A 70,961-nucleotide genomic window follows, 5' to 3' on the forward strand; every position below is an offset into this window, starting at 1 on the left:
AGAGGAGCACCTCCGGCCGGGTGTACCACCAGCGTCCTCAAATTGTGTGGCGGATGAATCAGCCCCAGAGTTCCACACCCTCCACCCCCGCGTTAGAGCAGCGGAGCTGAGCTGACGGCGCAGTGACCTCCTGGGGGTGCCTGGGAACCAGTACCGCCCCCCACCAAGGCCCCCCCACCCCCGAGAGCTCCGCCTCCTTGTCCCTGCTTCCGTCCAGTTCTCAGACCTACGGCTGGGCTCAGCTGCCTGTGAGGACCCGGCCCATCGCCTCAGTGCAGGGCACCTCTAGTTCCTCGCAGGGACCTCCTTCCTTGTCATCTGCTGCGGGGGAGACTGACAGCGTCACCCGCTCCCATGAGGAAGCACACAGCCCCTTCCTCGCCCAACATCCAGGACCTGAAAACTCTCCTCCGCTGGTGTTTCCTTCATCAACTAAGCAGGGCTGCGGACTGGCAGGGGGCAGTTTAGGAAACTGGTGTTTCCTCTTCCAGACCCAGGGAATGAGGCTCAGGCTTACTCGGTGGGAGTCCTGGCTGGGCAGCCCCTGTGACCCAGTCTATGTCCCACCAGCTGTGCTGGTAGCCAGTCCGTGCGATGCTCAGAAAGGCCTTTCCAGGTTAGAGTCTGGGGTCAAGAACTAGCGCTTCCCTCTAGAGGTTCCCACTTGAGGGGAAAAGCAGATCCTGGGGCTGTCTTACTGTTGAATTCCGGATTCGAGCTGCTCACCCCCGTCTCTCATCTGCAGAGACTGGCAAAACCCACCTCTCAAGGTTGCAACGGGACTGAACGAGCAGCCCGGGGCATGTGGCACAGGGGTTGGGCAGGTGACTGACCCAGGTGGATGTTGGCTCTACTGTCTACAAGCAGTGCTACCTCGTTGAGTTACAGAACCTTTCTAAACGCAACTTCCCTACTGCAAAGAGCAGATGTGATGAAAAGGATGTGTTCTGCGATAGAGCCTTGACAGGGATCAAGGGAGAGCGTGTGACAGAGCACTAAGCATTGTGCCAGGCCCAGAGGGCGCCCGCAGGAGGGTTAGTGGCTGTCGCTCTATTACTGTGGCTCCTGACACATAGTAGGCGATCTCTACTTGCTATTTTTTCTTTTCCTTCCTCATCTACCTGACTTGGAGGCGGTGTGGTATAGTGTGTGTGTGTGTGTGTGTGCGCGCACACACACACTTGCAGGGGGCAGTGGTGCTGCTGGGTACTAGTTTAGACTTGGCCTCTAACTTACACATCTATTTTGTCTTTGAACCTTTCTTATCACCTGTGAACTCGGGAGTTTGACCTATTGTTTTCTCAGATCCATTTCAGCTTTAACATAGAATTTAACATTTAAAATGGCATTCATAAAAGGCTATGCATCTACTCCGTTCATCTGGTCAAGACGCAGCCGAGTTCATCTTTGGAAGCGAAACTGGGGAGGAGTTGTGAGGCCTGCAGCAGTCTTGGGCCATTACGCCAAGGCCCCTGTGCTTCTCTGTGGTTCTCTGCTGAGGCTTCGCCCTTTGCCCTCTTCCCTGAGGTTCTTGCATCTTCCTTCGCAAACCCCTCCTCCATCTCCCCCAGTCCCACCCTAGGCAGCGGCTGCCCTTGCCTCCCTGTAGCTGTTTCCAGTCCATAGATTGCGTGGAGTTCACGTTGGTCATTTGTTCCATTTGCTCAGAAACAACAGCTGGCATTATTGGCAAGAAAGGGAGAGTGTGCCAACTCCAGAATCACATAAAAAGCTCTAGTCATGGGCACTGGGCAGGGCACGGGGGTGGGGGACAAAGGGGCGTGGGCTGGACTGTCTTGCAGTGACCTAGAGTTCTGTTGTCCCAGCTGAAGTCATGGTCATTAAAGCGAGGTCTAGCCTTCCACTGGGAATGGCCAGAGCAGGCCAGTTGGCTCATCTTGGAGGGACAAGGACAGAATGAGATGCTATTTTGGAAGCCGGCAGTGATTGGAGTTGGCTCCACAGCCCGGCTCTGAGCCTAAACTCTCGACCTAAAACAAACTTATTTCTTTGTTGCCTTGAAATCAGGAAAGATTCCACGGTTAATGAAAGATTGGATGATGTTTGGTGTTGAGGGTTGACAGCAAATACAAATAGATGTAATTCAAGTTAAATTGTGGGCCTCATGTGCCCCCAGGTTTGCCATGCAGTTGTTTCGGCAGGAGTTGGCTGTAATATTCAGCAACCCTTACACCCTGCGCAGGAGGGGGCCCTTCCCAGTGGTGAATAGTGTCGAGTGACGTGCCAGGCCCTCCAGAATGAATGACACGTGAGAAATGGAAACTACGATTATTGCTTGGGATAATCTTGCTCTTGAGACTGGTGCTGGGAGAGTGTCACCTGGGGCACGTCGGGGGCCAGGGTGGCTCTTAGGGGCCAGTGACCTGGCAGACAGCATGTCTGGAACTGAGCATCTTCAGATCAGAGCTGCCTTTCCCCAGGCTCACAGAGGAGTCATGGATGGGACGGTTGGGAGCCCACTGAGGCCACCTGCGTCTGCTTCCCCGGGTAGGTGGGCACCATCTCCAATGCTAACAAACCTCTCGGAACGGGGTAAGCAAGTTACCCTGGCAACTGTGGAGAAGGGAGAGGAAGATGATACTGCCTCCTCCAAATCTCCTTTGGACACTTCCTGTTTCAGAAGCCAGGAGCGCTGCTGGGGGATTTGGACAGGAGTAGAGCCGCTCCACTGAGAAACTGGGAGAGTCAGTGCCGAAGAGACCAGCATCTGGGGAGTCCTTCCTCTTGGATTCCCAAAAGCCTGTATCTCACGGTTTGGGGAGGCTGGTAGGTGTGAAATGATTTTCCTTTAATTCAATATTTATCAAGCACCTCTTAGGTGGAGCAGTGGCCGGGCGCTGGAGTGGCCCTGACCGTGCAACCAGGACCCTCCCCTGTAGCGCTCACACACTGGTAGAGGGGGAGGTCAGCAAGACCGTGGACCAGCTGCCGGGCCCACGTTGCTTCCCTCAGCCCTCGGTCAGGTATCTTTGTCACTTATCAAGGGGAAAATGAAGACACAGAATGAACAACTTGTCCACCATCATCCATTTAGAAACAGAGTTTAAAAAAGACAGATGAGCATGTTTTGCAGCACAGGCCTGGACCGGACAGTGATCTCTCCCCTGGAGCATGTCGGGTGAGGGCGGAGTGGGAAGGGCCTGGCACTTGGATGAAGAGGCACGGATGTGCGTGCCGTCAAGCATCTCACTGTAGCTGAACGTCCATTAGGCCCATCTGGGGTGCTCCAGGTGTAACTCATTAGCACCCACCACTGCACCCATCAGCATGGGTTGACAGGCAGACTGGTCAAGGCTCAAGTGCAGCCATGAAAGAAGAAAAAATCAACCACAGACTTGGTTGGAGGGTCCTAGGCGGTTTGCGGATTTAGAGAGAGGGGGGACAAGAATGACAAAGGAGCCAGTGAAGCAGAACATGGATAGAGCCCCTCCAGCAAGAGACTGAGAGAATCAACCCTAAGAAAATGCAGGAACTGGAGAGCGCATCGTTAGGGATTCCCAACCACGTGGGTTCCCAGTCTTTCTGCTGGCGAAGAACCCTGGCTGCTTGCTCCAGGTTTGACCTTGAACTAGCCACTCTGGGCATCAGATTCCTCTGTTGCTCCCTCCCACCCCAAATCCTCATATTCTGGAAACCCCATACCAAACTCAGTGATCTGTCACACTACATCATGTGTCACACTAAATGGGCTAGCCAGGACCAGAGGTGGTTCTGGGTCCTGCAGATAGAGCAGTGACAAGCCAAGTGAGGAAAGGAATAAACTCTGATGAAGTGCTCTGGTTGTGAAAGGGGTAACATAGGAAATAAACAGAGTGAGATGACAGAGAGTGCGCGCGCGCATGTGTGTGTGTAGAGGGCACCATTTTAGATAAATCACAGAGATGAGAGAATGAAATAGGCTATTGTATATAAAAATGCTGAAACCACAAACTGTAATGTAAATAGCAGACATTCTCCCTGAGGGTGCCTTTGACCAGACCCAAACTTTGACCAGAAAATTGTTGTTCTCTATCTGTACTGGTTTGCAATTGAAGTTAGATGCAAAAAGCTATTTTTGGTGAGCAAGAGGTCTTCCTAGATCCCTCCTGACTCCGCAGTGGACGTAGAGACATATGGTCAGCATTCCTGCAAGGTGAGGAGTGGAGAGACCTGAGAATAATGCAACACACATCCAATGAGAATTGATTGTAGGTCTCCTATGTGCCAGGTACTATTTCAGGCTCTTGGTACTTTTGGGAGAAGGGGAGAGGGAGGGAGATATAAAGATGAATAAGGTATGATTTCTTATGGAGTTTACTTAAGGAGTTTACTAGTTACTGGGGTTTGCTAGCTAGTGAGAGGAGCAGTCATGTAATTAAATAACTACAAAGTGGTGTAATAAGTGCTCAAACAGAGGAATGTGTGAGATGACGTGGGCGTACAGAGGGGGAAGCTATTGACTCAGCCTGGTAGAGTAACTTCAGTCCTTTGTGGAAGTGGGTGGGGTTACATAAATAAAAATAAATTCCACCTGGAGAATCGTTATATTATGCTCTAAGGGAGCATTTACCAGATCCTGCTGGATACTGATGCTTTAAGTATTGTATTGAAAGCTTTCCTCAAAGGGCTCACTGAACCCCAGAGGGCATTTCCAGTGTCGACGTATTTTTTCTTTTGCCCAAACTGATCATCTAAAATACGATTGTGGATCACCTGTCCGGGGAAAAAAATCCTCCCCTCCAAGTCGTGGGGGGACTGACAGGAATCTTTGTTTAAGAACCTGGGTGAATCAACCGGCAGACCTGCCTTCAAAATAAACACTAATGGGCCTTCTAATGTCAGTTCTGTGTGTTCGTGATTTACAGCTTGCCCACTTCCAAAAGGGATGGGAGCCGTTCATAATAAAAGAACAAGGCACGATGGAATCCCCGACACAACAGGTGCCAAGGGCTGACGCGGGGCCTATAGGTGCCGTGGGATACCTAAGCAGAGTGTGGTTACTGAGACAGAACACGAGTGCGGAGCCTCTTGGCTGCCCACACAAAACCAAATTATACAAAGCTCTACCACTAAGCAGTTCAACAAAGTAGGCTAGTTTATTAAGAGAAGCAACTTTTTTTTTTTTTTCTAACACTAAACTCCTCAGAGAAATGTATACTGAGGAACTTTCTATAGGGAACATAGCAGCAGATAGTATCTTTGGTCATGATGAAATGCAGTACATACTTCCTCTGACAGCCTTCCATATTTACCTTTAATAAAACGCAGAGGCTGAGGTTATCGGGGAACGCGTCTCAGCAGGGAACTAAAGTAATATGGTTCCAGGACGCCATTGCCTCATATGGCCCACTGTAGGAGTTGCACGCAGAGAGTGTGGAGGGGGAGGGGACTGGCTGCTCTGGAGGCCCAGGATACCCCCCTGCTGAGCTGAGCTTTGACAGGTGCTGGAACGCAGACAATTGGCCCAATAACACATTGCCCCTAGTAGCTGGCCTGACCTCTGAAGCCAGTCTTATCAATTAGGACGCTGAAGGATTTCTGCCCAAATGACAATTGGGGTTTTGGCATAATTGATGTGTAACTGTCCTCATGGGGCTCATTGAGAAGAGCCAGGGCTTTGAAGGCAAGACAGACTGGGGTTTGGGCCCAGTTCTGCCATTTACTGGCTGTGTTGCCCAGAGCAAGTCATTCACTGGCTACCATGCCTTAGTTTCCTCATCTGTGAAATGGATCTAATAATACTCACTTGCAGGGTTGCTGTAGACTTGTGTGTACAACCCCTGGCAGAGTGCCTGGCACAGGTTGCTTGGCATCCAATCATGCAGCTCTCATGATCGTAAATATGAGAGGCCTTGTGGTGTAGGAGGGGAAGACACATATGTCATCAAAACAGGGGCGTTCCCACCCAATTCCTGCAGGAGTGTCATCACATTTGTGAGGTAGAAGGTAAAAAGCAGGGCCCGGGGCATGGTCCTGCTGGAAACGTTTAGGATCAGCAGTTGCTCTATCCGGAGTTCATTCTTACACCTTCTGGTGTTTAGACAAAGGGTGTGGGGATCAAGAGCAGGGTGTACAGTTGGCCACCCGGGGACTGTGGAGACACCCGGCATGGGTGGTCAGAAGCCTGGGGCTGTGATGAAGAGGAGGCTGGATTGCGAAGAGACCCAAGGTGGTTTGAGAAATCATGTGCACCAAAAGACAGGAAACATTCCAGCAAAGGCCGGGAAAATGGACCAGTGGGCCCTGTCCCCATAGAAGGGAGAGGACAGGTCAGAGACTGGCAGGCACCGAGGGAGGGCCTGGTGACATAGGCATAGGGAGCGAAACATCCCGGTGGGACCTCCCCGGGTGGTTTCTGTCCCCCCCGCACCCCCCCCCCACACGTCAAGGAGGCCAGAGATGGCTCCATCCTCACACTGCCTCTGACCAGATGGGCAACCTTGAGTAGATCCCCCTGTCTCTCTGCCTCAGTTTCTCCTGCTGGGAGATGAGACGAATGATACCTACCTTGCGGGGTCGCTGTGTTCATTTACTGACGTGGACCGTGTGAGGAGTTTTGCACGCTATGAAGGGCACCAAATATTGTTTTTACTGGAACACTCACGGGTTTAAAAGGAGAAGCTGCTTCTCAGCCCCTTGAGTCACGAGGATGGAATTTGGCACTGCCCAGGAATATTCTTTGGGATTGGATTGAATTTAGGCAGATGGCAATCTCTCTGTGTCGCGATCTGAGGGGGCTGGCTAGGTGGTGCTCGGAGGCTGTGCTGCTAAATTCTCAGGGATTTTATTGCTCAGCCTGCACCCTGAGTGGCAGTGGAAATGTGCTGCCACCTGGTGGTCACTGCTGCACATAGCACCCCAACAGGGACACAGGAATAAAAGCCTCTTACCTGCTAAGACTCCGGTAGTCGGAACACCTCCTCACTTCCTAAGTGCCTAGAACCTGGAATAAATATAGTCAGCTGAACCCTTCTCTGGATTCTCCACTAGAGCCCAGAGGCCTTCTGACACACTCAGTGTGGGTGGAGGGTCTGGTGGGTGGGGCGTAGGTGCCAGGAACAGTTCCCCTTGGCTGGGCAGGATTTCCTGTTGCTCAGAGTGAAGGAACCTTGACCTCTCTCCTCCCCCATCACACTGGCTCTCAGTTAGTCTGCTGAACTCAGGCTATAGGGAGTCCCTGGCTCCTTGGTCACAGCTGAAGTCCTAGTAGGAAGCCTCCTGGGGACAGTGGCTGCAGATCGGCACAGCCTCCTCCCTCTGGCTTGATTGAGAGGCAGAGAAGGAAGGGGGGCTGGCAGAGGGGGAGAAAGAGCAGACCACCGTCCTGGAGGGACTCTGAGCACTTGCTCTTTCTAAGCCTCTGCTTCTGGCTGGCAAGCATCAAGTTCTATAAAAATATAAATCTTTGGGGAAGTGGTGATGGGGCCAAGAGGAAGTGAGCAAAATCATTTTGTGCACCTCTGCAGGCAGCAGTCGAGTCAGTGAGAGCCAGCCCCTGGCAGAAGCCAGCACCTTCCGCCTGCCTGACATCCTGTCTCAGCAACCACCTGCACCAGTTCTGGGGCTGCAGAGCCCTTTCCTTGGGCCCCTGCTAACACTGCGTCTTGTTGTTGCTGCAGGCTGGGTGCTGGGATTTCCCAGGCTTTTCTGAGAAGCTGCAAAGGATCAGATGAACCATCTCTGGCCGGGCTCTTAGGCTTTTAAGCAGAAGCCCAAGGGCCAGGTTGTGGCCTTGCAGTTGATCTGAGTCCAGTTGCCTCAGCCCACGGTGGCTCCAGGCCAGGGTTTGGGACACGAGAGGCCTTTCCCTAGGACTTCGGTTGCTTTTTCTCTGATTCAGGCTCATGGTTCCTCCCAGACCCTTCCCTCCTCCATATTTTCAGGTTTTTTCAGTAGAACCTAAACAGACATGGGCTTTCTTTTAGATGGGAAAATCTGCTGAGCCACGTTTCACTTATAATTTATTTTATTATTAAATTTTTTTTGTGTGGGACACCTTGGTCCAACAAAAGGTTTTCTTTCTGGTACAGAGATCCCTTGGGGCCCAAGCCCTTCTCGCTTATGCATTTACCGAAGCCAGGAACCTGGGTTTGAATGCCAGCTCTGCCACTTCCTAGCTCTGCACCCCGGGGGGCAAGTTACTTAACCCTTCTGAGCCTCAACAGTAATGACAGTATCTACTTCATCAGAGAGAATCGAAGGAGATCAGACATATAAAATGCTCAGCACAGCAGCTGGTATAATGGAAAGTGCTTCACAGGTCCTAGCTGATTGGTATTCTATACCCAGTGCTGGTATTCTATACCCAGTGCTGAGTTTATGCCCCCTGGTTCACTGAGGTTCCTACTCATTCATTTGTCAATATTCTGAGCACCTAGTAGCTGCCAGGCATTGTGGTAGGGGATAGAAATGCAGAAATGAAAAGGGGAGATCCCTGCCTTCCAGGAGCTCAAAGAATAACAGGGGAGGGATTATATAAACCCAGCATGGGACAGGGGCGGGTGGGGTCTGAAAATTTTTCTTCAAGGTTCAGTTTGAGAAGTGTCTAGAAGGAAAAGTGCTTGTTTTCTGTGTGGTTGCACAGGAGAAGGGCCTTCCTAGCCAGAAAGAAGCATGTGCGTAGGGGAGAGGAAGTGAAAGAGCTCGCTCTGAGCCCCGGGACACGTGGCCCAGTGGCGCTTATGGTTTCCTGATGAACCGGGCAACAGGAGACTGCAGGGGCTGGGAGAGCCCCTCACAGAGAGCCTCCAACGCCATTCCGAGGAGTCTGGACTTGATGGCGGGGGCAACATGGAGGCTGCACCTGGGGCTGGGTTAGGGGGCTCAGAGGTGATGAGGGTAGTTCCCTGACTAAGAGTGGCTGTGGACTGGGTTGGGGGGATGGGGAAAGGGGACCATTCCTCCTGGTTTCTCTGTCCTCTTTCCCTGGCTGCCCTTTGGTGTTTGGTCTAGAATGAAAAGGACACTCAGGGCCCCGTCTTACACCAAAATGCTAAGTGGCTGTGAAAGCCTTCCTCCTCACCCCTCACATCAGCCCCCTGAGTATCGGTGGGCTCTGTCTACTCAGAAAATATAAAGGAAGGGCTTCCTTCATTCATGGAGAGGAAATGCCCCAGGTTTGTGCAGAGGATTCTGGGAACAATTCCTGGGGAAGCAGGGGGAGGCGGTGGCTGGGTCAGTGGCCCCAAGTGTGTCCCCTGTCTCTCCTTGTTCCTGTGGGTTACAGCTTCAGGCTATCCTGTCCCCACCACGCTGCCCTTGTGACTGGTCCTTGAGCAAAACCCTTCTACTTGGTTTCTCTAACCCAGATGAGATGGGCTGATTCTGGAAGGACTCACCTGGGTCTTAAAGGAGGGGAATTAGGCTGGAATCTGAAAACACCCACCAGTCAGGTTTCCAGCTCCTGCTGTCACTTCCATCCCTAACAGCTCGGCTCACTTCCGGTAGGATGGATCTGTGGTTCTTTCCCTGGCCTCCACCTCCTTCTCCCTCCCCCAAGCTTCTGGCCCACAGCTGCACAAGGGCCACAGGCTTTTTTCTTTAAATGCAGGAACTGTCCACTGTCTGTCCAGCTCCCAAACACAGAGCAGCTGTCTGTGCTCCACTCTGCCATGAGCCCATTCACTCTGTCCTCGTCCACCCCAGGCAGACCCGGGGTTACCAAACCCTCCAGGAAAAATGTTCCTTAGCTATACCATCACCACAGCCAGGCAACACGACTCATTGCTACCCCAGAGGGTCTTTCTCTCCCACAAGGTTTTGATGCTACTGGGTGGCTGAGGGTCAGGAGCCGGGGTACATTGTTGGCAGTGAATTACCAAGATTCAACAACGGCTTTACAGCGAGGAGGACTTGTTTCGGTCGCACGCAGCCTCCTAGAAATCGCTCTCTATATCTCCCTTCTCCCGAGCAGAGATAAAGAGAGCAGCTGCAGTAGAGACATTTATGAGAGGTCACGTTGGAGGCTCGTGACACCTTTCATGTTCCCAAAGTGCAGGGATGTGGGCACGGCTAACATTGGGAAATGCTGGAGCGACAGAAATGCAGTTGGAGAGGACTGCCACTTAATGTCCAGGGAGTTGGCTCATTTCCCTGAGCAAGTCTAGCAGGGATTAGCAAGGCACACCAGACAGACTTGGGATGCGGTGGGGGTGGGCAGTGGGGGGCTAGGGGTGTCAACGGATGATGCCGAAGCAGAACAACTAAAGAAGACCCTGGCAGGCCCCATGCTGAGGCATCTCGCCAGTGCCCCAGTGAGAGGTGTTTGTTAGTAAACACCAGAACAGCACTCCTGTGATCGTCAAGTTATTTTTTGGCTGTACATAGATTGGTGCTTAGAGGTAAGTATTATCAACCCTTCAATCCACAGTGTGGGCTTAGGTCCAACTGTTCCTTTTGCTGTCTCTCTAAATAACCCTTTTGGGCGGCACTGAGAAACCCCTGAACCAGGGGAACTCCAAATAAAAATTGCATTCAAGTGTCTGATTCCCAGGAGTTCCCAGGTGAGCAACTTCAGGGAGAGGGTCTGATTTTCAGGTAGATGGCTGTTCCTGCAGGGCGGGGGTGGGGCTTGGGGCCGGAGGGCAGGAGGTATGCTGTGTGATCATGTGTACATGTTGCCCTTTCCCTCCTTTCTACATGGCTGGTCATCCTGTTGTCCCTCAAATAGATCTGACACAGGCTGGTTGCTAGTGTGAGGGCATGGTGGGTGTGTGGGCTGAGAAGGGAAGATGAGGGTCAGCAGATGTGATGCTTACGGGAGGTGCTGAAGTTTTGCTCTTCTGAACAGGGAATCTTAGTTTGTCTCTTTGGCAAAAGATCTTTGATACAAAGGCTGTGTTCCAGCTATGCCCCAGCAGAGTCAACTCATGTGGCCGAATTCTCAGTCCTTACTGTTATGCGCTGTCTTAGTACCTTTGGGCTGATATAACTGAATACCAAAGACTAAGTGACTTAGAAACAAGAGAGATTTACTTCCCACATTTCTGGAGGCTGGGAAGTCCAAGATCAAGGCATCAGTAGAACCTGTGTCTGGTGAGAGCCAACTTCCTGGTACATAGATGGTGGAAGGGGCAAGGGAGCTCTGTGGGGTCCCTCTTATAAGGACACTAATCCCATTCATGAGGGCTCCACCCTCATGACCTAATAAGCTCCCAAAGCCACCACCTCCAGCTACTTTGACTTGAGGGTCAGAATTCAGCCTATGAGTTTTGGGGGGACACAGTCAGTCTATGGAGTGTACTCTTTAGAAAGAGTACATTCTGGCTAAGTTTAGGAGCCTGCCACCAAAGGCTATTTCTTTCTCTTCTGTGGGTTCTGCTTGCCTCCTTACTGTGCGATCTTTCTGATAAGCTATCAGAAAGCCAGAATGTCACGTAGTCAGTGCTCGCAGCTCCTCTCCCACCCAGAGTGACATTCTTATCTAGTCCTTGAGTAAATGAATGCTGAGTCTTCTCCATGCTACGAACACGCCCCCACCCAGCTCTCATTCTTTCCATCTTCTTGCTGAGTGTTCCTGGCTCTGTGCTTCCTCTTGGCCCATCTCACTTCCTGAAACACCACTGAAGAGCTTGTCTTGATGGAACTTAAGTAGACCTCCAGGGGCAGGGGAACTAACAGAAGCAGCATTTTCACTTTCAGCCCACATAGAACTGTCCTCCAGGCTTCTGGGAGCCCGGGGGTGTACGGCCTGCACTGGGGCTGAAAGTGATGGCCCTGTGATGGACTGTCTCTAAGGAGAGGGGGAGAGGGGTTTCCAACAGAGAAGAGAAGGAATGGGCGTGTTGTGAGCTCTGGACTGTGGCTGTTGCACCTGGACCTCTGGTGAGATGCCTGGCAAGAGCTAGGCTGACTGATCCACACGGATCTTGTTGGCACAAATGTCACCTGGGAGGCTCCACCTGGAAAGCGAGATGCCTGTCAACAGCACTGCCGTGTCCTTGGCCAACGCTACCTACATCACTGTGGAGATTCTCATTGGGCTCTGTGCCATAGTGGGCAATGTGCTGGTCATCTGGGTGGTCAAACTGAACCCCAGCCTGCAGAACACCACCTCCTATTTCATTGTCTCCCTAGCCCTGGCTGACATTGCTGTCGGGGTGCTGGTCATGCCTTTGGCCATTGTCATCAGCCTGGGTGTCACAATCCACTTTCATAGCTGCCTTCTCATGACCTGCCTGCTGCTGATCTTCACCCACGCCTCCATCATGTCCTTGCTAGCCATTGCCGTGGACCGATACCTGCGGGTCAAGCTCACGGTCAGGTAACTTGCTTGGAGAGGGGTGGTGTGGGGCAGTGATAGAGGTGCCTGGGAAATGGGGCTACAACCTCCAGATCTCAGACTTTTTGAGTGGAAACAAATCCAAATTGGCCTCTGAGCTTGAAACAGGTTCTTTTCACCACTTGGTGTGTGAAGGGTTTAACAACGATGAGTAGAGACTTGGGAACTAGAAACAGAGGAACGCTCCAATCCCTCCCCACTGACTACAGGAGTATATGCTCAATACCCTGGGGGGCTAAAGATGATAAAAACTCGATGCATCTTTAATTAGTGAAAAATGCTCTTGACTTTTAGAAATGATAGAAACATACTAGATGATAAGATAAGCAGAGAGAAAAGAAGGAGATAAACTGACGCTTCTCTTCTTTGCAAATGTAGGCTATTTTAAAGTTATTTTAATTTTGTTTCTTCTTCCATGTTGAGAAGGGGACCACAAAAGTTCTCCATTACAGAAAGTAGTAACAACTTTTCAGGTGACCATGTGAACAGAACAGATTGCCAAATGAAGAAATCGAATTCCCCAGGTGTCCTGAATTACATTGGTATCTTGTTGCTCCTCTCTTCTCTTGGGGAAAGAGCATGGTGAGGGAGCTACAGACAACTTTTGATACAAACGAGCCTGGGTTCAAATCCCAGATCTTGAGGCCTGATCTTGGGCAAGTTATTTAGCTTTCTGTGTCTCAGTTCCTCGTCATAGTGTTAAGATGCTCTGAACTCAGATTCACCTCCATTCCATTTTAGCTCCAACACTTTTGGCTTCTACAAGTTGCTTAACTAGTCTATTTTTTTCATCTATAAAATGGGGATGATAATTGTACTTTTCCCATAAGATCAAATGAGTTAATACACGTAAAGCTCTTAGAAAAATGCCCAGCACACAGTCTGTGCTCAGTAAATGGTAGCTGTAACTACTATGATTTTCACCATTACCATCAATGAAATGGAGATTGTCATAAAAATATCTCCAGTTTATCATGAGATTTTATTGAGAGAAAGTCTACTGAGTACATAGCCAGTACTTAAAATCTGCTTCCTTCTTATAGCCTATGTAGAATGTTGTCAGGAAGAATGGTTTAAGGAGAAATGGTGACTTTTGATTGGATGAGTCTTTTAAGGTCCTGGAAGCACCTCAACATGATGTTTGCAACTCCATGAGAGTGGAGTCTAACTCAAACCCCAAGTGTAGTGCAAATAGAGAAGCAGGGGCAGACACAGGTAGGGAGTAAGTGTGGGACAGGCAGAGTCTAATTTATGGACAGCAGCACAACAGCCAAAAAACAAAACAAACAAACAAAAAACCAGTGCAGAGCACAGCAGGCAAACATGCTTTGAGCAGATTATTTCTCCCCAGGTAAGGCGATCCCAGGAGACTTTGATCGATAACTCTTACCTCCCAGGGACTGAAGAATTCTTGGGCTGGAAATGGAACTGTGAATGGGGTACGCAAGCCCCTGACTCTAGGCAACGTACTCCTGTTGCTTTGGAGGTTGTACTTCTTTAGAAAAGTTCCCAGAGAACTTTGCTGTATTTTTCTCTAATCATTGTCTGCTCATCTTGTCTTCATATCCAGTAGAGTTTAGCTGAAATCACCATAGAATACCAACACCGTCCAGCTCCATCTCCCCCCACTCATTAGCAATTCCTCTGTGAACTCACTGACTCTCTTCCATTCCAACAGATACAAGAGGTTCACCACTCAACGACGAATATGGTTGGCTCTAGGCCTTTGCTGGCTGGTGTCATTCCTGGTGGGATTGACTCCCATGTTTGGCTGGAACATGAAACTGAACTCAGAGTACCACAAAAATCTCACCTTCCTTTCCTGCCAATTCCGTTCCGTGATGAGGATGGACTACATGGTCTACTTCAGCTTCTTCACTTGGATTTTCATTCCCCTGGTTGTCATGTGTGCCATCTACCTTGACATCTTCTATGTCATCCGGAACAAACTCAATCAGAACTTTTCTAACTCCAAAGACACAGGTGCATTTTATGGACGGGAGTTCAAGACAGCCAAGTCTCTGTTTCTGGTTCTTTTCTTGTTTGCTTTGTCCTGGCTGCCTTTATCCATCATCAATTGTATCATCTACTTTAATGGTGAAGTACCACAAGTTGTGCTCTACTTGGGCATCCTGCTGTCCCATGCTAACTCCATGATGAACCCTATTGTCTATGCTTATAAAATAAAGAAGTTCAAGGAAACCTATCTCTTGATCCTCAAATCCTGTGTGATCTGCCAGCCCTCTAATTGCTTGGACTCAAGCACTGAGCAGACTTCTGAGTAGCTATCCATGAAAGATGACTCTCCATTCCATTACCCTTCAGATTCAGCATGGACAAACACTTGAGGGCCTACCCACCCGGGCCATGGGCTCTCACGTGTTTGATTCCTTCCAGTGATGTGGGATGCATTTGGCTGGCTGTCTCCAATTTTATCTTCCCTACTACCCTCTTTCTCTAATTCAATTTTTTTCTTGTCCTTCTTTTCTAATTCAATTTTCTGGGTGTCTGACTTGAGGACAATAGTCTATTGTTACTACTGCCTGTGTTCCTCCTTCCCAAACAGAAGTCATGGAATCTGAAGGATGCCTCATTGACTTACTGACAAAAGGGTCCCAACTGGGCTGGACATGGACGTAATGGTGACTCAGTTCTACTCCATTATGGAACTAAGCAGAGAACCTTGCTCTCAGCAGATACCTGGAGGATGGATGGAATGCAAGGAGTGAACTGAGTTTAAGAGGGACTTAACTTGCTGGATTCACCTGTAAATGTATTTGAGTAAATAAAAGATGATAACTAATTGCTGTGTAGCTCTTTGCTGAGGGTCAGTGTCACTTGGGTCTTGAAGACCCAGCTGGCTCCTCCTGGCACTCAGCCTGCTTCTACCTGATGCCATGTGGCATGTTCGTCTGTGTAAATTCTAGGACCCTCACCCCTGGCCCCAGAACACCCTGCTCCTTTTTCCAGGGCTGATCAGAACATTTGTCAACTTTATGAACCATTCATTGAGTGTTAGAGAAGAAATGATTCTTAGAGCTGAGTCTTAATCATCTCCTCTGGTATTTTATAATTTAATAGGAATAGCGGGAGTGGGGCAAAAAGAGACACCAGACAGCTATTATATGTTGAGCACTTTCTATGTACTATTTTGCACGCGTTCTCTCTTTTGGTCCCGACAGTCTTTTAGGTACCACCGTTATTACCATCTCTATTTTGCAGAAGAGAAAACTGAGGCACAGAGGTGTTAAGTAACTTGTCCACGATCACACAGTTAACGAGTATGAGAGCCAGGATTTCAAGGCAGTCCTGCCTTATGGGAGAACCCAAGATTCTTGCTAACTATCCCTAGACATGCAGAGTGACTTGGCATTTCTACAAATTCCAAACTCTTAAGTCCACCTTATGTACAATTAACAGAATCATGGGTACAAACTATGATTTGTATACTCAAGGACTGCTGGGGGCTTCCCTGGTGGCGCAGTGGTTGAGAGTCCGCCTGCCGATGCAGGGGACACGGGTTCGTGGCCCGGTCTGGGAAGATTCCACATGCCGTGGAGCGGCTGGGCCCGTGAGCCATGGCCGCTGAGCCTGCGCATCCGGAGCCTGTGTTCCGCAACGGGAGAGGCCACAACAGAGAGAGGCCCGCGTACCGCCAAAAAAAAAAAAAAAAAGACTGCTGGGTTTTTTGCATTAACTGCTGTTGCCAATTGGGACACCAGACAGGGATGGCGTTCTAGTCAAGTCATTCGGGCTTTAAGTGTGGCTCTGGAAGTTTGAGGTGGCATCTCTGATTGGGCTATCCAAACTTGCAGCTGTGGACTCTCACTCCCAAGACAATAAATATATTAACTTGATGAGAGCAGCAAGATGGGGATTTCAGTTAAACCACATCAAAGAAGATAACTGTACTGAAACGTTTTTCTAATTAATTCTTAGCCAATCTTGAAAGGTTATCCTGATCCTAATCTTAGGCCAGAGCCCGATAAGCCTATTTATCTTGTTAACATTGCACTTCAGGGAAATGTCCTCGTGTCTTCTCTTGTCAGCCCAGGAGTAATCAACACTATGTGCGATGTTGCAAAGCTCCCACGCGCGTAGCATTTTCTACCGATGCCAAACCCGTTGGTCACCCCGCCCACCCACTTCCTGGTGCCATTCACAATCTTATGTTAGAGGCAGAGGACTGCAACGCACCCCCGCCCTCCATTCCTGGGGGTCCCTGGACGTGGGAGGGGACTTTTGTCCTGACAAATTCCCCATCAACGTTTTGGGGGATCTTTTTTCTTTCAAAAGACAAGCCTCCCCCACCTCTAATTTTTTTCTTAATGGTATCCCCTCTTTTGATTTCAGCATTTTCCCCCAAATTAATTTTTGTGTTTAGTTAAAATGCCCCTCCAGGACGAGGCCCTGGGTCTACTCTGGGGCATTGGGTGCTCCTGGCACACTGTTCTGCCCACGACTCACCTTTGCCCAGTTGGAGACTTGAGGGAAGTGCTGGTTGGTTCTTGGCCTCTAACCCAGTTGCTATAGCAACATTGGGCATGTGCCCTTTTAGGAAACTTGATTTAAAGGGACCGCTTGCCTCACAAGAAAACAGCAGTCTGTCCTGAGTCATTTGGTGTCATCAGACAAGCTGTAGCTCCAGAGTTTCAGAAAAACTTCTTTTTTTCTCCCTTTCTCCTCCTCCCCTCCTTCTCTCTCTTTTCCTTTCTGACAGTCACTGCTTAGCAAACCCACTGAAGGCTTGTAGGAAGTTGTATGTTGGGGGCTTGAGAGTCAATGAGAATCTCTTGAGCTAGGGGGCTCCACCAGCCCAGAAGAGGCCCTTACAGTGAAACATCTTTTGGCGTGAACTCAAAAAAGATGAACCAAGACTCACTGGTGAGGAGTTGGGCTGGAAGTGGCGAGATCTACCCTGGTTTCAGGTTTAGAGATTAATGTCACTGGAGTTTCCCTGAGTCTGTCTCCTGGCTAGCTCCCTTCGGCTAAACATTGTCAAAGGTGGCTGTTGGGCTTTCATTTTAAAGGAATAAGACAAAAAAGACCACCGAGACAAAACTGAGGTTTGCTTGCTCCTTCCTCCTCCAGACAGATTCACTGGAACAAAGGTAGATGCTGAGTAGCTGGGCTTATTTACTCAATTTTTAAAATCAAATCAACAGTAGAAATAAGTGAAGACCAACCAAATGAGAACAAACAAACCCTATTTATTCTGAGCTTTCTATAGCAAAGGAGTCAGTCACTGCCCCTTGCTTTTTGTCAGAGACTTAAAGGCAGGCAGAAGAGTGGGATACTTTTATAGTAGAAAAAAGAAGGCTTCAGGTACACCCCGACTGGAGACTGTTGGCTTGGGGAGGCTGTAGGCAGGCCGACTAGAAGTGGGGCACCCTGTGTGATGGGTTAGGGGGCATACTTGACTTTCTCTGGTTGGTTCGTAGATGGAAGCAGGACAAAAATTAGGGAAGCTGTCAGTTATTCATCAGGTCCTGGCCATTCAGGGCCAATTGTTACAGGGATTATTGTTTGGCTTTCTGAATTGTTACTAGGAATAATGGCCTGAGTTCCTATAAGTCTGGTTTACATCAGGCTGGCTTCCTGGGCCAGTTACTATAGATAAGGGGCTGGTTTCCTGGGCTGGTAGTGGGCCAGAGTTCTATTTTTATATATGGTCTGGCCATGGTCCGTTTGTATCTTCAGTTTCTTACAATTAAATTCACATTTTCTAGAGAAACTCTGCCCTTAGATACTATACTGTGTACAATGGGAATGAGAAAAATGAGGCTGCATCTTGCCCCAACCACTCGGATGACTGGCATAATGTAAAAACTCAGCTCTAAAGTGCTCTACAGTGTTGCGATACTGTTACTACTGGGGAAGCAGAATTGAGCGATGGAAAGAACAATTTTTTCTTTCAGATTTAGCATCAGCTCATGGCGGCTGTACTAGCTGTGTGAACTTAAATTTAGCAGTTACTTTAACTGAGCCTCAATTTTTCTCATCTGTAAAATGGGAGACTAGTAATACCTGTGTCAACGTTTTGTTTTTTACTTTTTGTTAGGAAACATTTCAAACACACAAAAGTGGAGAGATTAGAATAACGAAGGCTCATATACCTATTGTCCTGCTTTAATAATGATCAACTTACAGCCAGCCTTGTTTCATTAATGACCCCACCAACTTGCCTTACCCTGATTATCTTGAAATTTTGCACATCAAATTATTTCATCTGTAAACATTGCGGTTTGTATTTCTAAAAGATATTTTTAAAATTTGGTTTATCCTTATGACCCATTTACCTTTTTATTTACACATCAAATAGAGTGAAAATTAATTCTACCCTTAAGAGGGAGCAACAGAACTAATAACACCAGATAATACTCAGAACGCTAATAGACACACCTGTTTATTCTCTGGAACTCTGAGCCTGTCATTTGCTTTAGAATGTTACTTTTTCATGTCTTGGGCGTTTTCCTGATATCTGTGCATAATCTCCTTCTGTTGGTACTGTCTTCGGTTTCACGGTGTGCCACCTCTGAGCAATACTGAGTGTTTGTTTTACATGCAGCTTTCTCAGCAATAGGGACTACTTAAAAAAAAATAACCACAATGTCAGTATTAATTACTGATTGCTATGTAATGAACTATTCCCAAACTTAGAGGCTTAACATGATAATTATTATCTCTTGTACTTTCCGTGGGTCAGGAATTCAGGAGCATCTTGGTTGGGTGGGTCATGCTTGACGTCTCTCACGAGGTTGCTGGGTCTGTAGTCATCTGGAGGTTTGATGGTGCTGGAGGATTTACTCCCAAGGTGGGTTGTACATTTACTCCCAAGGTGGGTCGCAAGTTGGTTCCTTTGCACATGTCTGCTTGAGAATCCTCACAACATGGCATCTGACTTCCGCAAGAAAGAAAGAGCAGTGTGACTTCTGAGGTGGAAGTTGCACACCTTTTATGACCTAGCCTTGGAAGTCATATGCCATCCCTTCTACCATATTTTACTGATCACATGGGCTAGCCCTGATTCAGATTAGGAGGGCATTACACAATGGCATGAATGTCAGGAGCCATCTTAGAGGCTGGCTATGACAATATCATTATCACATCTGAAAAAAAATGTAACAATAATTTCTTTAAAAAAATTTTTTTGATAGATCTTTATTGGAGTATAATTGCTTCACAATACTGTGTTAGTTTCTGTTGTACAACAAAGTGAATCAGCTATATGCATACACATGTCCCCACATCCCCACCTTCTTGAGCCTCTCTCCCATCCTCCCTACCCCACCTCTCTAGGTGGTCACAAAGCACTGAGCTGATCTCCCTGTGCTATGCTGCTGCTTCCCACCAGCTAACTATTTTACATTCGGTAGTGTATATATGTCGATGCTACTCTCACTTCGCCCCAACTTCCCCCTCCCACCCCGTGTCCTCAAGTCCATTCTTTATGTCTACATCTTTATTCCTGCCCTGCAACTAGGTTCATCAGTACCTTTTTTTTTTTTTTTTTAGATTCCATAGATATGCGTTAGCATACCGTATTTGTTTTTCTTTCTGACTTAATTCACTCTGTATGACAGACTCTAGGTCCATCCACCTCACTACAAATAACTCAATTTCATATCTTTTTATCGCTGAGTAATATTCGATTGTATATATGCACCACATCTTCTTTCATTCATCTGTCGATGGACATTCAGTTTGGTTCCATGTCCTGGCTATTGTAAATAGTGCTGCAATGAACATTGTGGTACATGTCTCTTTTTGAATTATGGTTTTCTTGGGGTATATGCCCAGTAGTGGGATTGCTGGGTCATATGGTAGTTCTATTTTTAGTTTTTTAAGGAAACTCCATACTGTTTTCCGTAGTGGTTGTATCAATTTACATGCCCACCAGCAGTGCATGAGGGTTCCCTTTTCACCACACCCTTTCCAGCACTTATTGTTTCCAGATTTTTTCATAATGGCCATTCTGGCCTGTGTGAGGTGATACCTCATTGTAGTTTTGATTTGCATTTCTCTAATAATTAGCGATGTTGAGCATCTTTTCATGTGTCTCTTGGCCAACTGTATGTCTTCCTTGGTGAAATGTCTATTTAGGTCTTCCTTCCGCTCATTTTTTAATTGGATTGTTTGTTTTTTTGATATTGAGCTCTATGAGCTGTTTGTATATTTCGGAGATTGATCCTTTGTCCGTGGTTTCATTTGTAAATATTTTCTCCCATTCTGAGGGTTGTCTTTTCGTCTTGCTTATGGTTTTCTTTGCTGTGTAAATGTTTTTAAGTTTAATTAAGTCCCATTTTTTAATTTTTGTTTTTATTTCTGTTACTCTAGGAGGTGGGTCAAAAAAGATCTTGCTATGGTTTATGTCAAAGAGTGTTTTTCCTATGTTTTCCTCTAAGAGTTTTATAGTGTCTGGTCTTACATTTAGATCTTTAATCCATTTGGAGTTTATTTTTGTGTATGGTGTTAGGTAGTGTTCTAATTTCATTCTTTTACATGTACTGTCCAGTTTTCCCACCACCACTTATCGAAGAGGCTCTCTTTTCTCCATTGTATGTTCTTGCCTCTTTGTTGTAAATTAGGTGCCCATATGTGCATGGGCTTATCTCTGGGCATTCTAACCTGTTCTATTGATCTATATTTCTGTTTTTGTGCCAGTACCATGCTGTCTTGATTACTCTAGCTTTGTGGTATAGTTTGAAGCCAGGGAACCTTATTCCTCCAGCTCCGTTTTTCTTTCTCAAGATTGCTTTGGCTATTCAGAGTCTTTTGTGTTTCCACACAAATTGTAAAATTTTCTGTTCTAATTCTGTGAAGAATGCCATTGGTAGTTTGATAGGGATTGCGTTGAATCTGTAGATTGCTTTGGGTAGTATAGTCATTTTCACAATATTGATTCTTCCAATCCAAGGACATGGTATATTTCTCCATCTGTTTTGAGAAGAATGTGTGTTAGCTCTTCTCTAAATGTTTGATAGAATTCACCTGGTCCAGCCATCTGGTCCTGGACTTTTGTTTGTTGGAAGATTTTTAATTATGGTTTCAATTTCATTACTTGTGATAGGTTTGTTTATGTTTTCTAATTTTTCCTGGTTCAGTCTCGGAAAATTGTACCTTTCCAAGAATTTGTCCATTTATTCGTGGCTGTCCATTTTATTGGCATACAGTTGTTTGTAGTAGTCTCTTATAATCCTTTGTATTTCTGCAGTGTCAGTTGTGATTCCTCCTTTTTCATTTCTAATTTTTTTTTTTTTTTCGGTACGCGGGCCTCTCACTGTTGTGGCCTCTCCCGTTGCAGAGCACAGGCTCCGGATGCGCAGCCTCAGCGCCCATGGCTCACAGGCCCAGCCGCTCCGCGGCATGTGGGATCTTCCTGGACCGGGGCACGAACCCATGTCCCCTGCCTCGGCAGGTGGACTCTCAACCACTGCGCCACCAGGGAAGCCCCTCTAATTTTATTGATTTACTTCTCTCTTTTTTTCTTGATGAGTCTGGCTAATGGTTTATTAATTTTGTTTATCTTCTCAAAGAAGCAGCTTTTAGTTTTATTGATCTTTGCTGTTGTTTTCTCTGTTTCTATTTCAGTTATTTCTGCTCTGATCTTTATGATTTATTTCCTTCTACTGACTTTGGGTTTTCTTTGTTCTTCTTCCTCTAGTTGTTTTAAGTGTAGGGTTAGATAGTTTACTTGAGATTTTTCTTATTTCTTGAGGTGAGATTGAATTGCTATAAACTTCCCTCTTAGAACTGCTTTTGCTGCATCCCATATGTTTTGGGTCATTGTGTTCTCACTGTCATTTGTTTCTATGTGCTTTGTAATTTCTGTTTTGATTTGTTCAGTGATCTCTTGGTTATTTAGTAGCACACTGTTTAGCCTCCATGTATTTGGGTTTTTTACAGTTCTTTTCCTGTAATTGATTTCCAATTTCATAGTGTTGTGGTCAGAAAAGATGCTTGATATGATTTCAATTTTCTTAAATTTTCTGAGGCTTGATTTGTGATGCAAGATGTGGTCTATCCTGGAGAATGTTCCATGTGCACTTGAGAAGAATGTGTATTCTGCCGATTTTGAGTGGAATGTTGTATAAATATCAATTAAATATATCTGGTCTATTGTGTCATTTAAAGCTTGTATTTCCTTACTTATTTTCTGATTGGATGATCTGTCCATTGGTGTAAGTGGGGTGCTAAAGTCCCCTACTCTATTATTGTGTTACTGTCAATTTCTCCTTTCATGGTTGTTAGCATTTGCCTTATGTATCGAGGTGCTCCTATGTTGGGTGCATAGACATTTATAATTGTTATATCTTCTTTTGGATTGATCCTTTGATCCTTATGTAGTGTCCCTCCTTATCTCTTGTAACAGTCTTTATTTTAAATTCTATTTTATCTGATACAGGTATTGCTACTTCAGCTTTCTTTTGATTTCCATTTGCATGGAATATCTTTTTCCATCCCCTCACTTTTGGTCTGTATGTGTCCCTAGGTCTGAAGTGGGTCTCTTGTAGACAGCCTATATATGGGTCTTTTCATTGTATCCATTCAGCCAGTCTGTGTGTTTTGGTTGGGGAATTTAATCCATTTACATTCAAGGTTATTATCAATATGTATGTTCCTATTACCATTTTCTTAATTGCTTTGGAGTTTTTTTGTGGGTCTTTTTCTTCTCTTGTGTTTCCCGCTTAGAGAAGTTTCTTTAGCATTTGTTGTAAAGCTGGTTTGGTGGTGCTGAGTTCTCTTAGCTTTTGCTTGTCTGAAAAGCTTTTGACTTCTCCATCAAATCTGAATGAGATCCTTGCTGGGTAGAGTAATCTTGGTTGTAGGTTTTTCTTTTTCATCACTTTAAGTATATCTTGCCACTCCCTTCTGGCCTGCAGAGTGTCTGCTGAAAAAGCAGCTGATAATCTTATAGGGATTCCTTTGTATGTTATTTTTTTGTTTTTCCCTTGCTGTTTTTAATATTTTTTCTTTGAATTTAATTTTTGTTAGTTTGATTAATATGTGTCTTGGTGTGTTTTTCCTAGGATTTATCCTGTATGGGACTGTCTGTGCTTCCTGGACTTGGGTGACTATTTCCTTTCCCATATTAAGGAAGAGATTATAGAGTTTTCTATAATCCCTTCAAATATTTTCTCAGACACTTTCTTTTTCTCTTCTTTTTCTGGGACCCCTATAACTAGAATGTTGGTGTGTTTAGTGTTGTCCCAGAGGTCTCTGAGATTGTCCTCAATTCTTTTCATTCTTTTTTCTTTATTCTGCTCCTCAGAAGTTATTTCTACCATTTTGTCTTCCAGCTCACTTGTTCATTCTTCTGCCTCAGTTATTCTGTTATTGATTCCTTCTTGTGTATTTTTCATTTCAGTTATTGTGTTGTTCATCTCTGTTTTTCTGTTCTTTAGTTCTTCTAGATCTTCATTAAACATTTCTTGTATTTTCTGAATCCATGCCTCCATTGTATTTCTGAGATTCTGGGTCATCTTGTCTCTCATTACTCTGAATTATTTTTCAGGTAGATTGCCTATTTCCTATTCATTTATTTGGTCTTGTAGATTTTTACCTTACTCCTTCATCTGTGAAATTTTTTTTTTTTTTTTTTTTTTTTTTTTAGTGACTGGGATTGTGTTCCTGTTTTACTTGTTGTTTGGCCTGAGGCTTCCAACAGTGGAATTTGAGGCTACTGGGTAGAGCTTGGGTCTTGGTGCTGAGATGAAGAACTCTGTGAGACCTCACTCACTCCAATGAATATTCCCTGGGGTCTGAGGTTCTCTGTTAGTCCAGTGCTTTGGACTCAGAGCTCCCACCACAGGAGATTCAGCCTGACCCCTGGCTCATGAACCAAGATCCCATAAGCTGCATGGGGTGGCAAAAAAACAAAAAAGAGAACAATAACAAAGTAAAAAATAAAATTAGACTAGGAAACTAACAGATATGTTAGAAAGAATATAAAAATATAGATGAATCAACAACTAGAAGGTACGTCAGTATCACAATAGTAAAGAAGAGGAGGAGAGAAAAGAAAAAAAAAAGGGGAGGGGAAGGCCTTGGCTGTGGAGGGCGGGGCCTAAGCAAGGGAGAGGTTTGGGTGCTGGGCGGGGCCTATGCTCAGGACCCACAGGGCTGGAAAAGGCCCTGGGGGCTGTGGCTTAGGCTCAAGGAACAGAAGGGGTCCAGGCGTGTCCCCCACCCCTGGTCTCAGAGGGCAGGGGACCTCACCTGGGAGCCCAGCAAGCTTCCTGGACTTGAGTGGGTGGGGCAAATGCCTTCCTCCCCTCTCCTGCTCCCCTGGTCCCGGAGGCCCCCTCCTGCCCGCCTCTCCTATTCTCCCCTCGGGCTCCTTCCTATGCCCCCAGGACCAATGCGGCCGGGGTGGGGTGGGGGGGCCTTGGAGGACAGAGGACTGGCCTGGGAGCTCAGCAGCCTCCCTAGGCCTGAGTGGGCCAGACGATCATCCTCTGCTCCTTTCCTGCTCCTCCCGGAGAGTCCCTCCTGCCTGCCTGTCCTGATCTCCCCAGCCTCAGGGGCACCAATCTTGTCTGGCTTCCAATTCTTCCCCCTCAGTGCCCCCGTGTCCTACTGGTTCACTTGGGGGTTCCTTCTGTCTACTTGGGCATCAGGGTCCCCCACCAGTGGCCGGCAGGTGCCCTAGTTGTGGGGAGAGCCTAACTCAGCATCTTCCCACACTGCCATCTTGACTCTGTCCCCCAACAATAATCTCTGAATATCATCAACTATCTAGTCACTGTCCAAATTTTCTCAATTGTTTTCTTCAGTTAGAATCCAAATAAATTCCATATATTGCAATTTTATCAATATGTCTCTTAAGCCCCTTTTAATCTATAGATTCCTGCTTCATTTTTTCCCTATGCAGTTTAATTGTTGAACTCATAAATGTTTCGTAAGGAATAAATGAGGCAATATAAGCAAAACACCTACCATGATGCAGGTAAAACACGTACCATGATGCAGGCCTGCTGCTGGCCCATATACTGACTTGGTGTGAATTAGAGAAAGGCTCTCCTTCCTCAAGAGAGGACATTATTGAAAACCTGGACAATCACCCACGTCCAGCCCTTGATGAGAAGTGCTAGCTCGGGGATGTGATAAGTAAGCATTCAGCTTAAATTCAACTGAGGGTGGTTCCATAATTCAAACTTTAAAAATCAGTGGCCAGGCCATATGAGTCCCATTAGGAATAAGGGGAAGCTTCTGCTGCATGGACAGATAGCCTTGCTTTGTCCCAAGAAAGCTTTCAAGATGTCTTTAGGCTGCAGCCTGTCTACTGATGCACAAAAACCCGCACTTTCACCTGCTCACATGCTCCGGATGCCAGGCTCCACCTGCTTCAGGCTCCACCCTCTATCCACTCAGAAGGCAGGATAGTTATGAATCTCATTACTAGTCTTCCTCTCAGCTAAATAGGAATTGGACTTCCAAGAGTGGTGAACAGACAAGAGGCCTGGCCTCGTATGATACCTGGACCATTGGCAGAACAGGGCACTGTCGCACAGACGAATGTGTGCCAGTGATGGTGTGTGCACATGTGCCCTTCTGAGCGTGCCTTGTGTACCAGAGTGGATTTACCCAGGAGGGGGATCTTCACTGCTGTTCTGGGCTCTACCAGGAAGCCCAGAATTTTCTCATATTACTATATAAGTAAGTTTATGTCCACAAATGGCATCCCTCTGATGAGGTACCCTTGTGCAGTGCACAACCTGGGGACCTATACATAGTAGCACTTCTTGGATTAACTGGTTGGTCCTTCTTTTCCCTGGTCACTCCAAACAGGATAAAACCATCTTAAACTCAAAGATTCCTATTTCCTGAAAACAGATCTAGGATTCCTAAGACCACTGGGTCCATCTGGTCATCCCAGTTGAAGGTTCACTTCCTTCCAGTCATGAGGCTCTTCATTCTGCTCTCCTTGACTGTCTTTTCAGGTAAGAGATAGGGAAGGAACATCTCCAGCCCTCCAAGCTTCCCAGAGACTGTGCATTTTCTTTTCCTTTCCTACCTGGAGTTCTTGCTTATTAGCTCAAACCACCTAAGGAGTGGGATGGGAAAATAAAAGGAGGTGGAAATAAATCTTGTCTAAATTAATCCTTGTTCTTTGATCTGATGAAGGAGTTGTGGGGGAATTTGAAGCCCTCAGCTAAAATGAGGGGTCTGGATTCTCTCTCTCAGTTTAAGTTTCCCCTTCCTTTCCCCTTAAAAACATTTGTGCTAATATATGAGGACGGGACTTTCCACTTTCTGCCCATGCCTGACCCCAAAGATGAGACTCAGAGGACCGGGCTGGCCCCAGCTCTGCCACTGTCCAGCCTTGTGACCTTTGAAAGTCACTGCACCTCTCTGAGTCAGTGTTCAGGCCAGTAAACTGAGTATCACACAACCTTTCTTATGGGGTCCATCTGAGAACAAAATATCATACCATGTCAAATGATATCAAGGATGTGAGCCTGCTTTGTAGGCTGGTCACACCCACTGTGAGCTACACTTGAGGCAGCATTTGAGGAGGCCCCAGTGCACATCTGGAAGGCTGAGGGGTGGTCTCTGTTGCCCATCTCGTCTCCTTGGTCAGACACTTCCCCAGCCACTATCATGCTGGATGTGAAGTACACGACTTCCTTATTATGCAACATCCTGAGATGACAGATGTGCCCACACTGGTCTGGTATGGAGGAAACATGAAGTTCTTAGCCCCTGAGGACAGATAGAACCAGACATCTCTGTTTTCAGCCCTATACATCCATCAGAAACCTCTAAACCTCCTTACTTTCTTTTTCTATAATTATTTTCTTTTTTTGTGGTACGCGGGCCTCTCACTGTTGTGGCCTCTCCCGTTGCAGAGCACAGGCTCCGGACGCGCAGGCTCAGCGGCCATGGTTCAAGGGCCCAGCCGCTCCGCGGCATGTGGGATCTTCCCAGACCGGGGCACGAACCCGTGTCCCCTGCATCGGCAGGCGGACTCTCAACCACTGCGCCACCAGGGAAGCCCTATTTTCTATTTTTTAAAATTTTATTGAAGTATATTGATTTACAATGTTGTGTAGTTTCAGGTGTACAGCAAAGTGATTCAGTTATACATATATATATATTTTCAGATTTTTTTCCATTATAGATTATTACAAGATACTGAATATAGTTCCCTGTGCTATACAGTAGGTCTTTGTTGTTTAGCTATTTTACATATAGTAGTGTGTATCTGTTAACCCCAAACTCCTAATTTATTCCTCCCCCTGCCCTTTCCCCTTTGGTGACCACAAGTTTGCTTTCTATGTCTGTGAGTTTGTTTCTGTTTCAAACCTCCTTACTTTCTTCTCGAGGATACCAAGGTGGAGTGGGGGGCTAGGGTCAGAGGATATACTAACAGGAAGCCTCAGGCCCTTCTACCCTCCCCTGCAAGCAACATGAGAAGCCCCCTAAATTCTTGCAGAGGGGGAGATGTATTTTACCCGGTCTTAGGCCAGGGAAGAAGTCTTCTCCAGGGTTGCTGTATTAGTTTGCTAGGCCTCCTGTAACAACCACAGACTGTGTGGCTTATACAACAGAAATTTGTTTCCTTACAGCGATGGAGGCCAGAAGTCCAAGATCAAGGTGTTGGCAGGTTTGGTTTCTCCTGAGGTCTCTCTCCTTGGCTTGCAGAGGGCCGCCTTCTCACTGTGTCCTCACATGGTCATCACTCTGTTGTCTGTGTCCTAATCTTTTTCATTAGGGCACCGGTCAGATTGGATTAGGGCACATTCTAACGACCCCATTTTAACTTAATTACCTCTTTAAAGGTTCTAAATCCAAATGTAGTCACATTCTATAGTACTGGGTAGTTAACACTTCAACGTATAAATTTTAGGGGGACACTATTCAGCCCATAACAGTTGCCAACCCCAAAGCAGGCAAAAATCGGCCTCCAATGCTTTAATTAATTTTCCTCCAGGGTGCAGGAACTACAATGTGTTTAAAAGAACAATAGTGTTTGTCTATGTGTGTTTTCACAGATGCTATGGTCATGGACGAAAAGGTCAAGGAAAGTTTTGTGCTGGACACAGCTTCTGCCATCTGCAACTACGATGCCCACTAAAAGGACCACCCCAAATACTGGTGCTGAGGCTATTTCCGGGACTATTGCAACATCATCGCCTTCACCCCCAACAGCACTGACCGTGTGGCCCTGGGGGACACAGGAAACCAGCTTATTGTCACTGTGTCTTGCCTGACCAAGGAGGATACGGGCTGGTACTGGTGCAGCATCCAGTGGGACTTGGCCAGGGATGACATGGATTTTACAGAGCTGGTTGTCACTGACAACAGAAGAGCCCTCGCCAACAATTTTTGGTCTGGGAGAGGTAAGAGCCTGTTGGGGGTCCAGCTGCGGGTAACCCACAGCAGTGCATGTTAGCTGGTGTGGTAAATACTCAGAGAGCAACAACTCGGGCTCCCCCTAGGTTCTCTGGGGTAACCTGGCCTCTCCTTCCCTCCATAGTAGGATAGCTGCTGCTGCTGCTGACAACTGACTTGGAATTTGGGGAAGAGGAGGGTCCATTGCCCTGGGGTGCTCTTGGCACCTCTCTCCCCTCACAGCCATCTGGCAGATGGAACTTGGGAGGCTGACAGGTGAGAGAGCATTGCCTTGCAGGTCTAGAATCTTGAAGATTCACTTCTTGAGGCGTGACTGAGGCTGTAAAAAGTGGTCTAAGGGCTCCCCTGGTGGCGCAGTGGTTGAGAGTCCGCCTGCCGATGCAGGGGACACGGGTTTGTGCTCCAGTCCGGGAAGATCCCACATGCCGCGGAGCAGCTGGGCCCGTGAGCCATGGCCGCTGAGCCTGTGCGTCTGGAGCCTGTGCTCCGCAATGGGAGAGGCCACAGCAGGGAGAGGCCCGTGTACCGCAAAAAAAAAAAAAAAAGAAAAAAAGAAAAAAAAAAGTGGTCTAAGCACCCAGTCAAGCACCCTCAAAAACTGTCCACTTAAATAATTTCATAATTTACAGGGATACATATGGTCCAAGAGGTCAGTGCTTTCTTTTAAGGAGTACAGTTTGCACCAGGAGGCTGCCGGAAGGGTGTGGGTGGAGCAGCCTGGAGGGGTAAGTCTGTATAAGCCAGTGTGTTGCTCCTTTGGGCCCGGGCGAAGGCATAGGGTCTCCAGATGCTCCCCCAAATCCTTCTGTCCAATGCTGAAAACCTGTCTCAGGCACACTGCTTATGGAAAGTACTATCTTTCTTTTCTTCTTCTTTTCCTCCAGTGACTTCTCATTATTTCCATTTCTAGAAGGGATGTCTTTTTCTACTGCAATACAGAGCACAGTGTCAGTAGGAAAACAGAGGACTTAAGGGAAGCTCCGGGAAGCCTCCTCCTGGTGCTAGAGGGCCTTGCTCACACTTGACCAACTGGTTATTTGTTCAGCAAGCCTCTTGCTGAATGTGTGATACCCTTCACGCCTGCAGCGTTTCTACTTTGTGCGGTTCTGCTTTTACTTAACTGTGTAGTCTGTCCTGAGTTTTAGGCTCAGGATGAGAGAAGTCCCACCTAAGTGTGCTCCTTAGTTTAAATGAAACACAGACACACACCCCACACCCCAGTCTTATCACAGGTGGCAATGTGGGTGACCATAGTGGCCCTTCTCCCGTTGGGTTTTGGTGGCTGTCAGAAGCACGATGTGGCAATTATGTTACCTACTGATCAGTTCCTTAAGGATAGGACTGGCACTCAGCCTGGCGCTCTCTAACCACAGGCCATATCTAGTCAACACAGCGCCTTTGTGCAAATCCGGAAAAGATGCCCCTTCCTCCAGGTGCATGGAGCCCAGTGGCAAGGTGCATGGCTTGGCAAACGAGTATATGGGCTGGATTACAGCCCTGCTTGTTCCCTCCACCTCTGCCCTGTGCAGGGCACCCATAAACAGCTGGACTTGACCCAGCAGTCACCCAGGGCACTAATTCTCTGGAGACTGAGGGAATGACAGGCAGAGGTGCAGAGATGCAGAAGGCAAAGGAAGGGCCTGGGGATGGGCCTTATTTGACTCTCAACAAATCCTTTCTGACACAGACCTATCAGGCAACAAGAATAGAAGCTGCAGTTCTTCCAAAATTGTCCACAAGGCAGATCACTCCAGGTGAGTCATGACTTTAGGAGACAAGTGGACTTTGGGTGGGCAGTAACAACACAACATGACGGTGGGTTTGCACCTGCTCCTTTTCAGCAGTGTATTGTTTCTCTTCCTGAACTGTCTTCAGTGTGAATATTTGCTTCCTTTCAAAAGAATATAGTTTAGGACTCTTGATCACAAGCAGCAAGAATGCTCTCTGGCTATTTTAGCTAAAGGGGGAAATTCTTCATAAGGAGAGAGCAATGGCTGATGAAATGAGAGGGCAGGGATGTGATAGCCCTGAGAAAGAGTCTGAATGTCATCAGGATTTATCTCCATCTCTAATCTGCTCCGCTTATGTGTGTGTGCTTCCTCTCTCTCTCCCCACTACCCTTTTATATTTCGTTTTTGCCATAGGAGAAGATAATCCATTTCTAACTGCCGAGTTTATTTTTCCCCTGTTCAAGAGACTCGCCAGCCTGAGACTGCATCCTCCCACTTCCAGTCCCATGTTAGTTCCCGAGGAGGGGGCTGGACCCAGCTTGGTCAGACACCCACCCCAGGTCCAATCAAGTGTGGTCTGGAGGAGACGGGTGCTCTGAAGGAGCATTGCTGGAACTGGGCAAGAGCAGGGGCCGGGAGAGGGGACGGGTCCCAGTAAAGGGGATCCTGAGCAGAGAACCAAAAGATGGTGTCTTCCAAGGGACACGGATTCTGTCTGATTCCTTCCAGGATGACCATTCTCATCACCTGCATGCTGAGCATGGGCCTGGGGACCATCTCTATCATCAGTCATTTGTCCAGAAGAAGGAGAGGCCAAATGAGTAGAAGGGGTAGGTAGCAGTTGGGGTGGTGTGGGAATTGGGGAAAATGAAAGGGGTCAAGGAACAGCTTTCAAATGGGTGAATGTGACCCTCTTCTTTTTGCCTGGACCTCTGGAATCCCGTGCTGCCTGCCCATGGGCTAGGGGCAATTCTGTTTCACGGTGACAAAGGCTCTCTGAGAGGTGGCAGAGAGAGCACTGTAACCCTCATAAGTGGAGATGTGTGTAGACCAGCGGGGAGGGAGGCTGAGACGTCAGAGGGGCTTCTGGGGCCCCTGGGTAAGCAGGCATAGAAAGGTCTCCTTGAGAAGAAGGGTCAGGATCAGAAGAGGACAGGCCCAAGGGCCTCAGGCCCAGCCTTGAGCCGTGGGAGGAGAGGCCTTTCAGCTTTGTGCCTCCTTCTGCCCTTGGGCGATTGCAGGTAAAGGCCTAGCCAGAAGCCAGAAAAGCAGCCAAGCTTCCTCTGTGGTCCCCACACTTCCGGTAAGTTCCCTCCTTGACTCTTCTATCCTGGGCCCTGTGCCCACCACTCCCTGGTCTGTAGGGCGCCCTATTCCTAAATAGAAGAAGGCCACCATGTGGTGAATTGGCTAACCTCTCAAGTGGACACAGGGTAGAGAGAGCATCACAGACAAGTGCCACTGCTTGTCTAATAGGTTTTTTGTTGTTTTCTTTTTATGCTCAGAAGCCACAGAAATACCTTGGGCAATGGAGAGACTGTAGGCATAATTACAAAACAGACTCCAACCTCCTCTGGGTATGGAAATGTAGGAAACAACATTTTAGAGAATGAGAGGACACAAACCCGAAACACCTGTTAACGAAACACAGGGTCTACCGCCAGACAAACCTGAAATCCAAAGCTAAGGCTGTGAGGCCTCATTCTCTGTCTGTGATAATTTGGCCCCGGGGGCAGAGCAGGAGTCCTAAGAAATCAAAGCAGTGGCTCCCATGGCATTTCTGGCCGTTTGCCGTTTAAGAGCTGTGGGAACTGTGGAGGTGGGGGATGCAGACAAGGCAACATCTCGCTTGGTTTTACCCAAGACCTCTCCCTTTGGGACACAATTTGAGTCTAGGTTTTTGCAAAACCCATTGTCACTTCCTTAGGGCATGACCTTGGGAAACTTGTTACTTCTCTGGGCCTGTTTTCTTCTCTATCAATTGAGGACCCCATACTCCCCAGGATTTTTTACTAATTCACTCATTCATTCATTCATTCAATAAACAAGGACCACGCCAGATTCTGGGATACACAGCTGAGCCAAAGAAATAGCATCTGTCTTCATGGAGCATATAATGTAGAGTGGGAAGTAGGCAAGCCATCTCAAACACACACACACACACACACACACACACACACACACACACACACACGTGAGATCATCAACTAGAGTAAGTACTCTGAAGGAGAGACGCGTGGTGCTATGCAAGTTGAAGCAATGGCACCCAACCCTGTTCTTTTTTAGCAAGGAGTCGTACAACTTGGTTTAGCCACGGCCTGCTTCCTCACACTCAGGCCATGGGAACGTGACAGCCGCAATCAGGGGCCTTTATGGGCTCTGAAGGAGTCCAGCTGCATTCACGTCACCAGAGCTTGGTGAGAGGTGAACACAGGCCCCACGCACCAAGCTTTCCTGCTGACTGACGGATGACCTTTAAAGTCATGACGTCTGATTTCCACCCTGAAAACAAACTTTGGTGTTTGGTCTCCATGGAGCACCCATGACAGAGTTTGCCACTTTTGCTGCAGAAACACCCAACAAGCAACAAATCTCAACTCAATTTTCCTTTTCTGTTTCCAACAAAGTAGATGACTCTTTGAAGCCCCTCTCTCATGTCCTGACTCCAAAGGCAATGGTGCATACTGAACAGATGGATCTGAAGATTTCTTTTATTTAGTTGACAAATAAAATGATTCTACAATAGAGTCACCATGACAACCGGCCCACATCTTGGGGACTGATTCTGATCTCAGGCATTCTGAAGGCCCCTCTAACCTTGCCAGCGATCATTTGCAGTTACGTAAGAATGGTGGCAGCCAGAGGGGCTGTGCTAGGCCACGCCTAAGCAAGGCCACGGTCGGATAACATCTCAAGATCTTAGTTCTCACGCACTCGGCTTGTCAGAGGTGAAGAAAAGGGCCAGATCTTGGTCAGAGGGCCAGGAGATCACTTGTGTTGTATTCCTTAGCCAATAAATTTCTGACCCAGTGTTGAATGAACTCCAAGGTATGACTAACTTCTCTCAGGATATCACTGGGAGAGTATTTCTGGAAAAGTTTCTTTTAAAGTATAGTATTCCATGCTCAACATCATTAATCATTAGAGAAATGCAAATCAAAACTACAATGAGATATCATCTCACACCAGTCAGAATGGCCATCATCAAAAAATCTACAAACAATAAATGCTGGAGAAGGTGTGGAGAAAAGGGAACCCTCTTGCATTGTTGGTGGGAATGTAAATTGATACAGCCACTATGGAGAACAGTATGGAGGTTCCTTAACAAACTACAAATAGAACTACCATACAACCCAGCAATCCCACTACTGGCCATATACCCTGAGAAAACCATCATTCAAAAAGAGTCATGTAAAACAATGTTCATTGCAGCTCTATTTACAATAGTCAGGACATGGAAGCAACCTAAGTGTCCATAGACAGATGAATGAATAAAGAAGATGTGGCACATATATACAATGGAATATTACTCAGCCATAAGAAGAAACGAAATTGAGTTATTTGTAGTGAGGTGGACGGACCCAGAGTCTGTCCTACAGAGTGAAGCAACTCAGAAAGAGAAAAACAAATACCGTATGCTAACACATATATATGGAATCTAAAAAAAATTTAAAAAAATTGGTTCTGAAGAACCTAGGGGCAGGACAGGAATAAAGACACAGATGTAGAGCATGGACTTGAGGACACGGGGAGGGAGAAGGGTAAGCTGGGACGAAGTGAGAGAGTGGCATGGACTTATATACACTACCAAATGTAAAATAGATAGCTAGTGGGAAGCAGCCTCATTGCACAGGGAGATCAGCTCGGTGCTTTGTGTCCACCTAGAGGGGTGGGATAGGGAGGGAGGGAGGGAGACGCAAGAGGGAGGGGATATGGGGATATATGTATATGTATAGCTGATTCACTTTGTTATACAGCAGAAACTAACACACCATTGTAAAGCAATTACACTCCAATAAAGATGTTTTAAAAAAAAAAAAGTGCTATCTCTCGCCTCAGCCACAAAACAACCCCAATCCTTCCCCTGTGGCCATGTATTGAATTTGCATAAAGAAGCCACTAGCCCACCAGTTCTGCAAATAGCAATCCAGTCTGGGCTGGCCTTGTACACTGGATGTAAAAGTTGGCTTGTACATCCCACTACACAAGGCAAGATAGTAGACAGCAATATTCCACAACAGATGAAGACATCCATAGACGTCTTGGAAGATTTACACTTACTTATCTGGAAAACTATTTCCCCTGAGAATCCTACAGGCTTGCTCTGGTTCCATGATCCAGCATCCACAACCATGTTTCTTCCCACACCAAGCAAAGACTTGTTGAATCTGTGGTCAATTATTTAATTACTCATTTCATCTTCCAGCAAGGCTAGTCACACACCAGTTTTCATGATAAAGAGACAAAAAAACAAGACTTTGTAAATACAAACCTGTGCTATTAAAACTGGGAAGCTTCAAAAAAACAGAGGGAAGAGCAATTAATCTGATATTTCACGTATTGTGTGGCCATAGGACGATGTTTACATCTCCTCTTGCAGCTGTTCATAAGGTACTGGCCCTGAACTGGAAAGCTGATGTGGCTTCTAGCTTCAATGTTGGTAGAATTGTTTTGATGTCGGCTCAGAGTTTCAGCTGAAACTGAGAGAGTCCTACCCAAGGATGCACACCACAGCCAGCCGGGGGAGAAGGGCATTCCTGGCAATCTGCTGACCTTGTGTGGCTGGCTGCACTGCGGGTGGTGATGGGGGCTCATTTATCAACTCTCTCTTCCTCTGTCTTCCCCTCCATATCCAGCTGTCAGGAGTAGCTCCATCTCAGAGTGAACATGCTCTCTCGAACACATCCCCTGGCTTTACCTCTCTAGTTTCTCTGCCACTATACGTACTCTGGGACAGCTTGGGGTGGAGGCAAGATGCAAGGAATTTGAAGTGAGAGGACTCGATTTAAATTTTGTTCTGCCACTTACTAGCTGGGAGACATTGGGTAAATTATGTCATCTCTCTTTGCACTTTAATTTCCTTACCTTGGTATTCAAAAATATTACTTATGTTTTTTAATAGAGATTCGTGGAGGGAGCTTCCTTCCCTGTGGACTGAGCTCCACTGTGGGGACACTCCTCAGTGACACCCCAGCGGAGGTGGAGTGGTCTGATGAGTGAGTCTGGAGGTAGGAACCAGGTGTGCCTACTCTGCCCTTCCTCTTCATTTTTTTTTTTGAATTTTATTTCATTTTTTTATACATCAGGCTCTAACTAGTTATCTATTTTATACATATTAGTGTATATACGTCAATCCCAATCTCCCAGTTCATCCCCCCCCCGCCCCCGCGCTTTTCCCCCTTGGTGTCCGTACATTTGTTCTCTATATCTGGGTCTCTACTTCTGCCTTGCAAACCGCTTCCTCTGTACCATTTTTCTAGATTCCACATATATGCGTTAATGTACCATATTTGTTCTTCTCTGACTTACTTCACTCTGTATGACAGTCTCTAGGTCCATCCATGTCTCTGCAAATGACCCAATTTCACTCCTTTTTATGGCTGAGTAATATTGCATTGGGTATACATGTACCACATCTTCTTTAATCCATTCGTTTGTTGACAGGCATTTAGGTTGCTCCCATGACCTGGCTATTGTAAATAGTGCTGCAATGAACATTGGTGTGCATGTGGCTTTTTGAATTATGCTTTTCTCTGGATATATGCCCTGTTGTGGGATTGCTGGGTCATATGGTAGTTCTATTTTTAGTTTTTTAAGGAACCTCCATACGGTTCTCCATAGTGGCTGTATCAATTCACATTCCCACCAGCAGTGCAAGAGTGTTCCCTTTTCTCCTCACCCTCTCCAGCATTTACTGTTTCTAGATTTTTTGATGATGGCCATTCTGACTGGTGTGAGATGATATCTCATTGTAGTTTTGATTTGCATTTCTCTAATGATTAATGATGTTGAGCATTCTTTCGTGTGTTTGTGGGCAATCTGTATGTCTCCTTTGGAGAAATGTCTATTTAGGTCTTCTGCCCATTTTTGGATTGGATTCCTTGTTTTTTTGTTATTGAGCTGCATGAGCTCCTTGTAAATTTTGGAGATTAGTCCTTTGTCTGTTGCTTCATTTGCAAATATTTTCTCCCATTCTGAGGGTTGTCTTTTGGTCTTGTTTATGGTTTCCTTTGCTGTGCAAAAGCTTTTAAGTTTCACTAGGTCCCATTTGTTTATTTTTGTTTTTATTTCCATTTCTCTAGGAGGTGGGTCAAAAAGGATCTTGCTGTGATTTATGTCATAGAGTGTTCTGCCCATGTTTTCCTCTAAGAGTTTGATAGTGTCTGGCCTTACATTTAGGTCTTTAGTCCATTTTGAGTTTATTTTTGTGTATGGTGTTAGGGGTGTTCTAATTTCATACTTTTACATGTAGTGTCCAGTTTTCCTTGCACCACTTATTGAAGAGGCTGTCTTTTCTCCATTGTATTGCTTTTGCTGTCTGCCCTCTGGTGGATGAGGCTATCTAAGAGGCTTGTGCAGGCTTCCTGACGGGAGGGACTGTTGGTGGGTAGAGCTGGGTGTTGCTCTGGTGGGCAGAGCTCAGTAAAACTTTAGTCTGCTGATGGGTCGGTCTGAGTTCTCTCCCTGTTGGTTGTTTGGCCTGAGGCGACCCGGCACTGGAGGCCACAGGCTCTTTGGTGGCGATAATGACGGACTCTGGGAGGGCTCACACCTAGGAGCACTCCCCAGAACATTTGCTGCCAGTGTCCTTGTCCCCACCCTGAGCCACAGCCACCCCTTGCCTCTGCAGGAGACCCTCCAACACCAGCAAGTCTCCTATGGAGTCACTCCTATGGAGTCACTGCTCCTTCCCCCTGGGTCCCGATGTGCACACTACTTTGTGTGTGCCCTCCAAGAGTGGAGTCTCTGTTTCCCCCAGTCCTGTCAAAGTCCTGCAATCAAATCCTGCCAGCCTTCAAAGCCCGATTCTCTGGGAATTCCTCCTCCCATTGCTGGACCCCCAGGTTGGGAAGCCTGACGTGGGGCTCAGAACCCTCAGTCCAGTGGGTGGACTTCTGTGTCATAAGTGTTCTCCAGTTTGTGAGTCACCCACTGAGCGGTTATGGGATTTGATTTTATTGTGATTGCGCCCCTCCCACCATCTCACTGTGGCTTCTCCTTTGTCTTTGGATGTGGGGTATCTTTTCCGGTGAGTTCCAGTGTCTTCCTGCCTATGATTGTCCAGCAGTTAGTTGTGATTCAGGTGCTCTTGCAAGAGGGAGTGAGCGCACGTCCTTCTACTCTGCCATCTTGAACCCATCTCCTTCCTCTTCATTTTTAAATCTCTTGTGTGCAGTTTTCAAAGAGCACGTGGTCTCTTCTTCAACTTCTGTGGGCAGGTGAGCCTCTGGGTTGCCTGGAGGGGCGGGGGCTCGCCATGGTGCATGGAGTTCAGGGTTCTGAAGCCCACTTCTCGGCAGCCATGGTTTATGCTTATATTTTCCTATGTTTGTAATAAAGATACTACTTTGTTCTCCATCTCCTGAGTCCTCTTATTTCTCAGTTGGTCTAGAATTCAGGTGGGAAATGTGAACACTAGGTATCAGGCTCCCTGAAAATCCTCAACAAGGTCAATGAAGAACTTCAAAAGTTACAAAAATGTTTTTAAGGGAAAGCATACCTCCTCCCATCCCTGCCCCTCAGTCCCTCAGTTATCACGTCCCTCTCCCCTGGGGCAATTACTAAGATCAGTTAGTGGTGTTTTCTTTCAGAGACAGACTAAATAAATACAAATACAGGTGCAAACTCAGTAATAGTGTGTAACAGTGTGAACTCAGGCGAGTTGTTTGACCTCTCTGTGCCTCCATTTTTGTATCTAAAATGAGAATAATAATAACTGTAACCTCCTAGTGTTTTGTGGGGATTCCATGACCATACGCCAAGCGCTCAGAATAGTGATTGGAGTATAACAAGACTCACTAAGTTTTAGTCAGTTTGATGAATGCTGCAATTCAAATTACATAGGTGACTCCCCACATGTTTAAGTAGGATACATTCTTAGAAATAGAATTGGAAATGTTGTTAGCTGTTGCCAAAATGCCTTTCACAGTAGTTGTGTCAACTCAGTCTCCCACCAGTAGTATATGTGTGTCTTAGTTCCCCACAATCTTGCCCAAATGTTTTGTTAGCAAACTTTTTGAATTTTGCTAATCTTATTGATGAAAAATATCATCTAATTGTAGTTCTAATTATGATTTCTCTTAATATGAGTAAAGTTGAGTTTCTCTTCATATGTTTAATGGCATTTATATTTCCTTTTCTGTGACTAGCCCAACATTATCCATTGTCCTTTTTCTTTTCTATTGAGTTGTTGATTTTTTTCCCTGTTGATTTATAGGAACTCTTAATAGATTAAGAAGATCAGCCCTTTGTCTACAAGATGCTCTGCAAGTATTTTCCCAACATGTCATTTGTCTTTTGAATGTTACTTTGTAAGTAAAGCTAATTAGTCTTTTCTGGTTTATTGAACAGGTGTCCTGCATTCAAAGTCATGCTCCACTCTGTTGTTTTAAAAGTCCTCCCATATTTTCTTCCAGTACTTTTACGATTTTTAAAAAAAATTTTTGACACATCTGGAATTTTGATACAAGGAGTCAGATATAGATCTGATCTTATTCTCATCTACATGGTTACTTAATTGTCTCAACACCATTTATGAATAAACTAATTTCCCCCAAATGATTTTATATGCCATCTTCATCATACTCTAAACTTCCTCATGTGTTTTTGGTCTATTTCTGGTCTTGCTATTTTATCCTTTTATTTATTTATTCATGAACCATTAACATGCTTTAATTAGACATTCTTAAGAAAACAGTACTTTTAGTCAGCTGTTAAGGCCAGCCTTCCCATATTTTATTTGCTTATTTTTATGAATTTTCCTGGATTTGCTTTCTTTTTTATTGTTCACATAGGAGAGTTAGAATAATCTTACCTAGCAAAAAATAATCTTATTCATATTTTTACTAGGATCTTCTATGGGGTTATTCATTGGGATTTGGCAGAGGTGGTTAACATTTAGATTAATCTTTAGTTCCCGTAGAGTGTTAGACATATATCATATGCTATAGAAAGGAGATGGATATCCACATTTGAATAGTGCTTTAGCCAATAGGGACCTTGTATTTGCGTAGAGCTCTGGGATGTACAGAGTACTTACATATATGATATCTCATTTATTCTTACATTAAGAGGTAAGTGTTATTAGTTCTGTTTTCAAGATGAGGAAATAGAAGCTTCAAAAGTTTAACATACTTGCCGCAATGAATGAAGGCAGCTAGTTAGTGATAGAGTTTGAGACCTGTGTCCCAGTTGATCCTGAATTAGTTCCAGAGTACCATCACCTCCTTAGGCTTTTCTGGCTGTGGATGAGCTCTGCACCTCTGGAGGTGATGGGGAAAGACACACCAATGATAGAGAAGGAGCCAGCATTGCAGAGAGTTTGCTTTTATTTGTAATCCTCTCTAGATTGTTCATTTGGTTGACTTGTCCCAAGTTGATCAGTGACGCTGAGGGAATACTCTTTGTGCCCTGAGCTCTGTACCACACACTTGGAAGGGGACAAGGAAGGCCGTCTCAGCCCTCAAGGGGCTAACTCGCTGTCAATCCAAGTGGGAGGGACAGCAATCTTTTCTCAGGCCAGGAAAAAGACTGACCCTTGGTTTCCAAAACCGTTGGCCAGCATTGCCTAATCACACCCAGACAACTCCGACTGTGGTTTCACCCAGGTCGTAGTCCAAAATTTGTTAAAAGGGAAAGTGATGTATGAAGACAATGGAGCTGAGATGAGAGGAATGGGACTCACGCCTCACTGGAAAGGCAAGGTGAGTTTGTCACTTTAATTTGAGCGTAGACAACGAGTCCGAGTCTGCAGAATGGTTCACGGTCAGGTGATTGTTCTTTTCTTTCGAGATTTTGAAAGTCATGTTGGCATAGGTAAGTGCTTCCTCTGGGGGTGAAAACTACACAGGAAGAAGGAGGAGTTCAATTTGGAGAAAGGTGTCTCTTAGAAGCAAGTGACATTTAGAAACAACTTAAAGAGATCAGAAGAGCCTTTCAAAGAATCACTTGCCCAGTGTCCAGAGAAATAACACTACTCTAGTCGATAGAAGGAAATTCCCCTGGCAGCAGGCCTCCATATCCAGGAAACAGCGTGGTCGTCTTACCTCGGCTGGAGGAACTGAGAGGGGATCCAGGTCCCCGGGACTGGAGTGACCTGCCACAAGTGCCAGGAAGAAGAGGGACAAGTCTCACCAATGGGGTCTGGAGGAATTGGAAGCTGCTTTCTTCAATCTTGGGTGAAGGGATGGGGTTGCGGGGAGGTGTTGGAGGTGGGCGGGGTGGAGGGTTGGAGTGGCCAGGAGAGAAGTAAAGGGATTTGAGTCCTCGGTCTGTAGAGAGGGTGGGCTATGCAAATTTTACTCCCCCTTAAAGCTAACTCTATTCTTGGAGACAGAAAAAGAAGGGCTGTCACAGCTCTTGGAGACTTACATTTTCTGTAGCTCTTTATGATGAGGAAGACAAGGGCCATCAGCAGCAGTGTCAGTAGAACCCCGCCAAGAAAGGTTAAGACCAAATATTCTTTGCTGTTGTGGCAAAGAAAATGAGCAGATGACCCGCTGGGCTTTTTGAAGTCCTTTCCTAAAGACCAGAGGGTAACCTTTCCCACCTATGGGTAAATCCCTGAAATAGCTTTCACAGTGGTTAATTAACTTTCAATCTCACCCCCGGGTTTTCAACTTTTGGCTTTGGGGTTCCAGATCCATTTGAGGGCTCAATAAAAGCTGTGGCTCTCTTCCCCCTTAAAAATGTTCACAGGACTGCACATAGCGAATTTTATCTATAAGCTTAGGGAATTCATGAGTCTCTCGAGGCTTGGGGGACCCCAGGTTAAGAAACACACTCTGAAGGTAAAAAAACTAATTTAGTTCCTCCTCTGTTTCTGGTCCCTTCTCCTCAGACCTCCCTCCCCAAGTCCATAAGGCAAAGCATTCAACGCAAAGTCAAATATCATGCGGTATGAGAGGAAACGGGTGGGAGGATGCTTGCTTACTCGGGGTGGCCAGAGAAGCAGGGTGCAGAGGTCACTGCCGGGGCTGCTGTGGAGTGGGTGCTTTGTCTGTCTTTGAGAGAACACAAAAGGCATTAGTGCATCTGCCACGTCTCTCTCCAGCTTAAGGGCACCCACATATCCCACCTTATCCAAGCAACCAGTGGAGACTAACGACAGGGCTACAGCTCCTCAAAAGGAGAGAACATTGTGTACTTTAACGTGAAAACTAGATCAGGAACTTAAACAACAATCAGCTACACAAATGAAAGAAGAGCCTAGTATTTCTGCAGCCCCATATGTCCCTTTGAAAAAAACATTGCAGGGTGCTCCCTTAAAGATTTTAATAAGACCCTAGGGACAAATGCTTCCTGGGACTTAAGCAGAGAATTTCAAGGCCAGGGGGTAAAGAACCAAAAGTGAAACCCAGAACTAGCATTTGCCAAAGTCCTGGGGAATCTGACCTTGGGAATAGCTGCCTTTTTTTGTTCATTTGTTTTTCAGGGAAGCTATTAACAGTGGCTAGCCAAAGGCAGCCTTAGTGAGCTTTTCTAATACTTATGCCACAAATAGAATAGCAGTTAAGGAAGGGAGCCAGAGTCTCGTAAACTACCCAGATGGTCTAATATTGAGCACAGAGATACCCTTTCCTCAAATTTGGAGGATCAGATAATTCTTCCTTGCTGCCCTTTTCACTCTTCTTGGCATTAGACCCTGCATCATGGTAAAATCTGATTTTTCCAACTTCGGAAATGTCTCATTACAGCCCTTCAGCAGTTTCTAGTGATTCCTGTCCCTTTTAACTCAGCAGTGAGGCAGGTAACGGGTTCTGTCCTGGACTTACTATTGTTTGGTTCAAGTTTGGAAATATTACTTCCCATGTTGCTTTCTCCTGAGAATTAAAAAAGGTACCTCTTAGAAAGCTTGGAAAGGAGACGCAGCAGAGTGGCCAATTCTGAGACTGTGATCTTAAAATTAGAGCCGTAATGTGGGAGAGAGGCAAGTGGTGGGTGGGTGTTCTAGTGAGATCAGTGGTCACATACTTTACAGTGTGAGTAATGTAGCTCAGCAGGCAGTCCTCAGCTTTGCAGGTTCATAAATTTGATCATATCAGGGCACCAAGAATTGACTGATTGCTCCAGAACTGACTCACACCAACCAACTCACAGGAGACTGATGTATGAACTAGAATAACATAAGAAACAAGTTGGTATAACCAGTGCATTCTATCAAAATGTATGAGAAAGCCAATTAAAACCATAATTTTGCTTGATGAACATCGAACTGAAGTATGATAGAAGCAGAATGGCTGATTTTAACACTGAGTGCCATCTAGGTCTGATGCATTTGCTTCACTCTTCCCTGGCAGCGCTGGATAAACCGACTAACTTGTGCTTGAAGGTCCTTCCTCTAGGCTGCATCAGACACTTCTATTTTGTTCACACATTATATTTTCCAGTGTGAAAATGCCCTTATCTAAGCTATAGTTCTATTATGTTAAGCTTTCTGTATTTCCCTCATTTATTTATACTAAAAAGTATTAAGTACCTAAAAGCAGAAAAGTAAAATCACTCAAACTTCCACTACCTATCATTAATATTTTAGTGTATTTCCTTTGTGTTGTACTTCATGCATTTTTAAAAAGCTAGTTGAGATACTTTTTCATACCTCCTTGTTTTGTTTTTTTACTATGATTTTTACCATAAACATTTTCCTATCTTACTGAAAATTTCTTTAAGCCTTTTAGTGGTGATAGGTCTTTCTGTTATAGCTATGTACTATAGCTTGCGTTTCCAGTTTCGTTTGTTGATAAAGATTATTCCCACATTTATTTAAACAAAATCAAATAACAAAAAATTTTAGGAGCCCACAATTTTACTTTATACTTAGGCAAACCCATGATAAGAATTTTTGGCTCTGCTATATCTACCGTATCTTAAGGTAATTTAGTTAGACAATAAATGCCATTGATCATTTGTGTTTAATTGCTCAGCTCTCCAAAGTGAATCAGTTTCCAAGTCCTTGGACATAGAGAGGATTGGGAGGAGGACACCTCATTGCCATGTACCAGTTAGAACAGCAACAGCAACATTATCAAGTGCCTTACAATCAAACAAACTTTTTAAGAGCATGTAATCTAAGATAACAAGAAAGGTGCCAACAGGGAAATTTGATGAGAATTCTGAGCCATGAGAATAGAAAGTCCGTCATCCATGGCAGAATCAACAGTGGCGACAATTTTTCTAGCACTTTTTGCTCCTTTTCTAATATAAAAGTCAACGGTGTTCTTTGTAGAGCACTGTAAAACATTTATATAGTATTTTTAAAATATTGAAATACATGTTTACACTAAACATAGTATAAACATATCCTATGAACTTTTACTGGACCATATCACTGGGGAGGTGGAAGAGGGGAAGATCATAGGTTTCCATAAAATCTTAACCTTCCCATGAGTGGCTCTGAATTTACAACCATCCCAAAGAAATGTTAGCACAGCCATCTGAAACAAAAGCTCGGTCCCCCACCCTGAAAGACAAAACCATCACGTGATGTCACAGGGAAATAGTTACTTACAGATCGAGGCCAAAAAAAGCAGGAAACACATTCCTTTTGAAAACGACACTCCAAACATTTGATAGAAGTATAAATTAAAATAGAAACAGTGCTATATATGTATACTTTTTCATATTTTGTCCAGCATTGGTGAACCTTACTGACTGTCATAAAATCTACCAACTAAATTCAGCCATTCAAATGCAACCCTTCCCCCATCAAATAAAGTTAAAAAGAAAAAAGTTACAGAAACCACTATAAATTAGGTAGCATTTTCTTTTGGTGATTATTTCGTCTAGATTAAAAGCATGGAGTAAACACGTTTACCTTTTAAGAAAAAGTCTGGTCCTAAGATGTCATTGTTTAAGACTGAACTTTTCACCTGCTGCTTCTGTTACCACCCCTATTTTTCAGAATGATGAAATAGTGATTACTGCCACTGCCACTCACTGGCACTGCTACGTCAAGCTGTGTGTCGCAAAGATCTTGTCTAAACTCCAGGGCAGACATCCTCTTTGTGGCCAACACTGTATTTTTTTAATTCCATAAGCAGAGAGCTGCTTTTATATCTTTTGACACATGAATGCCAGAACACAGGGAGATAAGTTTATTTCTAATTAAGTATTTATTGAATATGTGACCACCATGCCAGCTATAGTAGGGGTCACAGTGGTGTGACATTATCATTGTCATCAAGCATGTCATAGTCCCATTTATTCTAGCCAGGGAAATGCTCTTGATACAGAAAAACAAAGAGCAAACGGTGTTAAGAGTTTAGTGAGGGCTGGACAGACTTTTAAGTGTTTTAAGATCATGGAGATCTCTTCAAAGGGAAGGCGAATCATTTACCTTGTAAACATTTATCGATAAAGTAATATTAATAAATATGCTTATTAAATAAACACAGTGGGCCATGCAGTGGGCTAAGTGCTGTGGGTATTTCAGAGCGAAGGCAGAAAATCTCCTCATGGGGCCTACCGTTTAATTGAGAAGAGCAACGACAAACAAGAAAACAACAGATTAATCACGGATGTGTTACGGGCCATGAAGGAAAGAAGCAAAGGGCCATGCCGGAGAGTAAATGATGGGAGAACATCTTTAGATAAAATGGATGACCAGGGAAGGCCTGTCCAAGGAGTGATATTTACCCTGAGAACCAGAGGATGAGAACGAGCTGGCCGGGCAAAGAACCTCCTGGGGAAGACAGCTTCAGGCCGAGGGCAGAGCAACTCGCAGGCCTGGAAGAAGGGAAGGGCTGGCAGAGCTGGCAGAATCAGGCAGGACTGTGTGCAGGGAGACCTGGAGGGTGGATGGGGGAGAAGAAAGGGACTGTGTGAGGAAATGCCCAAGCCCAGGATTGGTTGCTGGGCGTTGAGTGATGGATTTCTGGGATATCAGCATGGTTCAAGAGTGGGGCCTTGGTAAAGGGTGAGACATAGAAAATAGTTGCATAGATAGATTTGAGACATATTGTGGAGGTCTTTGAATCCAAGCAAAAAATATATTTTAAGTATTAATGACAAACAACTAAAGGTTTTTGAATTGGGGTATGATATGATAAACATGGCCTTTAAGTAAGATTATATCACATCAAATAAGATAAATTGTGGGTAAAGAAAGAGACAAGGAAATAAGCTGGAGGAGTATGGCAATATTTTTTTTTAAAATATTTATTATTATTGTACATACATTTGTTACTAATTATGTTGAATGTTTTCATTTGTATCTTGCCTTTTTTTTGGTATTTATAAGTGACTATTTCCAGTGTTTTGCCTATCATTTTCTTATTAATTTAGAAGAACTTTTTTTATTTTTTCGCAGTACGTGGGCCTCTCACTGCTGTGGCTTCTCCCATTGCGGAGCACAGGCTCCGGACGCGCAGGCTCAGCGGCCATGGCTCACGGGCCCAGCCGCTCCACGGCATGTGGGATCTTCCCGGACCGGGGCACGAACCCCTGTCCCCTGCATCGGCAGGTGGACTCTCAACCACTGAGCCACCAGGGAAGCCCAGTATGGCAATATTTAATAAGGGCGGGAGCATCAGGAATGGGGAGGCATCCACAGGTATAATAAGATTGGAAGTTCTAAGACTTGGGACCTGGATACAGGGAATGAAATAGCAGAATGAGTCCATGATTACTCCAAGTGTTTGAATCTCAGTGGCCAAGAGAATTCATTTGTTCATTCACTCCAAAATTGCTTACTGAACGTTTACTATGTGCCATGTACTGAGTTCTAAGTTCTGAGGACATAATGGTGGGCAAAAAAACAGCCTTTTGTGCAGGATCCCTGGCTGTATATGCCTATGATACAGGGAACGAGGGACAGCTTCCTGGAAGAGAATAAGCCAAAATCTTTTGTGAGCTGGAGTTCCACTAGGCCAAGATGGGGGTGGGTGGTGCTGGTGGTGGTAGTAATGATCAAAGGGAAGAGAACATTGAAATTCGAAAGCTTTGTGCAAGAAAGGAGGGCAGGAAGTGCCCCCCCCCGTGCCCCCTGAAAAAAAGGCTAGCGTGAAAGAGCAAGGAAGTGTGTGAGGTGATGCTGGGGTGCTGGGGGTGGGTATGGAGTATGATGGGGATTAAGTTTAAGAACCAGGCGGGGGCCAGTTCCCTGAGAGCTTTTGTCTTTATGACAAGAGAGGTGGGCTTATCTGCACTGAAGGTATTTAAACAAGGGTGATGTGATCAGACTTGCTTTCTAAACAATCACGAAAACTGGGGGTGCGGGGGGGGTGAGAATAAATTGGAAGGGAGCCAGAATAGATATGACAAGACTGGTTAAGAGATTATTACAGCGATCCAGTTGAGGGATAATAGTAACTTGGACTAGGGTGGTAGGTAGCAGTGGAGAGACAAAGAAATGTAAATGAACTTGAGAGATGTTTAGCAGCGTGGTAGAAAAAACAAGGGAGGATAAAAAGTCGAAGACTATGATCAGAGATATCTCCAAAGGGCAGAAGGAGGAAGAGCAGCCAGAGAAGGAAACAGCGTAGTTCCAGACCTAGAGTGAGGATTAATTAATCAGACATTTACTGAGCACCTACTATGACCCAAACATACTGTTAAGTTCGGGAGTAAGTGTAATGAAATGTTGTAGATGCTGTGTCAGATATACAGGACGGAGTGGGACTCAAAGAGAAAGGGCTCAGGTTGCACAATAAGGAGGGAGAGTGGGGCTTCCCTGGTGGCGCAGTGGTTGAGAATCTGCCTGCTAATGCAGGGGACACGGGTTCGAGCCCCGGTCTGGGAGGATCTCACAGGCCGCGGAGCAACTAGGCCCGTGAGCCACAACTACTGAGCCTGCGTGTCTGGAGCTTATGCTCCGCAGCAAGAGAGGCCGCGACAGTGAGAGGCCCGCGCACCGCGATGAAGAGTGGCCCCCGCTTGCCACAACTGGAGAAAGCCCTCGCACAGAAACGAAGATCCAACACAGCAAAAATAAATAAATTAATTAATAAACTCGTACCCCCAATATCTTCTTTAAAAAAAAAAAATTCAAGCCTTCTCTCTTAAAAAAAAAAAAAGGAGAGAGGGTGGGTGTCAAGAAAATCATCATAGAAAAAATGATGTTTGAGTTGCATCTTGAAAGATGAATCACATTTTGTAGGCAGACAGAGGAAGGAAGCATATTCCAGGCAGAGGAACAGCCTGAGCAAACACATGCTTTGTCATGTTTGTGATGTTCAGGGAAATGCAAGTATTTCACCGTCACTGGTGCTACAGGGAATGAGGGTGGGTGGGGATGGGGAATGGAAAGAGAAAGCCTGTAGAGGAAGGACAAGCTCACATGCTGGAGGACCCTAAACAAACCTCACCTTAGAGGCAATGGAAACAGTGCTGAAGGATGTAACATGATTACATTTGGGTTTGGGCAACAGAGTGTAGGAGGGACTGGTGAGGGGCAGTGGGACAGAGAGTGGGCAGGGAGTCCTTTAGTATGGCAGAGTTCTAGGTGAGAAACAGGGATGATCTGATTAGAGGCACAGGCTGTGGGGAAGAGGAGGTAGGGCAAAAAGATGATGAATCTAGTCTTTTTTCAGTTGTGAGAGGAAGGTAAGGGGGAGAGAGGAGCTCAAGATAACTCCCAGGTTTCTGCCTTGGATCACCAGCTGATGGTGAGAATACAGAAGGGGGGTGTAGGATTAGGCATATATAATGAGTTTACTTTTGGACACATTGAGTCTAGGGTGCCTACGGAGCATTCAGGTAGAGATGTCGAGAGGGATGTTGGATGCACAGGTTGGGGGCTCATGAAAGAGATCTAGATTTGTGTGGTAGGGAGTACTAGTTCTCAACCCTAACCAGAGCTCCTCTCCTCCTGGCCTCCGAGCCTCATTTGTGGTTTAGTAGTGCCATGTGATAAGCTCTGGCTAACGGTCTATGAATGAAAGTGATGTATTTCCCTTTTAGTTGAAGCATTTAATTGCTTAAGGAAGACCTCCTCTGACCCCTTCCCCTTCAGGGTGATTATGGAGATTTTGTGATGAGAAGGTGAGGTTGCAAGCTCTAAAGCTGAATCACTGAGTCACCGTATGGAGGATAGTTTCTCTGGAGGGTCACCTGGACCTGCAGTGGATTCTGTGTGAGCAAGAAATAAACTTTTTCATGTTACACTACTGAGATTTTGGGATAGATTCTTACCTCACTTAACCTAACCTACCCTGCCTAATAGATGTGAGGTATAGATTAGGAAGCCGTCAGCATACACGTGATAGTATCAATAGAAGCCATGGGGATGGATAAGATCATCCAGGTACAGTTTGTAGAATGAGAATAAAACATTCTTAGAACTCTGAGGAATACCACTATTTAACAGGAAGGCAGAAAAAGTGGAGTCAGCTAAGGAAATTGCAAGGAAACAGTGACAGCAGTAATAGCACACATATGCTACTAGAAGCCAGGGAAGAAAAGAAGGAAGGAATAGCTGTGGCCAACAGTGCCAGGTGCTGCTGAGAGAGAGGCTGAGTAAGATGAGGACTGGAAAGAGTTGATTGAATTTGGAAATGAAGAGATCCTGATCTCTTTTGCTAAAGCAGCTTGGGGTGTAGTAGTGGTGGGGAGTCAGACTTCAGTGGGTTAAAGAGTGAATGGAAATCCCTAGACCTACAGCAGATTAGATCTTTTAAAGAGATCCTCTCGTTAAAGAACACCAGCAAATCCTGGATAAAACATTTGAAACACCATAATTTAAAAATGCATGGCTGGGGACTTCCCTGGTGGCGCAGTGGTTAAGAATCCGCCTGCCAATGCAAGGGACATGGGTTCGATCCCTGGTCCAGGAAGATCCCACATGCTGTGGAGCAACTAAGCCTGTGTGCCACAACTACTGAGCCTGAGCACCACAACTACTGAAGCCCATGCACCTAGAGCCTGTGGTCTGCAACAAGAGAAGCCACCACAATGAAAAGACCGTGCACTGCAACGAAGAGTATCCCCCACTCACTGCAACTATAGAAAGCCCGTGTACAGCAACGAAGACCCAATATAGCTAAAAATAAAAATGAATAAAATAAAATAAATTGATAAAAAAAATGCATGGCTGAACTAGATGTTGGAAATCCTCAAAGATCAGAAAGAGAGAGTTGAGTGAGACCTGAAGCTAAGGTTTGCTCTGGGAATAGCCACCAATTTTTTGTGACCTGAAGATTGGGTCTGAAGGCCTTGTATGAGGTCAGGAAACCAAGTCTAAAGCCTGCACCAAAGTGGGAAATTGGATTGGACCCCCTGAAAGGGAACCCACAGTGGGTGAATCAGGAAAAATCATGCTGCATGGAAATGGTAGGGATCCTTGCTGTATCAGTTTTCTATCACAGTATAACAAATTATCACAAGTATAAATGGTTAAAACAGTACACATTTCTTTTCTCACAGTTTCTGTGGGTTAGAGGCTGGGACACAGCTTAATAGGGTTTTCTGTTTCAGGGTCTCACCGGGCTACAGTTCAGGTATTAGCTGGGGCCTTGGTTTCATCAGAGGCTTGACTGGGGAAAACCCACTTCCCCTATTTGCTGGACAAATAAATTTTCTTTCAACTGAGGGCCCTGGTTGTCAGCTAGAGTCTGTCTTCGGGTCCTAGAAGCTGCCTGCAGTTCCCTGCCATGTGGTCCTGTCCACAGGCAGTTCACAACCTGGCAGTTTGATTCTTCAAGGCCAGCAGGAGAGTCTCTCTCCAGCCTGCTAAGATGGAGTCTTAACACAACGTAATGTAGTGATCGGAGTGCAAGTCTAGAATCATGTTATCTTCCTCCAAACAAGGTTTCTTTTATTGCTTTTGCCAGCCACCTGGGGGCACCAGCAATCTGTGATCACCTTAATAAAAGTTCGGGGCTTGAGTTTTTACTGGGTCATCTGTTCACAGCAGGACACTGTTCATTAAGGACTGGTTATTTATTTATTTATTTATTTTTGGCCACGCCCCACAGCTTGCAGGATCTCAGTTCCCCAACCAGGGGTTGAACCCACGCCACAGCAGTGAAAGTCGGGAATCCTAACCTCTAGGCCACCAGGGAACTCCCAAGGGCTGGTTATTTGTCTTCATCTTTATTCCTAGAGTGCAGCTGACTGTGCGAATAGTAGTGGTGGTGGTAGGCAGTCGTGGTTTACTAGGGTCTCTATTCTTGATGGGTCCTGAACTCCATCTTTTGTTCCTCTAGCCCTGTGAAGCGACCAAAAACATGACTAAGTGTCTTAGCCATATCTTTCAGATGGGCAAATGCTCCCAGGACAAAAATGGTCCTGAGGGCTAACCTCACCTCTCTGAATTTCCACTCTCTCTCAGTTCTTGATCTGATGATTTCTCATGATCTCTTGGTGCTTTAACATTTTTTAATTTTTATTGGAGTATAGATGATTCCCAATGTTGTTAGTTTCTGCTGTACAGCAAAGTGAATCAGTTATACATATACATATGTCTCCTCTTTTTTAGATTCTATTCCCATATAGGTCATTATGGAGAAGTGAGTAGAGTTCCCTGTGCCATACAGTATGTTCTTATTGTCTATTTTATTTTATTCTATTTTTTTTGGGGGGGGAAGATAATCTTTTTAGTAGACTGTGCTGAAACAATTGGGAATTCATATGAAAAACAAAAAAGTCTTAAACTCTTTATTTCACACCATCTACAAATTACATATCCTTACCTGTGGGAGCTAAAATTACAAAACTTCTAGGTTAGGCAGAGATTTTTAAATTTTTAATGGAGTATAGTTGATTTACAGTGTTTTTAGCTTCAGGTGTACAGCAGTGAATCAGTTATACATATACATATAGCCACTCGTTTTAGGTTCTTTTCTCATATAGGCCATTACAAAGTATTGAGTAGAGTTCCCCATGCTACATAGTAGGTTCTTATTAGTTATCTATTTTATATATAGTAGTGTGTGTATGTCAATCCCAACCTCCCAATTTATCCCCCCCTCTCCCCCACACTTTCCCCCTGGGTAACCATAAGTTTGTTTTCTGCATCTGTGACTCTATTTCTGTTTTGTAAATAGGTTCATTTGTACCATTTTTTTAGATTCCACATATAAGCGATATCATATGATATTTGTCTTTGTCTGACTTATTTCACTCAGTATGACAATCTCTAGGGCCATCCGGTGCTTTAATATTTTTAAGATATGTTTTATATTTCACCAGATGCGAAAAATTTCTTCAGTAGGAGAGTTGGTCTGAATTACCTAGTCTACCATTACTGGAAGCAAATGTTACAGCATTTTGCATGTTAATTGCATTTAACCTCAGCAACAAAGTTGCAGGAATCTGAATCTTAATTTTCTTACTCCAACAAACAGAAAATTTACTTTTAAGCCAGGTACGTTTTATAATCTTAATAAAGAATAGAAAGTCTTTAGAATAAATCTTACAAAAAAAGGTACAGGACCTTAACAGAGAACATTAAAAATTTTAATGAAAAACACTATGACCCAATAAATGGAAGCATAATCCCTAATTTAATTACTTCCCCTGGTGTCATTTATAATGTCCCTCTATCTCCTGCATTTCCTGGAAATTGGAATTTACATCTTAAGTCCTGAGAGATTCAGGTTAAATACGTCTGGCTAGATTACATCACAGGTGATACTGTCTACTTCGTATTTCAGCAGATCAGGAAAGATATCTGGTTATTCCACCATGAATGATGCTAAGAATAGCCAGTGAATTAGTTAACTGACCACTTGATGGAATGATCTTCAGATTCTTATTAGTTATCATGGATTAGAAATTATTTTTACGGTCATTACAAAATTTATGACAAAAGAACCCAACATTTCCCTTTTATCATTGACAAATGTAATCCATTTCTTTTGCTAATACGAAAATACTTCAAATCAATCGAACTTTTTCATACCATACATTTAAAATATAACTGTGATACTCTTGAGACTGCACAACCAATTACCATGCAGCCAATTTGTACATACCAAACCACATCCACCACATAGAAATGAATTTCTGGTATTCAGAAGGTAAAGATTTGGGGCTGTAGTCTGGCGTTTCCCCTCTAGGAAACCTGCTCAGCTTATTACCTCCTTTTCATTCCTGACTGGCTTCACTTTGGGTTGTGATACCATGCTCCTTGGGCACAGGTAAGCAAACTCCTCCAGCACATCCTTGTCCAAAAGGAGCAGCATATGCCCTACAGCTGGCTGCAACAGTAAAGTCCAGGTGTCAGAGCATCGTGTTGGCTATCCATACAAACATGTTGTAATTGTTGCTGTGAGTACAGGATGTCATTCATCTGGCTCCCTGGTTCTGGGGACTATGGGGCACACTGTCAGTCTCTGCTTGGATCTGACAGCCTTATGAGGAGACCCAGATGAAACTGTTCTCATTATGAAGTGACTGGCCAGAGGACTTTGACAGCCTCATGCCTAGCCTAGCTGCCTTTGCGAATGCAAAGAAGCAACTTTGTGGCTTATACATACTGGTGCTAATCTGTTAACTCACCAATTGTAGCTGGGCCTATAACTTCCCAACCCTTCTCTGGGTCATCCTTCAGCTTCTCTAACCTTTGGACCAGGTGTGTGAGGAAGGCTTGGGGTTTTGCAGGACAATCATACCATGAAGATCTGAGGTAATAAAAACTGACAAGGGTTTCAGTCCGTGCTTGTTATTTCCACTTGTTCCTACCCGCTCCCATCTCACATCCACCTTCCCTTCTTAAATGCCTGCTCCATGCACGTCAAGCTCCTTCATCACAAACAAAGATTAAGAGCTTACAGAGATGGCTTAACCAGCTCCCGTGACAGCATAAAGTCAAATCCCTTACCTATAAACATATATCCTAGTAGCTCTGCTTCTCTGACTGAATGCTGACTGATACAGCTATGTACAAGGAAACTGATGAGGTTATTGAGACTACCTAAAATGGTGCTTGTCATTACACTCTCAAAACACCTAAAATCTGTACTGTATCACATATTCTTACTGCCTTTCCAGTAGATATTTAACTCCCTGAGGTAGGAACTTTTTATCTGTATGACCAGTGCAGGATTGTGCTTAGCACGGCAATTCTTTGTTTAATGAATAATTTGGAACACCTCTGCTGACCCTATCAAAATCTCCTTTAAGTAACATCTTAATAATGATATCAGCCTGATTTCTATATAAGATGAATACATTAGCCATCAATAAACAAATAAATACTGACTTAAATGATTGTTATATAATTAAAACCTTAGGAAGTCAATGAATATGGCAATTATCCATATGGTACGTATTTTCAAATATTTCCTATTATGTAAGTTATCCATCTGTTTACAAGTAAATCCTTATACAAGTATGGGAGAATTAAATATAGACAAACCAATGGAAGGGCAGAATCTTCTAACTATCTGCTGGATTCTTCAGAGTGCTTTTATGACACATTGAGTCCATAATATTTTCTGTTGACATACTACTAAAATGAAAATAAAGTCAATGATATAATTTGATATACAAGATTTCCTTTAGTTATTTTAAGAATACTGAAAAGTTTTAAATTCTCCATAACCTGTCAGCAAGAAATAGCTTACCACTAAGTCTTATAAACAATATTATCAGCTCAATGACATCTTTAATTTTACCCATATAATGTTGAAATAACATTTCAGAAAATTATGCATCTTGAAAAACTTTGTTTCAACCATCACTTTATTGTAAGATGGCTGAATTAATTCAAATTTAAACTCTAACTTGACAATTTTTAGTCAGGTACCAAACTTTATTCAAAGCAAACTGCTTATTCAAAAGTGATCATGGAACAACTCAAAATGCAGAGCAAGAAGGATGAGAGAAACATCTTCCTGGCCAATAGATTGTTTTAATTCTCTCATTACATGAAACTCAAACTTTTCATTTTTAGGAAAGGGAAACTAACTTCAGTATAGAGCAATACAGAAAGATTTTGTCACATAGACTAGTTTCCATTTAGTCAGTCAACTGTTTCTAGCTGTCTCAATTGGGACAGATGCATTTACAGAACTGGCTGTGCTTGAGCCTTCTTTGCAAGCAGCTTTAGATCTGCAATGCACTTGGCAATTGTCTCCTTCTCCTGTGATAAGGAAAGAGAAAGCTGGTTAGAACTTTTCAAATCATGGAAGGGTATAAACACTGTAATTCTAAAGGATACCTCCTATAAGAGGTTCCTCGGAATCTCAAGATGGATTACTGGCTTAATATGATAGACTAAAAAAAATATTTAATTATTTAACATGGGGGAGATGCAAAATTTATTTTAAGCAAATGGAGGGAATTTAAAGTCCCCTGGCTCATAGCTTTCATCAGTGAAACCTGTTTAGAGGTTGAAGCTAGATACTCCTGTAACCATGTGCCACTGATGTTAGGTTTTACAGCTAACAGCTGCTTAAAAAAGACCAACCTAACAAACATTAGTAATAGAGAAATGTTAAGAAAGAATAAAAATAACTTTTAGTCTCTTTTGTATACTTTTGTCTTTTCAAGTTTCTTAAATAAGTATATAACTTTTATGTAAAAGACAGTTTATTTTAAAAAACCCAAGGCATTAAATGTTGACAGACCCTGTTTTTCTAGTCCTGCATGGTTATGCAGAAAATGATCAGAAATGCCTAAGTATACTATAAATCTAGGAAAGAAGAAATAAAGTCAAAAGTAAATAAAGAACATAAAATTTAAAAAGGAACTCACATTTAGGTAAAAAATAGAAAACATTTCTGTTCAAGACCAATGAATTAAGTGGCTGGGAAGAGGAAATGGCATGGAATGGAAATCATGGAATTATTCAGAAAATGGAAGAGGCTCAGAAGAAGACTTGTCCAGCCTCTGTTTTACAGAGAAATGAAATATGTTGCTTAATATTTCCCAAATGTTGGAACTTGAACATACGTCTGTTCAACGAGTGTTCTCAACCATCTTTCCACTCCTCTTGATCCATGAGGTGAGAGACTCTTTGGAAGCCAAACTTTGAGGAGGGAGGCAACCTACCAAGGCAGTTGTACAGCATCTTCTAGGTTACCACTAACCAGAAAAGTGAACCAGGACCACCCCAATGTCTCTAGGCTAAAGACTCTGTACCAGCTATTTTTATCCTGTCAGAGATATCAATACAACTCCAGAAGCTTCAAAACATCATGTACCTGCTGCGCAGAGATGCTCTGTACCACGTTCTTCTCCACCCAGTTTATCATGTGCTCTTGTTCCTTCTGACGTGTCATATTCTGCACAGAGATGTGATAGTCCAGGCGATTCTTTACCTCCTTGTATACTCTATGCAGTCGTTCCCGGTAAGCAACTTCCAAAGCCATGACAATGTTATTCTGAAGAAAATTAAGAAGCGATGAAAACTGTTTGCACAGTTAAAGGATCACTTCCATTCTGAGGATTCTGCCCATTAGAATACCCATCATTACCTGTATTTTATGCAAAATTCATTTGTTTAATATGAATAGGTAACACATGCATGTGGTAGAAAAATTCTAACAGCATATAGTAAAAATATATTTAAAAGTATATGCAGTAAAAAATAAGTCTCCTCCAGCCCCTCCATAGGCTACCATCTTCCTCTATTTCTTGTATTCTCTCCCAGAAATGTTTAATAAACAAAACATAGGTATATGTACACACACAAACATCACTTTTACTGATTATGACACAAAGACCCACCTTAATTTTAAAAGTTACATTGGATTCTACTATTTTGGTGTCTCATAATCCATAATTTATTTAAGCTCTATTAATAGATTAGGTTGCTTCCAATTCTTTAACAAATAATGCTGCTGCGTATATTGTATGTGTCTTTGCACTTACGTGTGAATACTTGCTGGGTCAAATAATAGCTAATAACTGTTGAGTACCTACTATGTTCTAAACACTGTGTGTCAATTCAATTAAATCTTAAAATCACACCATGGGATAGTTACTATTATTATACTCATTTTACAGTGAGGAAGAAACAGAGGCAGATGCTAAGGAATTTGTCCAAGGTTATAGAGCAAATGAACTGTGAAGCCAAGACCTGACTACAAGGAGTCAGGCTACAAAGCCCAGGCTCTTAAAGATCCATTGTAACTTGTCATTAACACTGTCCAATTCCACAGAAAAGTTGTACTGCTTCATACTCTCACCAGCAACACAAATGCTTGTTACTCTAAACCCTGGCCAATGGTGTTTATAAAACATTTTACTCTCGACTATTCTGATAAGCAGAAAAAAATATCAATTTTAATTGTCATTCTCTAAGGAGAAAATTTACATATTTAGAAGCCATTTACATTTACTTACATCTTTATAAATTGTGCATGTCCTACACCTAGTTTTCTACTGGGATGTTGGTCTATCCTAAGGTAACTACCCTTTTGTGTCATATGGAATGCATGTGTTCTTCCTAGTTTGTCTCTTAACTTTGTTTATCGTAACTTCTACATGTAAAACTTAAATTTTTAATGAGATCAACTTAATTTTTCCTCTTATAGTTCCTGGATTTTTAAAAATTGAAGTATAACTGACATACAATATTACATTAATTTCAGCATACAAACACAATGATTCGGTATTTGTATATATTGTGAAATGATCACCACAATGGGTCTAGTTAACATACGTCACCACACAAGTTTCTGCATTTTGTTGTCTTTATTAGAAAGGCTTTGCCATTCCAAGGGTATTGTATTGTTTTTCATGTTCTCTTTTTCTACTTTTATGGTTTCATTTCTTATCTAAAGATCTTTAATTCATCTTAAATTTGTTTTGGTATAAGGCAAAAAGTAGGAAAACAACTCTGTACCTACAAAGATACCCGTCTGTCTTTCCCCTCTAAGATGAAAATGCCACCGATCTAAACTACCTTATGAGTTTAGGTCTATCTCTAGACCCTCTCTCTCAAGTGCTGTGCCAATCTGACTTTCTATTCATGTAGTGTGCCAAGCTATTTATTTAAAGTTCCTTTACAATTTTGAGCTTTAATATTTGGTAGGACTGTTCACTACTTCTCTTTTTCAGAATACTCCTGAATATTTTTTACTTTTTCTAGTAATAATCAATTTGTTCAAGTCCCAACACCCCCTACTCCTAGTCTATTTTCTTTCTAGGAATGTGTAAAATTTAGAGATTAAAGTAGGGAGAATTTGATATCCTTATATTATTGAGTCTAGGTTCTCAGAACCTTATACCTCACAAGCATTTCACATTTTTCAAAGTAAAAAGACTATATTTCTAGTTAAGTTACTCCTAGGTATCTCTTCCTAAATGGTTTACCGTTTTCTCTTATATTTTCTAACTGATATTTATATACAGAAGGCTACTGATTTTATTAGATATTAATTTTGTACCCAAATACCTTACTGAATTTGCTTATGGTTTTAAGAGTTACGTTGATTCTCTCAGCTTTCTGAGGTATATAATCAGGTAATCTGTAAGTAAGGATAACTTTATGTTTTCTAATTTTTATACTTCTTCTTTCTCTTCTCTAATATCAGCTACTACTGCCAGAATAACATTGAATTAGTAATGGTGACAGGTATATTGTCATCTTCTAGTCTATAATGAGAATGCTTATAGGTCTGCCTGTTTTATATAAAGGCTTCAGATATTAATCTCAAGTAGGCCCTTAATACTTCTAGGTACATTTTTTTTTTTTTTTAGTCCATTCACTCTCCTGTTTTTCTTTCTCCTGAAATCTCTAGTATATCTCCTTGACTACTTTCCTTTTCAACAAATGACCTACCTTCCTATTTCACTGAGAAAAAGGAAACAAAGAACTTCACAAACTTCTACCACCATATAAACCAATCTACCTGGACCCATACTCACATACTTTGCCTTCCTTTCTTTGACTATGGCTGAACTGTCTCTGCTCTTGAAGCCAACCTTTCCACCTGTGTATTCTAAACTCTCTGGCCTACTGAAGGACATTGCTCCAGCAAATTCCTCCCTACTCCCACCCCTTTCTTGCATCAATTTTTATCTCTCTACTAACTTCTATCAGATGCTAACATGTAGTTATACTTTCCATCTTTTAAAAAATCTCTCTTGATTACGTCCTACCTTCTGAGCTACTGAGTCATTTCTTTGCCCAATACAGTAAAACTCCTTCACAATTTTGACAGTGATCTATACTCAGACTCCAATTTCTTTTCTTCCATTTTTTTTTTCCTTCAACTTACTCAAATAGCCCTTACCAAGGTCACCAACCTCCATGTTGCTAAATCCTATGCCAAATTCTTAGACCCTTACTACTTGACCATAAGTAGGGCAACTACAAATTAAAATAATCCTTGTTTCCTCCAGTTATTTTCCTTCATGTTCCAGTCTTACAGCTGTGCCTCTTGTAAGCTCATGATTCCCTCATCTCCAGTCTGGAATTCTCCCCAGTGATTCCAGACTCATATATCTAATGGTCTACCTAACAACTCTATTTGGCTAACTCACTGGCATTTCGAACCAATGCATACAAGATTGAAGGCTACTTTCAACAAGGCAATCAGAGTCGCCCTTCAAAACACGAGCAAGATCATATCACTCCTCTGCCTAAAAGATTCAATGACTTTCTCTCTCATTCTGAGTACAAGTCAAAGTTCTCATAGAAGCCTATAAGACTTTACATGACCTAGCCCTTGGCCACTCCCTGCCTTGCTTCCTTTTACCTTCCTCCTCACTCATTCCACTTCAGCTACAGTGGCTTCCTTACTTTTCCTTGTCTATACCAAGCAAGCTTCCAGGATTAGGGCCCTTGCAATTGTTCTTCCCTCTGCCTGGAATACTATTTCCTCAGAAATCCACACAGCCTGAACCATCACTTTGACAGGTCTCTATTCAAATATCACATTAGAAGCCTTTCTAGCCTGCCCAATAAAAACAGTAACTCCCTCCTTCTAAAATCTCTTTTCCTTTAACATAAGTTCATTATTCTACATGTACTTCATACCACTTGACATTCACATCTGCTTAATTATTTTTCTCCTGTCCTTCTCTCAACCCCTGGCTAGGAGAGAGACCCCAGGAAGGCAGACTTTGTTTTGCTCTCTGCTGTATTCCCAGCACCTTGCCTTGACCAGTGTCCACATATAAAATATACCTATTAAATATTTCATAAATAAATAAAAATTTTAATGACTATCATTTGAATCTTATAAAAAAGCTACATCTTCAAAAGCCAGACTTTGTTTGTGCATACATAGTTTCTATGAGGCAGGAAGCATTTAGATTGTAACCTAAATCTGCACGGAAAGATATTTTAAAAATTTCTGAGGATTTCAAACATTTATGTGCTTAAGAATCTCTCAGGATCCTATTTAAAAAAAAATACAGACTCTTGGATAGCTCCTAACAGAGGTTCTAATCTCACAGGTCTTGGAATGGGTCCAAAAATTTGCATCAAAGATGACTGGTGCACATGGTACCGAGACTACACTAGGAAATACTGGCCCAAACCCTTAATATTTCAGATACTTATTTTACCTTAGCACCTAATTTTTCATTTCATAGGTGTTTCTATACATAAAATTTCAATATAAGCTCATCTCACTTTAAATATCAGGCATAAAGTACTGGACTCAAAGTAATTAACAACAAAATGCTTGAACACGTTCCTAAAGTTGTTTTAGAAACTAAATATTTTAGAATCTAATTATGCTTTGATCATAGTAAAAAGCTCTTCGGCCATCTGAATCTGCTTTGTGAATTTGGAATGTAAGGTATCAGATTTTCTTATAGCAAGTATGTTAAGTAAGACTTTCTTATAGTGAGCATGTATGAAATGCACAGCATGTATTTCACCTACTGTATTTTACAGTGAATGCCATTTTTTAATCTGCTATAACTTAATGAATTATTTTCCCTCTGTGGATTCAAAATGTGTCCTTTTAACTCTTTCTAGTTTTAGAGTAATAATTCTAGTTATTTTTCTACTGGATAGGTCCACTGTATAGTTAATAGCTGTAACTGCTATTTAGACCCCCACCCAAATATTCTCTTTTCTAAACAAAATATGCTCAACTTATCCAACTATTCCTCTTAAGATTCTAATTTTTTGTGTTAAATGCACACAAATGAGTAACTTCACTTGCCTTAGAAAGTTCTGAAACCTACCCTCTGGACATCAAAAAGGTAATGGCGCTTTTGAACCAGTGCCTGATGTGACTTCTCCAGATCAATTGCATCTTGGATTTGTCTGATGGAAGCCTGTTTCACTTCTTCCAGTTCGGCAATTTTTTGCTGCAATTATGATATTTACAACAAAGATCAGTGAAAGTACCAAGGGTAATAAAAAAGTTTCATTTTATGCTTCCTCGAAGTCATACCCCTCATTTGTGAAAACACCCACACATAGGGAGAACTATACAAATCCTTGAAAAGAGTTGCCAAAAATAGCTATGCAGTATCTTGTTGAATGAACAAAACTATGGAAAAGCTGGAGAAAGTTTGGTAGATTTTTAAAACTTGATCTCAAATTAGTAATAACATTAACACTTATAACCAAAATCATTATAATTAGATTCGTTTCTATATGCTCTGCCCCTATCATTCGTACCAAAAACATCACTTGATGGCTTTGACACGACTACTACGGTCTAAAATGGGAAATAAGGTTTATGGTTCTTACCTCATTGAGTTTATCAGCAAATTCACCAATAGAGGCACCATATTTTTTAACTACATAGATAAGCACCCCTATTGCTGAAATGGCAGAGAAGGTCTCTGCAGTTATCACATATATTTCTTTGGAGAGTAAATATAAGATAAGCCCAGTTCCGAGCACGTAGGGTCCTAAAAGAAGAAAAAGTTATTTTATGATGGATATGCTATGTCTAAAAGGGGAAGACAGAGATACTTCCGTACTTAATTAGTTGAAGGCAAAGTTAATAATGATTTTAAATAATCAGATTCAAAGACGGAACACTAGATGAGAACCAGTATGGTAGGGTTGCAAGAACAAGGATCTGGACCCATGGAAATCTGACTCTGCAACTTATAAAACACTGAGCAATATAGATGATCTCTGAGCTTAGTTTCCTTAACTGTAATATGGGAATAGTACCTTCCTCATAGGGTTGATGAAATTGAGAAATAATGTATATTAAGTATCTGGTACAATTGCTCAACTAACAGGAAGTATTTTATAAAGATGTCAGGTTACTTCCAGAAGTAATCTGTGCAGCAAAATATACTATTTATTGAGTGGGGACATTGGTCAGAATAAAATTTATCCACTCTTGCCTATTTACTGAATAGGAACCTGACACTGGAAATAAGCAAACAAAACAGATACAACTATGAAGCATGTATGTAAAAGAACTAAATAACAGGATTCTCAACTCCTGTAGTGTCTTATTATAATGCTTCAAATATAGCCATCTTTTTCTTTAACCAGGCCATGAATTCTGAAAGGGCACAAACCATAAGGTACATTTCTTTAGGATTTTCCTCTATGCCTCATTAGATGCTAGGTAAGGTCAAAGCAGGTCTTTGGGGAAGCAGTTTACAATGTTTTTGAGCAATACAGGTACCAAAGGATGTTAGGATGTACTATGAGAATAAAAGGGTTACATTCTCAAATATATTTTACCCAGTTTCCCATACAAAGTTTCAACAGTTCATTTTTTTTTAAAAATTTGCCTTCAATGTATAAATTTTAAATGTGAATTTATAAGAAAGGCCTATCATATGTAGCATTTTTATCAGCTATGAAGGTCTGAGGAAATTAATGTTTCTTGCAATTTTAGTTACAGAAATGCTACCTTAGGCCACTCCCTGGAGAGATTAAAAAAAAAAAAACTTTGGTTTTCAATGTTTCATGGTCATAGCAATATTTGGGAACAGCAAAAGAGGCAGTCCAACTCAGTCACTAAAGAGAGAATAAATCTCAGCAAATTCTTTGTTTTCTAGTTCTGGGTAATAAAAATGTCTTCATAGGGCTTCCTGGTGGCACAGTGGTTGAGAATCCACCTGCCAACGCAGGGGACACTGGTTCGAGCCCTGGTCCGGGAAGATCCCACATGCCGCGGAACAACTAAGCCCATGCGCCACAACTACTGGGCTTGCACTCTACAGCCCGCGAGCCACAACTACTGAGCCTGTGTGCCTAGAGCCCATGCTCTGCAACAAGAGAAGCCGCCGCAGTGAGAAGCCGGCGCACCGCAACAAGGAGTAGCCCCCGCTCACCACAACTAGAGAAAGCCTGCAAGCAGTAATGAAGACCAACGCAGCCAAAAATAAATAAATAAATATATTAAAAAAAAGAAAGTCTCGGGCTTCCCTGGTGGCGCAGTGGTTGAGAGTCTGCCTGCCGATGCAGGGGACTCGGGTTCGTGCCCTGGTCTGGGAAGATCCCATGTGCTGTGGAGCGGCTGGGCCCGTGAGCCATGGCCGCTAAGCCTGCGCGTCCGGAGCCTGTGCTCCGCGACGGGAGAGGCCACAACAGTGAGAGGCCCGCATACCGCAAAAAAAAAAAAAAAAAAAAAGGAAAGTCTTCATAGAACTGTTGTATGGATTAAATAAAGTGAAAGCATATAGTATTATAAAAATGTAAGGTTTCAGTACAGTTTATGCCTTTTTATTTATTTATTTTAAATAAAATTATTTATTTATTTATTTGGCTGCGTTGGGTCTTCGTTGCTGTGCGCGGGCTTTCTCTAGTTGCGGCATGCAGGCTTCTCACTGCGGTGGTTTCTCTTGTTGCGGAGCAGGGCTCTAGGTGTGCAGGCTTCAGAGCACAGGCTCAGTAGTTGTGGCGCACAGGTTTAGTTGCTCCGTGGCATGTGGGATCTTCCTGGACTAGGGCTTGAACCTGTGTCCCCTGCATTGGCAGGCGGATTCTTAACGACTGCGGCACCAGGGAAGTCCCTATGCCTTTTTAAAAGGAAAAAAAAAACCTGATTAATATGGCCCAGCTCTTTTTTTGTAATTATACATACAACACAGAGTCTCTATTGCCTTACCTGGCTTTATTTTAATCCACAGCTCTTTCTATCATTACCTGAAAATGTATTATACAGTTACTCAATTTTGGTTTTTTTGGCCGCTCTGTGCGGCTTGCAGGATCTTAGTTCCTTGACCAGGGATGGAAGCCAGGCCCCTGCAGTGAAAGCACCGAGTCCTAACCACTGGACCGCCAGGGAATTCCCCAGTTACTCATTTCCTTATTGTCTATCCTACAAAAGGATGTATGTTTCATGATGGCAGGCACTTTAGTTCACCACTGTATGCCTAGAACAGTGCCTAGCATACAGCAGGCAGTCAATAAATTTGGTGTAACAAGAAATGGAGACAATGTTATAAAATCAAGTTAAAATCCCAAACAAATTTATTCCAAAGACAAGTTAAAGCAACCAAATCAATTCTTATATTGAATCACTTCCACACTTTAAAAACAACTGACTTGATTTTTCTGGTACACGTGAAAGAGGTTAAGAGACCACTAAAACGCTAGATTAACATAAACCATACCATCTAAACATACTATCAAACATTGGGCAAATGCTCACCTGTTACACCAGTTTTAGGATAAAGGAACTGGAAAAATTCCTCAGGGATCAGCCCAAAACGAACTTTTCCTCCATATTCAGGAAGAGGTGGTACAGGGGCAAGACTTGGCTGCCCTTTGTGAAAGATCCTTGTTGCCTGCAATACCCTACAGGTAGGAATTACACAAATTTAAAGCCTATTCTTTAAAGAGAACACAATGTATGAACAAGTGTAGAAAAGAACAAATAGGGATGAGGATTGAGGCTGTTTCCCACTGTCTTAATGGGAACAGAACAGACCAAGAACAGGAAGGTTAGGGTCCCATAATTAGCTGTGTGATAAGGGGAAACAACTTACTTAAAGCTGTATGTTGTAACCTTCTACCCAATACTAGAATCCCTTCTGTTAAGTCTCACGGGTCATCTGTCTAGCACTGTATATGTCTATTACTAGCAATGAATTATGTAAGAACATAGACTCTGCAGCGAGACTATCTGGGTTCAAATTTTAATTTATGCTTCTGTAGTCTCTGATTTCTCTAAAGTAAAGTAGGAACAAAGAATATGATCTTAGAGGGTTGCTGTGAGGATTAACTGAGTTAATAAATGTAAAGTATATAGAACAGTGCTTGGCATATGGTAAAGTTTTATGTAAGTGGTTAGCTATTACATGTCCACTGTGTTGTGAGCTCCCTGATGGCAAGAACTTTGACCTTTCCGAATATTCTCTGTATTGGGGTGCTAAATAACCACTAAGTGAAACATGCTTTTTCAGTGTTGGATAGCTCTAACTATGATCATCCTTTGAATTGAACTGCTACATACATCCTTGAAACCTCTATCCATTGGTTCTAATATTATTCTTCTATGTAAGTTAACACTCATGTATCTGGGTTAAACATCTCAGTTCCTTCACAATCCTGACTGTCCACAAGCAGCAAACTGGTTTTGTTTACAAAAATGAAGTATACAGAACTGAACATAATACTGAACTGAAATATAGCTTGACTAATTCATTCATCCTACAAATATCAATACATATTGAGAACTTGCTATTGCCATCACTGGGCTTGAACCACTGTACTATTATCATGGATCTGCGAACCATTCTTATCTTTAAAGTAGCCTAAGATTGTATCTGTAGCAGTTACAGCATACTGGTACATAGGATTCTGATGAAATAAAATCCTCTAGCCTTTTCATATCTGCTGTCGAGCTAAATCAATCCCCTTCAAATTCTAAGTATGTTTTTGTCCCTCACCTCCCCTCTCTCTTATCTCCTTGCAATGTAAGAGTTTACATTATTTCATTGATTATTGTTCACTGCCTGTCTTTTGAATAGTATTTCTGCTTCCCAATGTATTGAGTTACCTCACCAACTTTTGAAATCTGAGCATCATGCTCAAGATTCTTTCATTTTAATCAGGGTTTCTAAACCTCAGCACTATTGACGTTTTGAACTACTGACAACTCTTTGTTGTGGAAAGCTGTTCTGTGCACTTAGAGTAATTAGGAGGATCCCTGTGGCCTTTGTACACCAAATGCCAGTAGCATCCCCACTCCTACCCAGTGGTGACAACCAAAAATGTCTCCAGACATTGCCAAAAGTCCCTTGGAGGGCAAAACTGCCCCAGGTTGAGAACCACTGACTTAAATCATAGCACTAAAGAACTTGCTTTAGGGGAACACAAATCCTCTCCCTAACTGGCTGTCTCACTTCAAGCCCTCATCTACTCCTGCCTAAACAAGTAAGTAACCCAAAATCTGTTCTCTTGGCTCTTCCTCAAATACCCCTTGAACCTAGCCCCCTCCCTGCTGCTTTGAAAGTTTTTAAAATGCAAATTTGACTTTAAAACTCTTCAACAGGCTCTCTCCTGACCACAGAAAACAAACTACTTAATACAGCATACGTGATTCAGCACCTGTCAAATTTTATATCCTCATCTTCTTTCATTCTCCTACTCTCCAGCCATATGGAACTACTTACAGCTTTCAAAAACCAAAAAAAAAAAAAACCTCATGCTGCTCCTTCTGCCTGGTATACCTTTCACTTAATGACTGCCAAGACCAACCAGCCTTCAGAACATCTTGAGTATATCCTTTATAAAGGCCTTCCAATCTTGAGTTGACAATTACTCACTCAACAAAACATTTACTGACTTTCTGCTTATATTAGGCACCAGGAGTATAAAAATAAGCAGACAAAGTCCCAGCCTCTGACATTCTAGTGGGGGTTTGGGAAGTGTGAGTGTATAGGTCCATACACAATTTCAGACAGTTGTAAGTGCCATGAAGAAAAACAGGTGAAGGAAGGGGCTAAGGAGCAATGGAGTGAGGGAAAGGCTTTTTTGGTAGATCAGATGACATTTGAGCCAATGACCTGGGGAAAAGAGAGAAAAGCAAGTACAAAGGTCCTGAGGCAACAATAAGCTTGGCAGTTTTCAGAGGAATAGCAAGAAGGCCAGTAAGGCTGGAGAATGAGCTTAAAAGAGATTGTAAGAAGGTAAATCAAGAGGTAGGATGGGGTCAACTCATGTTGAACTTTCTGTTAAGGTAAGTTTGGATTTGATTTCAAGTGGGATGGGCAGCTCTAGAGGGTTCTGCAGGGGAAGGGTGGGGGGACTGACAGAATCCCTGTGGCTACTGTGAGGATGGCCTGTAATGGGACAAGAATATAGATTCAAGGAGACTAGTTAGGAGACAACTGAAATAGCCTAGGTGAAACGTGATGGTGGTTCACACTCGAGTAGCAGTAGTAGTGGAAGAAGTGGTCAGAGTCTGGATATCATCTGGAGAAAGAGCCTTACTAATGCATTAGACATGAAATGTGAAAGAGAAATCAAGGATGTTCCTTGCATTTTGTATATGTATTTATTATCTACATTACAATTATTTACTTGTCTATATGGAATCTTTCTTCTCTGAGAAGTTGGAAGCAGCCAATTATAGCCTCACTTTATTGCTTATACAAAAATTACAGATAGGGGCTTCCCTGGTGGCGCAGTGGTTGAGAGTCCGCCTGCCGATGCAGGGGACGCGGGTTCGTGTCCCGGTCCGGGAAGATCCCACATGCAGCGGAGCGGCTGGGCCCATGAGCCATGGCCGCTGAGCCTGTGCGTCCGGAGCCTGTACTCCGCAACGGGAAAGGCCACAACAGTGAGAGGCCCGCGTACCGCAAAAAAAAAAAAAAAAAAAAAAAAAAAAAAATTACAGATAAACCAAAGCCACTTTTTCAAGCTACAGGATTGTTATCAAATTTTTCAAGATTTAGGACTAAGTCTGGAAGTAAAAAGAGAAATCCCAAAGAAAACTGACGTTTTATGAAATATCTGTAACACCTTCTAATATTTACTAAGCACATACTATGTACCAAGCACTGTTTTTAGGGTTCCCAGGAATTAATTCCCTTAATTTTCACAATCCATAATGTACTATTCTATTTTGCAGAAGGGGAAATTAAGGTCCCACAGTAAGGTCCCACTTGTAAGTGGAGGAGCCCGGTGGACCCTCTTTCAGCTTTGGAATCCTCACTGTAAACTACCACTTTATAGCTGCCTCCTCTGGTAGACTGTGCGTGAGGTCCACGAAGGCAGGTACTTAACCTTACTCATTTTTTTATGTTCGGTTATGTGCGTGGCAAGATAAATATCTACTGAAACGACGAATAATTTCTCTGACCTGACAGTAGAAGCTGGAATCTGGGAGGTAGATTAAAAACAATATGCTTCATTGTTTTATTTAACAAAACTTGTCCTAGGGTACGCAATCTAGTAACCCCGACTAGGGATGCCGCAGCTGTGCCTAGCTGAAGGTCACAAGGGAGAAGGGCGGGGCTTAGGGGACACCAAAACCAGTTTCTACTTTAGTTAGAACACATTAAGTGACACAAAGGTGTTCCAGGCAGTAACAGGAGCACACATGTTTGAATGAGACTTGAAGCGTTCCAAAATAACCTAAAGAAAGGTAATTACCGGCCCAAAGCTAAAAACAGATTACCCAGAAGTGAAATAGGTGAGAAAACAAGGACAAAAGGGATTATTACACCCCTTACACTTACCCTGGACCGAGGAGGGCTGCGTTCTTCAGAGAGGGAGCTAGAAATACACAAGGCACAGGTTAGCAAGGTCACCGTGAAATCTGGTTTGCCCCTTCCTCGGTCCCCGCGGAGCCCAATCACTAAGGCCATGCGTCCCCCATTCCTATCCCCCGAGACCCCACACTCTTTCTGAGCGGCACTAATCAACTCTCCACGCAGGCCCAAATCCCGCCGCGCCTTTCATCCCCTTTCCTCCCACCCGCTCCAAGTAACCCTAGACGCGCTGGTCTGCAATCACTCTGCTAGCCTGGACTAGGGTCTGTACCTCTCACCTGCTGCGGTGACGGCAGAAAGTACCACCCGGGACAGCATTGTCAGAGAGCGTTCACACAACAGTCTTCGCGCCCCAGTGACCGCTACAGGAGACTCTGTCAGGGGCAGAAACAAGATGGTCGCTCACAAGTCTCGCGAGAAGAGAACATCGTGCCCTTTTCATCAACTTCCGGTCTTTTTTTTTTTTTTTTGCGATAAGAAGCACAGGGCACTGAGAGCCCGCGGCAAGAGGTTGCGCGCTGGAAACGGGAATGGAATCGTAGAAGCAATTCTCGCGAGATGTAGAGAGGCTGTAGCCTGGCCAGAGGGGCGGAGGCCTATAGCGGGGCCACGTGGTGGCTCGCGGAGCTGAGTCTCCGACGGGCGTCCAGTTTGGGTCTAGGTTGGAGTTGGAATCGTGGAGATGCGGAAGGAAACCCCGCCCCCGCTAGTGCCCCCGGAGGCCCGGGAGTGGAACCTTCCCCCTAATGCACCAGCCTGTATGGAGCGGCAATTGGAGGCTGCGCGGTACCGGTCGGGTGAGCCTAGGTCCTGGGTCTGGGAGTTCCCTCACCCCACCCCGAATGCCCTTTCCCGGGACTAAACCTTCCAGCCTTCCCCCAGCCCCCCGCTTACCCCGCATGCCATCCTCACCCCTGCCTCGCGTCGCTGAGCTCAGTCCCCAGCCGTGCTCGGCGTTCCTGGGCTCCGATCCAGACCCGGCCAGCTGGCTGCTGGGCGGTCACCAGGGAGATTAGCCCTTCCACTCCTCACGCGCTGACAACTTGTATCTCCCTTAGATGGGGCGCTTCTGCTCGGGGCTTCTAGCCTGAGTGGCCGCTGCTGGGCTGGCTCCCTCTGGCTTTTCAAGGACCCTTGTGCCGCCCCCAACGAAGGTTTCTGCTCCGCTGGAGTCCAGACGGAGGCCGGAGTGGCTGACCTCACTTGGGTAGGGGACAGAGGTATCCTAGTGGCTTCCGATTCAGGTGAGTCACTTTCTCCTCAACCTTACAGGTGGGATGGAGACCATGGGTATAGGTCGGGCTGTGCTCAATTTTTAAAATCCCATACTCAGTGCTTGGGGGAGCTTGAGGGTGTTGGTCCCGAAGGAGAGTAACTGTGTAGGTAGGAAATACCTTCCCCAAGATTCTAAATTGTTTGGTGGAAATTCCTAGTATAATCCATAACAAAATTAAGAAATTAATTGGAACTATTTTTCTTCTCTGTATCCACCCAACCCCAAACCAAGGATAATCTTGATCTTAAAGATAATGCCGAGGCCAATCTGTGCTCTTTCCATTTCTTCCCATTTTATTCTTAAATGCCTTTATTCTGCTTTCTTTGCCTTGAATGTCAGTCTCAGCAATGGAGGCTTTGACATTAAAAAAAAAAGAAATCAGAATATGGACGTTGGCAGGCATTGCATGGAAGGATAAGTGTGGGACATTAAAGATTGAGCCTCTCTGGCGATTGAGCTTGAACACTCTATATTCAGGGCAGCTGTCTGATGATTTTCTATACTTAGTCACTGTACAACATATTTTTATGTTATTCAACATATTTTTATGACTCTAAGACATTTATTCAAATTGTTCAACAAATACTTTAGTGTCCAAATAACTGGGAATATTTAACCATACGGCCTGTGTGCTACTCAGATCATTGGGGAGATTTCCTCCTTGTCTCCTGAGAGCTTAGAATCCTAGAAGCGAATTTCTGTCTTGGCATAATCCAAGCTTGTTTCCCTCACCCTACTCCCCACCCCCAACAGGTGCTGTTGAATTGTGGGAGCTGGATGAGAATGAGACACTAATTGTCAGCAAGTTCTGCAAGTATGAGCACGATGACATCGTGTCTACAGTCAGTGTCCTAAGCTCTGGCATGCAAGCTGTCAGTGGTAGCAAAGACTTCTGGTGGGTCCCTCCTCTCATCGCTCCTGTTTCTGGGCCTCCTTTGGGTGTCTTTAGCATCATATTAGCCTCATTAAATTATGTTTTGGGCTCATTATAAGAACCCAGTGACTAATTATGACATGCCTATAAGGTTTTCTTAGAGATTTTTGCAATCCATGGTAAAAGTAGGCTGTACCAGAAGTCCAGTAGGCAAAGACATAGGGCGTTCTTATTTGAACACACGTTTTTATGTAGGTAGTGTAGGTCAAATTAAGTCTGTTTCCTTTTGCTTCTTAGCATCAAAGTTTGGGACCTTGCTCAGCAGATGATTCTGAACTCATACCGAGGTGAGTGCATGTTCTTTCCTTTTCAGTCCTGGCCTTGGCTGTTTTGTTTTTATTCTCCCCTTTGGGCTCTTTGAACTTTGCTTGCATGTTAGTGATATCAATTCTTTGCTCTCCTGCCTGGTAGTATATTTCTTCCAAAACTACGGTCAGGCTCCAATGTCGATTCTAGCCCTTTTCATAATTTCCCTATATTTTTTTTTTTATTGATAGCCTCACCACCTTCTTGGTCACCTGAGGCTGAAAATCCCAGTCCTCTTCCACTCCTCCTGTTTCCCACTATCAGTTGGTCCCCAAGTTCTTTGGAGTCTTTTTCCATTTCGTCAGTGACCTTCCATTCCATTTCTTATGCTCCCATTTACTTTCAGGCTTTATCTTATTA

The 70,961-nt window shown here is 44.0% G+C and overlaps 4 protein-coding genes across 6 annotated transcripts in view; 3 read left to right on the forward strand and 1 right to left on the reverse strand.

The window, feature by feature from the left end:
• Positions 1-11,838: 11,838 nt before the first annotated feature.
• ADORA3 (adenosine A3 receptor) lies at positions 11,839-15,032 on the forward strand. Its single transcript, XM_060142407.1, has 2 exons — positions 11,839-12,262; positions 13,959-15,032. Exons 1-2 carry the CDS (start codon positions 11,880-11,882, stop codon positions 14,563-14,565), a joined length of 990 nt encoding a protein of 329 aa, XP_059998390.1. The 5' UTR covers positions 11,839-11,879; the 3' UTR covers positions 14,566-15,032.
• Positions 15,033-26,111: 11,079 nt separating this feature from the next.
• On the forward strand, positions 26,112-33,088 carry TMIGD3 (transmembrane and immunoglobulin domain containing 3). The gene is given in 5 exon segments (XM_060141892.1): positions 26,112-26,223; positions 28,279-28,626; positions 30,327-30,393; positions 31,099-31,199; positions 32,997-33,088. Coding segments are annotated over 5 exon segments (648 nt in total). The 5' UTR covers positions 26,112-26,183.
• Positions 33,089-51,257: 18,169 nt separating this feature from the next.
• On the reverse strand, positions 51,258-68,459 carry ATP5PB (ATP synthase peripheral stalk-membrane subunit b). The gene is made up of 7 exons (XM_060139357.1): positions 68,364-68,459; positions 68,053-68,089; positions 64,017-64,162; positions 61,136-61,299; positions 60,622-60,747; positions 55,674-55,853; positions 51,258-54,610 (listed from the first exon to the last, which is right to left on the reverse strand). Exons 1-7 carry the CDS (start codon positions 68,401-68,403, stop codon positions 54,533-54,535), a joined length of 771 nt encoding a protein of 256 aa, XP_059995340.1. The 5' UTR covers positions 68,404-68,459; the 3' UTR covers positions 51,258-54,532.
• Positions 68,460-68,566: 107 nt separating this feature from the next.
• Positions 68,567-70,961, forward strand: part of WDR77 (WD repeat domain 77) — an 8,226-nt gene continuing 5,831 nt past the window's right edge. For all 3 annotated transcript variants that reach the window (XM_060139354.1, XM_060139356.1, XM_060139355.1), the window contains exons 1-4: positions 68,567-68,882; positions 69,144-69,329; positions 70,115-70,256; positions 70,533-70,582. In XM_060139354.1, coding sequence (XP_059995337.1) covers positions 68,768-68,882; positions 69,144-69,329; positions 70,115-70,256; positions 70,533-70,582 — 493 coding nt within the window. In that variant the 5' untranslated portion in view covers positions 68,567-68,767. The remainder of the gene's footprint in view (positions 68,883-69,143; positions 69,330-70,114; positions 70,257-70,532; positions 70,583-70,961) is intronic.

The sequence above is a fragment of the Lagenorhynchus albirostris genome, chromosome 2 (assembly GCF_949774975.1).
Source record: "Lagenorhynchus albirostris chromosome 2, mLagAlb1.1, whole genome shotgun sequence".
Classification (NCBI taxonomy): Eukaryota; Metazoa; Chordata; class Mammalia; order Artiodactyla; family Delphinidae; genus Lagenorhynchus; species Lagenorhynchus albirostris.

Coding starts and splice junctions, on each gene's coding strand:
- ADORA3 (XM_060142407.1), top strand. CDS start 11,880: ATGTCACCTGGGAGGCTCCACCTGGAAAGCGAGATGCCTGTCAACAGC. Junction 12,263..13,958: donor CGGGTCAAGCTCACGGTCAG/GTAACTTGCTTG, acceptor CCATTCCAACAG/ATACAAGAGGTTCACCACTC.
- ATP5PB (XM_060139357.1), bottom strand. CDS start 68,403: ATGCTGTCCCGGGTGGTACTTTCTGCCGTCACCGCAGCAG. Junction 64,163..68,052: donor GCAGCCCTCCTCGGTCCAGG/GTAAGTGTAAGG, acceptor TCCTACCTGTAG/GGTATTGCAGGCAACAAGGA. Junction 61,300..64,016: donor TCCTAAAACTGGTGTAACAG/GTGAGCATTTGC, acceptor TTCTTCTTTTAG/GACCCTACGTGCTCGGAACT.